Source organism: Canis aureus, chromosome 31 (assembly GCF_053574225.1).
Source record: "Canis aureus isolate CA01 chromosome 31, VMU_Caureus_v.1.0, whole genome shotgun sequence".
Classification (NCBI taxonomy): Eukaryota; Metazoa; Chordata; class Mammalia; order Carnivora; family Canidae; genus Canis; species Canis aureus.
Genome location: NC_135641.1, coordinates 44300646 through 44372734, shown reverse-complemented (window position 1 = coordinate 44372734; position 72089 = coordinate 44300646). Strand labels below are relative to the sequence as shown.

The 72089-nt window shown below is 39.6% G+C and overlaps 2 long non-coding RNA genes across 2 annotated transcripts; both read right to left on the bottom strand.

Annotated features, from left to right (window-relative positions):
• Positions 1 to 34403: 34403 nt before the first annotated feature.
• Positions 34404 to 36678, bottom strand: LOC144302266 (uncharacterized). Its single transcript, XR_013369104.1, has 3 exons — positions 36568 to 36678; positions 35301 to 35480; positions 34404 to 34619 (listed from the first exon to the last, which is right to left on the bottom strand). It is a non-coding gene; the product is annotated as an uncharacterized LOC144302266 (long non-coding RNA).
• A 13330-nt stretch (positions 36679 to 50008) lies between these two features.
• Positions 50009 to 55974, bottom strand: LOC144302265 (uncharacterized). The gene is made up of 2 exons (XR_013369103.1): positions 55161 to 55974; positions 50009 to 50914 (listed from the first exon to the last, which is right to left on the bottom strand). It is a non-coding gene; the product is annotated as an uncharacterized LOC144302265 (long non-coding RNA).
• Between the last annotated feature and the right edge of the window lie 16115 nt (positions 55975 to 72089).

The following is a 72089-nucleotide window of genomic DNA, read 5'->3' as shown; positions in this document are numbered from 1 at the left end:
ATTGGAAGATGCTAACCTTTGTAGAAATCAATTAATTTTTTAGGCCAAAGTAATTAAATCAAACTTCAAGCAATTAGGTTTTTAAAGAAGGAGAATGGCCTACAAATAAAAATTAGACCCTTGAAACCATTAGTGCTCATTGGAAAGAAGTGGAAAATTGCAGTTCATGTAGTAGAGGCTCAGTCAAACCTGAAGAAGAATCCAAATCAGACCAATAACAGAGACAGCAGATATGTGTGGTCAATAGTTCCTGGTTGAGGCAAAACTGGATGTTGGTATCAGAACCCCAAAAAAAGAGGATCTGTTTTTTATCATAATATCAGCATAATAATGCTGAAGTTAAAGTTTTGTAACATGAATTCAATCATTTTTTAAATATGTGTTTATTTTTTTTAACTTCCCAAGTAAACTTCTTCCAAATGTTCTAGAATCTGGGTAAATCTGAACTGGATAAAGATTAGCTCAGGAATCTGATATTTGTAATACATTCTCTCAATCACTCATCAGCCCCAAATAATAGACCAGCCCTCCCTTATCGATCCACTGAGTAAACACTTATTCAGAACCTTGTAGGTCCAAGAAATCAGCTAATTACTATAATTGCAGGAATATACAAGGCACATGCTTGCCCTCCAGTGACCCCAAATAGTACTTCCTGTCCTGGGTCAGAAACATAAACCCCAAGCTTATGGATGCGCAGAGGAGACCACTTAACTTAAATCAGCATCCTCCTCGAAGTCTTTTTAGGGAAGATGACATTTAAAACGAATATTAAACTATGAGAAGGGGTCACGGGCAGAAAGGAAAGAGCATAATACACAAAGATGTTGAATTAGAGCCTGACACACTTTGGAAGTTATTTTAAAAAGTAACAATTTGGAATGATAAAGAGGCTAATTCCTGGAGGATCTTGAATGGCAGCTAAAGATTCTTTTTGCTGCTCATGGACTGAAGAAAGGCTTCAGTGTGTTCTGGAAGCATTATCTGTTAGCACCTTTTGGAGGAAAGCAGAGCGAGGATCTTCCTGCACTTACCCCAGACAAAGCCCAGACACAACCTAGCAGAGTTTACCAAAGCAGTGTGACAGCTACTCGGTTTCTATCTCCATCAGTGTTATCCCCAGATGTGGATAATGAGCCAGACCTGGCTTCTGGCATCTCCATCCCTGGATCCCCAGAAATCTCCCCATGACCTCTGAAGTCTACGATCTTCACTGTACACGTTTTTTTCTGACCCCAACGGGCTGACGAGAAGGCTGATGCCTCTCAGTGCTCGTGTCTTTGGAGGCGGCCTGCTTTCCACGCCAGATGGCTTAGCGACTTGCTTTCCTTATTTTTCTGAAACTTCAAAAGGACTTTCCTTAGGTCGTGGTCTGTTCCAGGCATAGCTGTCTCCCTCGCTCCAAGAAACGCCAGGCAACTGGAGGGGGGCCCATGCAATCTGAACGCAGGTCCTTCTGCACACAGCTCCAGAGGGTTTCATTCAGGAAATCCTTGATTATAGCTACCTCTAGATTTCTCTGTGGTCTTATCTTGACACTGTTTTAGAAGTTGTTAGACCTTCTGAATTTGCCCTCTGGGCCACTGAATTTTTATTCTTCATAGCTTGAGCTTCTTTCCTTTTTCTTTTATTTCTTTAGGGTAAACTCTACCCCCAATGTGAGGCTCCAGGACAAGAATCACATGCTCTCCTGACTGAGCCAGCCACGTGCCCCATTTTTTTTTTCTTTTCTTTTGAATCTATAATCTGGAGATTGTCTCCATTTTATCTTCCAAGGCCTTATTTTTGACTCTTTAATTCATCAATATTTTAATTCCTAAAAGCATTATCTTGCTGACAACATGAATTTAAATATTTTGTTTTGAATGTCCTTTCATCTAGATCTTCCCTCGTTCTTGTGATTACTCTTTTACAGTCCTTCTCATTTGTTCTGTTTCACATATGAGGTAAATCATATGCTATGTGTCTTTCTCTGATTTATTTCACTTAGCGCCATACACTCTAGCTGCATCCACATCACTGCAAATAGTAAGATTTCATTCTTTTTGATGGCTGAGTAATAACCCATTGCATATTGCGCCCTGATGTTTATAGCAGCATTATCAACAATAGCCAAATTATGGAAAAAGCCCAAGTGTGCATCAACTGACGAATGGATAAAGACAATGTGGACTTTACTTTGAATAAGGGAGCAGGCCAGCTGGCTGGGCCACACTCCCTAAATGCCATGCCCAATACCCATCTCTCCTCAAAAGCTTTTGCTTGAGACTAAATATAGGCTAATGAATAGTCGAAGTGTTCAGGAAGATAGTGGAGAACCTATCAACCTATCACAATTGGGCCTTGAAAGACTAGTTTTATTTTCCCACACTCTTCAATTTTCTGATTATAACATTAGTCTTGAAATCTTAGTTATCTGCTGAAATGTAATGTCCACCTTCTTAAAATTGGGGAGAATGCCTAGTTTACTTTCTCTCTGGCTATCTTTTATAAAGAGTGAAGCAATAGCATGATTTCAATGCTATGAATAGAAATCATTTCTCTTATTTTTCTCAAGGAAAGGAGGAAAATTAGTCTCTCTTTTCTATCTCTGTACACATTTGACATTTGTTTTTATTCATGTTTATGCATGTATTATATATTTTGAATTTGCATGTCCTTTTTTTTTCACTGTGTATGTTCACTTTAAAATATATGCTTAGAATACGGCTTTAGATTTAAGAATTCTCAATTTAGGTAAATTAGACATATATCCAATAAATTTTTCAAAAAGATTAGTAGATGCATTGAAGAATAAAATATTAGCAGCTGGTTCATTTAACAAGCTTTTTTGAGGCTCCCATGATTTATTACTATGGTCCGTATTTGAGATTAGTATGGGAGATTTGAACTAAAACTGTGAAGGAATTCCTCAATCATACCAGTTCTATATCTGATGCCAATAATAACAAAACTTTGTAAAATATCAATCTTTCTCTCAAGACATTGTTATGGGTTCCATTCATTTCTTTTATCCTTAGATTTTTTATTTTTCTCCTTAAGAATTTATGGATTCTTCCTTTCACACGGAAGCTATTTGATGAGCCTATTTTCAACTCTCCTTTTATTTTCTTTCATCAGGAATGGAATCATTATTATTCTCATCACCAAGCTATAGTTCATTATCTGATAAAAACAGATATTCCTCACACTCAATTTTTTGGATATTTGATTTTTCTTATTTATGTTCTCAGCAGGCATATTCTCTTCACTTGTTAGAAATGAAAATTCAGGGGCGCCTGGGTGGCTCAGATGGTTAAGCATCTGCCTTTGGCTCAGGTCATGATCTCTAGGTCCTGGGATCAAGCCTCCTGCTCAGCAGGGAGTCTGCTTCTCTCTCTCCCTCTGCCTGTGCTGTCTCTCTGTCTCTCAAATGAATAAAAAATCTTAAAAAAGAAAGAAATGAAAATTCATTCTGATTATTCATCTCATTAATCTATCTTGATTACCATTTCTCCCCTCATCACTGAAACCTACAATATTTATTTTATATAATATTATGTAATTATATTTACTTAATTACATAATATTAATTTATGTGATATAATATTATTAAAATAGAATTTTTATTATTTTTTAGTTACTATGCATCCTAAGTGTTTCTGGCATTTTCCGATATTTAATATACATGAAGCACAAGAAAATATACTACCAAATGAACTGAGGTATAAATAAACTTCAGCCCTAAGAGCTCCGGAACTTGAAAAAGATTGAGACTTAATTGGATTATCCTCTTCTATTTAAATGAGACCAAAAGCATGCCAAAGACAGAACATTTGCTTAAGCTTTATCCATTCAACACAGTATTATATAACGATTTGTCCAACATGTAAGAGATTTTATGAACAATGAACTTTCTTTAACTGAAAGCAAAATAGCATTTATGATCTAAATGAGAACTGACACGAGGGGAGAGAGGACAGGGGGAAAAACAATCATTTTATGAGGATCTGAAATATCAGCTTTGAAAAAAAGCATTCACCAGGCGAATGGATTCCATCAATGTCTTCTCCTTTAGCATAGACCGATATGCTTGCAACCTGGTTTGTTGCTTGCTGAAACCAACTAAAAGATGCAGTTAACCACCCTAGAAGAAATACTCGATGATGTAATAAAGAATAAGTGAAATTGCTACATTTAACTATAGAACAGTGCTTCCAGTGGGCCTCTGGAAAAAAAGTCAGTCAAGTGTTCTGGACAGGAGAAAGATGGGCATTAAGAAAAAAGTTTTTATAATTCCAAGCGTAAGATTCCAAGAATATGAGTCAATGGGTTGAAAAACTTTAAATATGCAATTTTGACTAGGAAAAGATTGGAGAGCTTTTAAACATACATACTTCAGCCACTGAAGCTGTCTAATAAAGAAAGAATTTTTTAATATACCAGGATCACAAGGTTAACTCCAAGTGCACTTATGAAAATTACAAAGAAAACATACTTCTGCATATTGTCAATCAAAGACAATTCCTTTTACTGAAGAAATTATTTTTACAATAACATAGTTAGGAATATATAAGGCAAAATGTTTGCTGAGAAAAATATGTTTATAAGGCACTATGCAGCAAGTAGAAACACTTATTTTACTATACAGATTTTATTGCTTAAATAATAAATACTATCGTCTCTAATAATTACTTGTTACGTTCCTACAAGATGATGTTCTTCACACCATTGTCATTAGTTTATGAAGTTATTTGTTCACAATTTCTCAAAAATTAAATCATATAGCACTCTCCTATTAAGTAACAAGTCTATAAGATTCTTGACTCTGGAATCTAGAAATACAGTCATCAGATTATCTCCTGACATGCTAATGAATAGCATGGGCCAATGTGAATGGAATGAGCATACCATTGAGTACATTTGTAACTGTATGATTCCTGTATTCAAGTAGTGCTAAATAATGGACAGATGGTTAACTGGAAAGTGACTTTTACCACTCACAGTAGAATCTGCCCTCAGTTCTGACCTATTCAACACATATTGTCGATGTGAATAATGACCTTGATAGCAGGTATTTCAAATGTCACAAAGTTGAGAAAGTTAGTCTGTATTTTAGATGACAATACTAGATTCCAAATGAATCAAAACTTATACTATTAAAAATATCAAAAAATTAGCAGAAAATAACATTATCATAAAGCTAATTTTAAGATACATTTAAAGTATCATACTAAAAATAATAATTTACATTTGAAAAAAATACATTAAGATCTAAGGAGAAAAATAGGACCGGAAACTTTATAAGAAGAAAAGGAAGTTATTGATTTTGGTTGATTGCATGTTCAAGGTAGGATACATCATCTCTATACTGTTATATAAATACCTGTAATTTATATTTATATAAATTATATACAGGTATATAAATACCTGTAATTTTTTTAATGATAAATTTTCTTCCTTTAGTGAAGGCACAACAAATCTATCAACCAACCAGTAGGCCTAAACTTGGCATAGTTTAACAACATATAGACTTGTTGAATCACTAAATATTTGTACTACTGTGTTAAATACTAGGAGTCAAAATTCTAAAGGAATATTGATAAATTGAAGAATTACCAGAGAATAGTAAATTTTATTAAGTAATCAGTTTATTCATTCCACAAAATTTTATAAGTGCCCATTATGTACTACATCAATCTGATGATAAGTGAGACAGCTATTGATGGGGACAGGTATTAGGTAATTCTGTAATTAGATTTACTATGAAAGCTGTCAAAAATGATTATAATCCATTGTACTGTATAGAGCAAGCCCTAAATCAGTTGAATCTAGGAGATCATCTGGCCTTCCCTGCAACGCGCTAAAGGGTTCATGTGGGAAAACACGCTGTCCTACTAAGTCTATCTTCATAAGGTGTAAACCCTTCACCTCCCCAGCTGTGCGGTTTTTTAGTGGTAAGTGATGTTGTTGGTTCAAACTATGGCAGTGTCTACACGGACAGAAGCCAGTGTTTTCACATTACGCATAACAAAGTACATCATCCGAGGTGGAACCTCCCTTCACAAAAAAATGAGAGGATATAAAAGGAAATGTGGAATGGTGAGTGAGATGGAATCTAGAAGTGGTACCATGAAAACATCTAAAGCCTGCTCTGCAAGAATCCAAGGTATCTGTAGAATGAATCACTTTGGGTAAGAAGTTAATGAGCAAAATGCTCATTGGTACCTTATAACAATCTTCCAAGAAGCTGGCACAGGCTTCACTCATTGTTTGATCAATAATAAGTACATAGTTTATGATATCAGGGGCTACTAAACACGTGATCAGTATATTTACTTTTTTACTATTCTCCTAAGCTTATTAAGCTACCATGGTGTGTACTATGTCATATTTTCCCCAAATGTTTAGGATGGGCGCAGTCTGAAACTGCAGTGAGATATAGTTAACTGGTTTTAGTAAAAGTGATGTAATGTAATCTATGGATCTATGTGTGCAGGTATCAGCCATGTAAAGATGTGCCATTTCAGTACTTGCTGAATGAGATCATGGGGTGAGTGTACTAACTCTCAGCTCTGTTTATGCAAAGCACCCTGCACTCTTCCCTCAGAATATCTTCACATGTCACCATATTAACATGAGAGTTAACATGAGAGTGTAGCTGATAATCCTATCATAAATATTAGGAAGCTTAAACCTTTATATAAATCTAGATTTTAAAAACATCTATGTAAATAATATTTTCCTCCTGAACTTTATCACGCGTGACACTGTATGGAGCGGTGCCCCACAGGACACCCGGCAGAAGCATACAGCCACAGGCTTTCTGGGATTGCTCTGTTAGGAATATCCATGATTCTGTAAGAGCCATTCTTACATGCTATCCTCTCCAGTAAACCACACACACACACACACACACACACACACACACACACACGAGTTGATTAGTTACCCCATTTGACTGAATTGTGAATATAATTTAACGTCCTTTGAGCATATTGCAAGACCATTATTTTTTTTTTTTTTCTATGCTCAAAATCAGGAAAAAGCGCTTCCCCAGAGCAGGTTTGTTTCCATCTTACGAGCACTGGTTGTTTCCCTGTTTGCCTTTGCAACATGTAAGCAAAGGCACAAATCTGTGGTCAAACGCTAGCAAATATGTTAAGCATTATGAAAACATTTCCGCGCATTCGATTTGCTCTTGGTTTACCTATGTTCCATCCCTTACTCAGATCCCTTATTTACTTAGCTTATCCTTTAGCACTGCACTTATTTTTATAAGCAATCTTAAATCTTCTGCAGAAGACAGAAGGGTGAAAGAGAGATGATAACCATGATTGTGGCTTATCACTAAAAGCGTAGTTACTACTGTAACAATTGAAGCAAGAAAACAGCTTTTAGGAACAGTGCGCATATTTTATTTAATACCACAGGACAGCTCTTGTTATTAAAATACTACCTGTCTCAAAATTTTCTAGAAAAAAAATTTTCTAGAAAAAAAATGTAATATAGGATATATGATACATATAGGTGATATATAACATGATATATAGTGAACATGTTACATATACACACATACATCGTGCATGTAATATATTATATGCCATATAACTTAAATAATCACATAATATGTGACCAGTAACATATAATCCATTGAGTACAATATATATTAAATACCTTAACAATATTATATGCCCAATACGACATATTTCTCTATTAGAGCGCATTCTGTGCATGGTTTGTGTGTCTGTACTTTTTTTAATGGCTTCCTGAAGTATGTTTAAGACTGTGATAGAGAAACAGAGAGCATGTAGGTATTGGTGGATACCTACATGGAAGGATCGATTATTGTGTAAAATGAAGCTGGGAGAAACAACGGTCGAAGGCATAAATCAGGCACTTTTCAGTGTAACAATTCCTTTATGGCCCATTCCTAAATGTTTTTCTAATCTTAATTACGATTTCTTCTTTGATTCATAAATTATTTAAAGGTATTTTTTCCCCAGAATGAACGCTTCTTTTTTTCCTTTTTTTCCCCTGATATTCACATTTAACCTATTTCACTCTGATCAAAAAATATTTGTACCTACCAAATCTTTTTAAAATTCAATGAAACATTTTATAAACATACTTATATGGTTGTATATACAATACACACAATGCTGTTATATATGATGTGACCATGTATATCACTTATTATATGTGCATTTGTAAATGTATACGTATGATATTTATGTCATTTTACATAGATAATATATTTATATATATTTATATATAGCTCCATTAATCTCCTGACTTGATGGTAGCCATCTCAATTCTTTTCCTCATAAATTTTTAAAATTTTTCATACTCGAGCTATAAAATTTTCATTTAAGCTAAAATGATTATATCTTATAATGATACAGAGTTGCTATCATTATATAATTATATTCTTAATACTTTCTAATGTTTGAGCCATAAATTCTATTTTACCTGATATTAATATGGCTATATCAAGCTTCATTTCATTAGTTTTATCTTGTATAGTTTTTCCATTCATGTTTTTTATACTTTTTTTTGTTCTTATGAGTTAAGTATCATGCTTGTAAATGGTATATAGCAATCTTTTAAATCCTTTCTGGCAATTTTCATTTCTATGGCCAGTTTTAATATCTTTATTGTGATTTCTAGTATATATGAATCTACTCCTACCATCAAATTTTAGGCTGTTTAACTCTGTGTGATTTTTTTTCTACTTGCCTTCTTTTAATGATTGGTTTCATTAAGTGTTATTGACAGAGAATATTTTATTAGTTTCAGGTATACATCATAGTGACTTGATTTTTTTTTTTATACATTACAAAATGATCCCCATGGTAAGTCTAGTTACCATCTGTCTCCATGCAAAGCTATTACAATATCATTGACTATATTCTTTGTGTTGTACATTACACCCCTACAACTTATTTTATAACTGGAATTTTGCAGGTCTCCTTTTTTAAGATTTATATTTATTTTAGAGAGAGAGAAAGAGAGCACAAGTGGGAGGGGCAAAGGCAGAGGAGAGAGAATCACAAGCAGACTCCCCGCTCAGTGTGGGGCTGGGCAAGGGGCTGGATCTCAGGATCTTGAGATCATGACCTGAGCCAAAACCAAGAGTGGGTCACTAACTGACTGCATCATGCAGGCACCCCTTAACCCTTTAATCCTTGCCCAACATTAATTAATCCCAGCCCTCTCCTTAATTCCTGCCCAACCTCCACATCTCCTCCTTCTGGTAATCAACAATTCATTTTCTGTATCTGTGAGTCTGTTTCTGTTTTGTTTTTTATTTCTAGGTTCTACATATAAGAGAAATCATGTGGTGTTTGTCTTTTTTTGTCTGACATTTTACTTAGCATAAACCCCCCTCTAGGTCCATCTCTTTACTTCCTGTTATATTGAGGTTTTATTTGCTCCACCAGTTTGAAAGTTGAATAGTCTGGATCTTATTTCTTTCCACAGTTTTGGTTCTCCTCTTCTTCAGACTGGCTTTCATTCTAGTTTATTCTTTTACTGAAATGATAGCCCTTTTAGGTCCCAATTTTGGAGGGATATCTCCTGTTTGTACTTTATCTTCATATTGGACATAGGATTCGTTTTCTCTTGCTCTCCATGACCGTGCACATCCATCAAGACTGAATGTGAAGGTCACCAACTTTCCTAGGCCTATAGCACTATACAAAGCTATAGAGAGAACAAGCATACTTCCTCTTCATCATACAGCTCCAGAGGATTCATTTCTGATAATGTAGTAAAAATGTTGTTATTTTTTGTAATCCAGGCCTGCTGATGATTTTCAACAGGACAAGGGATATCAAGTTTGCCATACTTCTAGAAAGAAAGTCAGTCAGGGGAATTTAAGAAGATAAACAAATAATTGCCAGGGCAGACTCAAGAGGATAAAGTTACGATGATCTGTAGAAAGTACACATTCCTCCTTACTCCCATTTCTAGAGTTCCAAGAGTGAATACTTTTACTTTGAATTTTTTTAGTACACTTTCTGATGTACACATTCTAATTAATTGTGTTTCAAAATCTTTTCTTTCTTCTTTAAATGAGCCCTCTAAAGCAGTAAGATTTCCATGACTATGTTTCATCCTGAATTCCTTTTCCATTTTAGACACTCCCTGTTTATTTGATATGAAAAATACCTGATCTGAGCCTTGCTAGTGGTCTTTAAAAATTCAATTAGCTTTTTAAATGTATTTCATGCATTTATAGCATCAAAGAGTCACAATATTGCAAATTAATTTTGATGATGGTCTTTACAGCTTTTAGTTCTAGGAAGGTATAAAAAGTCAATTTCAACTCAATATGATTTTTATATCTTTCAGAGAATGTGTAATTCTTAAATTTAAAACAAAAAATAATACAAATCATGTCCACACTTTAAGACAAGCTAGTGTAATGGGTTTAGGACTATTTACAAATGTTTTGCTATGATTTAACAATGTAAACATAGTATTTCCATTCCATTTGGCATTGCACAATGGAGAATGCTATACAATTTATGAGTGACAATGACAATAATGGCATACATTGCCTGTCAATATTTCATAAAAATTTGATTGTAAGCATTTACATTATCGTAGAAAAATCTAAGAAGAAAAGAGACCAAATAACATCTACCACCTCATGGGGTTGCATTCTCCCGTCCTAAATAAAACCGTTTACATTAATTTGTGAATTCCTCAGTGTGAAAGATAAAGTAGAGGAAGTCTTACGTCCAATATTGTTATAAAAGAAAGTCATTTCAAGTCATTTGAAAAATTTATTAGAATGATTGAATATGGACCTAATTATGTTTATAATATGTTTATATATATATATCAGTATATCAGACTACTGTGAAATTACCTGCATTACTTTCTATCTTGCTTAGGGCAAATAATGAAGACTATTACATAATAAACTTTGTATTTGATAGATAATCTCTTTATATTTTAGACCAAAACAATGTGTGACGTCATTACCAACAGCTTATCTGGCTAAATTTGCTCTAATATAATTAAGCAGTATTCTTTTAAATTCTAAATGTGGAATACTCATACCTTTGTATGGCATTCTCTAGGATTTTCATTAAAAATAGCAGGTCTACATTAAAAAAAAAAATACTGAGGAAACTCACGGCCAGCAGTTGAAACAATGAATTAGGTTCGCCACCATGCACATAGCGGTACTGCTACAGCCAGGAACACGCCCACTCTTGGAGAGACTTTCCCAAGTCTTCCCCTGGGCACATGGGCAGCCATTGTTGAAAATAGCATCTCTCATTGGAGAAAGGATGGATATATATATGACATCTGGTTAATTATGAAAAAACTTTTCATCTTCCTTATTTATTCTTAATTAAATGTATACTTTTATACATTCAGTAGAACACCTGGTCAATGTTCTCATCTTTCATGCTTGATGCTGATAACCATGTGTCTGTCTGACGAAACCCAATGGCCTGGAATAGGCCCTGTTCTCCCTGTCTTCTCTCCATTGGCTAAACTCTCCAACAGCTGTCTTTTTACAACACTTGTCTTCAACTCTGTCGTATAAGGTTCTGGTATTTGTTGATGAGTCTTCAAGAGAACTTGCAAGTGAGGAGGAGAGTTGGGAAGTAAATCTCCAAGTGGGCTTCCCATACCAGGTACAACCATACCTAGCTTACTTTGTAGGCATAGAGGCTCCAGACAAAATTTTGTTATGGATTAAAAAAAAAAAAACAACAAAAAAGTCCCACCAAAACTACACAGCTACTAAAAATTAAATAGCTTGAGAAACATTTTAAAATAAATGCATTCAAGATTTCTATTGAAATGTGTTAGGTGGAAAGGAGAGAATATCCTGTGGAATATCACCTACAAACTTCTTAATAGGAGTAATTTGATCACACCTGATCAGGGCCTGATGCAAGTTGTCAATTTTGACATCAGGGAAGGAAAGTTGCAAAGCTTCTGATCATCCCATGTTTAGGAGGGTGGCTTTTGCCTGGGATTCCTAAGAAACCAGGAGGTAAAATAGAAAGAGAAGAGATGTAGAAGAAAGGATAACATCAACGATCTGTCCACATTACACACAAGACCAGGTATAGGAAAGCTGCCAAAGCAAAGTGCCATAAACTAGGTGCACTGATACAACAGAAATTAATTTTCACTTCATTCGGAGCCTGGAAGTCTGAATCAAGGTGTCAGCAAGGCTATGCTCCTCTGATATCTGTAGGGGAAACCTTCCTGACTCTTCCTAGCTCCCGGGGGGTTTGGCCAGCAAGCTCTGGCATTCCTTGGCCTGCAGCTGCGTGACTTCAAGTTCTGCCTTCATCCCCACATGGTGTTCTCCATGTCCGTGTCTCTACACAACCGTCTTCTTGTGAGGACCCCAATCGTATTGAACTGGGAGCACACCCTATGGCTAAATGGTCTTTCACATTCTATGGAATGTGGAAAATTCAGACTTCTTTGGAAACAGGGGAGAGGGAAGGAAATTCAACCTGTAACACCAGGATTTAGCAAACTACCAGCAGGCCAACTACAGTCACAATCTGGATAAATCCCTCTGTATTGTAACACGGTCAACCAACTATGGTATGTCTTGGCTGTGACTACTGTCAAGTCACGACAGTAGAGTGGGATAGTTGTGACACGGAATGTAAGGCTCCTTAAAATCTGAAATATTTCCTATTTAATCCTTTGTGCAAAAAGTTGGCTAGCATCTGCCCTAAAGCCAGCCTTCTCGTTGTTAATCTGTTAATGTCAGCGGAAGAGACAGAGAGAGAGAGTCAGGGAGAGTGAGACACTGTGGCTTGGATTAAAACACAATCGCCACAGTCTTTTGTAGCTCCTTCCACCAAGACCCACGCCTGCAGTCGAGACTGAGCCTGCAACTTATAACTAATAAAATGTGGCAGGCGATGTAGTCTGAGGTGTAAATTCTAGGCCTCGGAAGATTCTCCAGCTTCCTTCTTTGCCCTACTAGGACTCTTCCTTCACCGGCTGGACTAGACTCGCAAGCGACGAAGCCATGTGGAAAGGCAGTGAGGCCAGCCAGTAGTCAGCAGCAAGCCTCCAGACACCGAACAAAGTCGTGTTAGATCCTCCAGTCCTGCCAAGCCCCCAGATGGCTGCAGGTGAAGAGGCACACCAAGAGAGATCATCATGAGAACCACCCAGCTGGGCACCGTTCAACCCACAGGCTTGGGAGAAATAATAAATCACCATTGCTTTAAGACACCCAGTGTCATGTCGGTTTGTTACACAGCAATAGACAACAGAGAAACAGCCAAACTGTATGGATATTTTTTCTTTTTGAAACTTGTCTCAGTGCAAAATACATCTGGCTGCTTTGTGGTTCTGAGAAAGTCAGAAGTCTTCCCAGCTCTCCACTGTTCTGCTATTCCCCAGGGAGATGTGTGTGTTCAATTCCCCTCTCTCCTTAATTTTAAATCTGGCATTTAAATCTTCTTTTGAGGCGGTCACCAAATTCTTTAATACGGTACTGTAGAACCACGATATTCCCAAATTATAGAGTAAAAGTTAGGGTTGTTTATTAAAGTTAATTTATGTGTAGTGTGATCTGTATAAAATAATAATACGATCTCATTTTTTATGCAAAGCGACTTGCGATATAATCTGATAATTAAATTTGTTTTAATATAATCTGAACAAAAACATGCAGTGATCATGGCACTACATGCATTTTCATATACAGAATTTCAAAAATCCATTTACGTCCTCTCATAATAAAGAACAGATGAATTACGTTTTACTCAATGTGGAATGAATCAGCTATGAATTATGTCGCATTTCAAAAAAATATTTCATTAAAAAGAGTTGCAACTCTAATTTTTCAATAGAATGAAGAATGTCACCAACCTACTATCTCCTAAAATACAGATTTGACAATAAATATTTACAGAGATTTCAGCTATTTACTTATTCTTCTTTCTGCCTCCAAGTGAAAGATTTATGTAGAAGAAATGTGTACAAATGAGTGATCTTTTGTCTGTATGTGTTTTCTTTCTTTGCCTTTTCCTTTTTTCTTTTTCTTTTTCTTTTTTAAGTAGATGGTTGCTTGGCTAGTTTTATTGAACATACCATAGGGAACACTAACTACAAAAAAAAAAAAAAAAAACATGTTCTTAAATTAGACATAGAAGATTTTCCCTGCCTTTGTTGGAGCTGCAATATATCATGGCAAAGGCCTTGTTTGAGACAACTAGAAACTTACTGTGACCTAATGAAGACAAAGGATACGGGCGATGTGAAACTTACTAATACAGAAATAAGTCAGTGCTGTCCATAGTAGATGCACCAGAGTATCTTGTTTAAGTATTCACAGAGGGCAAGAGGGGAATGAAGTGAATAATATCTGTTCTATCCCAGTCCTGTTAACACTTAAAGTCCATGCTTGCTAAGAATCACAAATCATGAATGTTAATATGGAGAAGAAGAGGAGAGCTGGAACTTAAAATTACAAGTGCCTATCTCGGTGACAACATTATTTTTTAACCATTTCATGCCTGGCTTTGTGTTTTTCTCATTTTCTGTGTGCATAAGATATTTTCCCACGTGATTATAAACTTTTCTGTTCGATAATAATGAAAAGAAAATGGGCGGGGTGGGGGGGAAGGCCAAGATTTTGTTAGGATAAAACTGTCCAAGTTAATCTCAACCTAAATCTTGGCAACACTCAACTGTAGGAAATTGAAAAGAATATCTCTAATAAAATGCTAATAAATTAGAAAAGAATTAAGAGGGAATAAAGTACTAATAGCAAACTATGGAGCTCCCTTGTGAACATATTCACTCTACTACTCCTCAGTTAGCATAATCTTTTAACCGGTAAGAGGGTAACCACTGCACAATAAATCTTGAGTAAAAGGTCTCATCTTCACCATCGCTTCTTCAGGGAAAATGCATAAATCTATAATCAGTGACTTCTGTAGAAGTTTCATATGCTTTATTTCTACTATTGAAACCCAAAATTTCAGGGGCACCTGGGTGGTTCAGCAGTTGAGCATCTGCCTTTGGCCCAGGTTGTGATCCCGGGGTCCTGGGATCGAGTCCCACATTGGGCTCTCCACAGGGAGCCTGCTTCTCCCTCTGCCTGTGTCTCTGCTTCTCTCTCTGTCTCTCATGAATAAATAAATAAAATCTTAAAAAAAAGCAAAATTTCATCTGTATACACCCGCATATGCTTTGTTTCTTTACATTAATCATGCATGCTACTGAATTTATCCTCTGAATATGAAGATGCATCTCTCATAAGCGCTGTAATTTTTCCTTTAGCTAATGCAGTAGACCCAGTACCACTTCTCCTACACGCTCAGTGATTTGGGGCAGGGCAGCGCTCACACAGGCAGCACAGAGCTGTGTGCACATGAGTAGTGGATGTGCATGTGACGTCTGCGTAGGCCTGACCTCATTGCCAGGGTCACCTTAGGCAATCACATACACCCCAATTGGTTCAGAGGTAGACTTTCACGCCAACCAGAGCCATTAAAATGTAACAACAGTTTTCCTGAGGTTTCATAAGGAGATCAACTCTCTCTTTTCTCATGGAAGAGTAAGATATGAACTTAAAGTTGTCAAAGGTCTCCAGAAAGAGCCAGCAAATGAGAACATTTAGAGGAAATAGAGAAAATACCATAAAAGCATTACCTAGGACTAAATCAAGTGTGGAGGAGTGTGCTGTGTTGACTTCATTAAGCCAGGCACTGCATTTCCCCAAATATTCCTCTTCTGTCGCTCTGTGTTGGGGTTGGGCAGAGAGGAAGTTTCACAACGCTTTGAAGGCAAAGATGCAACAGCAACAATGTTGTCAGAAGGTTTTGAAGGTTCAACCTTCAACGTTTTGAAGGTTGCAGCTGCTGGAAGATACAGCAGCCACAATGCTGTCAGAAAATCTCTGTGATCAGATACGATATTGTGCAGCCTCAGGAATGCCTAGTCAGCCCCAACTTACTCCTCTCCACCCTGTGCCAGTTCACATGGACCACTTCCGTGCTCCCTTCACGGCTCCATTGTGGTTGCTGAACATGCTTAGCTTAACAGTTTTCCCTACAAGTTCTTATTTGTCCATCTATGCCAGTATTTCAGGAGTCCGGTGACTGTGTCTCTGCTCCTTCTAATCCCATTTGAGACTTTCATTTCCCTAGCTCCTCCCCACTTACTTCTATAAGGTTTAATTCTATAATAGATACTTTATTCCTAAAATACTCATAAGTGGCTCTGCTTCTGTGACTGATACAGATCTTTTTTTTTTTGTTTTTTTTGATACAGATCTTAATAACAAAAGTCAACCTGGTTTCTTCAGGAGAGTTTAAAGAAAGAAAATAATAAACTATGAATTTGGAGCTTTATAATTTTTTAAGATTTTATTTATTTATTCATGAGAGATGCAGAGACACAGGCAGAGGGAGAAGCAGGTGCCCTGTGGAGAGGACTCCATCCCAGGACCCCAGGATCACGCCCTGAGCTAAAGGCAGATGCTCAACCCCTGAGCCACCCAGGTGCCCCTGACTGAATTTGGATCTTTGAATGTCCAGGGTCTGTGTAACTAATCAGAAAAGCTTTAAGAATGGCCTAAGCAACATCACACTTAGACCAAGCAACTGGATCCCTTGCCCTGGGCTCTGCATCCCAGGGGGATCCACACACTGGAATGCTTTACTGGAAAATGTCTAGGTTACCCTAACATGGAATTGTCCCAGACAACGGAGGCATGCTTGTCTGGGACGGGCAGAGCTATCTAGGCAAAGCACCCCAGAACATGAACTGGACCTTCATGGGCCTATTTTCTATGGTTCCACCCCCACCCCCTTGGGATAATGGCCAAACCTTTATTTCATGTGTGGGGTCAAACAGATGCCTGTGAGGTCATCCTGGAGCCCTGTATCTGGGCTTCTCTTCCAAAGTTAATCTGAGGTGGGTCATTTTCAGCTCAGAGTCTTCTGTGAAGTTATACCACCAGAACGGTGTCGACACGCTGATTTGGTGTCATACTCGCATTGGACACAGGACAAAATCAGGACTCTGAGTTATCAACATTCCTTTACTGAGCCTTGGGGTGAGCCACACTTCCAGGCTCATGCCTCGATTCTCGCCAGTGTGCATTCTGACCACAGTGCCGCTTCTTATCTATGTCACCTAAGAGTCACAGGGGTAGTAATGGTCCTTAATCTCTGCATTCCCTACACTGGCAGTCAACATTGTCACCCTACCCCTTTCACAGGTTCCACGCTATGTACTAAGCAGTTCCCCAGACATAGTCATGCCTACAATCGCTAATTATCAAGGCCATTTTTTTGGTAACATCCATGAGCCCCTCTGACTGATCCCATCATTGCCTCTCGTTGCTGTGGTCATGTCAGGTTCTCCTAAGTCAGTCTTCAGAATTAAACAGATGAGGGACAGAAATTCTTTGTGTGAATGGAAACTTTCTTCTCAATCCACCTAGAAAGACTGTGCCCATCCTTGCTGATAGCACTTTGAGAGAAGCAAGAAATATATCCTTGAAATACAATGATTGTGGCCCAAAAAGTTCATGAGAAGAGATGGTTGAAAGGTGAGCTGTTCTATGTTCTGACTATAAAGTTCCAAATGGCAAGTTTGATATGGCCAGATAGTAAATTATCAGCCACATTTCCTGCATATTCTGGTCAAGACTTGATATTCGTGGTCTTCCTAAACAAAGCATAGTCATCAGTTTGAGAGAGTCACTGAAAGCCAATACTCATGGGCAATAATAGTAGGAGTCCTACAATATCATCAGGTTAATGTAATGTAACAAGAATTAAATAAATGATATTAAAGAATTGAAGAAGCTATATATCATTTCAATTAAAACAAGATCTTGAAGAGTCATAGCATTGTGAGTCCACTTAGTATTTTTTAATCTATATGATCATAGCTGTAATTTCTAAGACCCTGAATATTTTTTTTTATAACAGCCGCTCTTGTGTTAAGTATATGATATCCTCTCAAACTTCTCTGAGAATGTTAATTATAATCTTTTTATTCATTGGTGTTTGTTTGCCCCATTGAATCTTTCTTCTTGTATGTACTAATTCTATATATTGAGTTTGTTGTCTTCAGGTCTTCTTTTAATGATTTTCATATTCAGAACAAGAGTACAGAAAGAGGTCTTCTATGTCTGACTGGTTGAAATTTTTTTCATCCATTTAACAAACTGTTAAATACATTATATTCCTTACAGCTACCCTACTCCATACGTCTTCACAAAGACAAAATTTATTTTTTTATTTTTATTTTTTACAAAGACAAAATTTAAAACCTTATATAACATTAGGTTTTTTGTATGACTAAAGTTGGTAAAACATCAAAGATTACTGTATATTTATGATTACATGTGTCCACGCCTGGAGAAACAGGTGAAGGGGATTAAGAGTACGCTTATCCTGATGAGCACTGAGTAATATATCGAATGGTTGAATCACTATACTGTACACCTGAAACTAATGTAACTGTATGCTAACCACCCTGGAATTAAAACATAATGAAATACCAATAAAAATTTTAATTAAATGTTAATTATTCTTATAAACATAAAATAATTCATAATTTTGGTTCTTAATGTCTAACAAATTGCCAATATAAAGAATTAGTTTGTATTGAGTCTCCTACATATTCAAGTTAGACCAAGATATAGCCAAATGCGTGAGTAATATGAATTAATATAAAATAATTCTCAGTCACAAATATTGTACTTTCAGAACTACAAATTGAAACATAGAGAAGCCAGAAAAAGACTTTGCAATGCGATTCATTAGGTAAGATTCTATTCTATTCGTGCTATCTGAAAGGAGTGACTTAATCATTGTTTCTTTTCTGTTCCTTATGTGATTCCACAGCTCACGTCCTTGCCACACTTCAAAAAAGAGTCTGGCATTGGCAGGGGCAGCAAACCCCAGCAAATTTCACTGCATCTGGGCATTCAGACATAGTTGCCTTTTGTTCTGAGGGTATGGGGCGAAAGGTTGGGGGACATTTCCTAGTACCTGATAGGTAGTACTCAGCAGCATGGTAGGAACTTTAATGTGTGATATTCTTTAAAGTGGGGGCTGGGTCCTACTCTAAGGGTTGGCTTTCTAAATGGTTTTAGTTCCCTTGACTTATTTGGTGTTCAAGAGTTGTCTGGTCAAGCTTGCAACTGCCACAGTGTAGACTTACCTGTGTTATTATTCAGTGGCACAGACTGACATCCCAGGTACAATATCCTTGTATTTACAGAGAATAGTAAAATTGAAAATGGGGCTGGCTGGTTTTTCTTCTAGGGCTATGGATCCTTATCATTATTGAGTGTTTTACGTTACCAAGGGCAAAGTTGTATATCTCTAATGCCCATGGTCTGAGTGCATCATGAGTTCCTGTTTATCTCATTTGTAGTCCATCTGCCTCTTGGATTTTAGAATTTGATGAGAGAGGAGAGGATCGGCAGGGTAGACCCAATCAGCATCGTTAGTCCCATATTTGTTAGTCCATTACTGATCCTGAACACTGGTCTAGGTCAGGTCCTTGCTTTAGTCTCAGGGGGTAATTTCTCCAGAATTGCTCCAGTAACTCTATTTCCCTGTGTAATTCTTTTTTAGTGATTTCCTCCTGTCTGTGTATCAGTTATTGTTTCACCTTTTCTGTCTATTTTATGAACCATTTATTTGTGTTTGTATCTTCAGGAATTTCTCAAAATGGTACTTTTCTTGTTTTCTTAGGGGTTTTCTTTGGGATATGCATACACACACTACACAAATAGATATAGATAGATGGACCAATAGATGAATGTGTATTTATACATATGTACATGCACACATCTATGCATATAAACTACATGCATACAAGTTTCTGTTATTGTGAGACATTTGGGCTGAAAAGACATTAAATATGATGACTGCAGATTTCAATGTGATGTAATTCCTTTAATCTGCTTAATAATTAGCCTATCACATGCAAAATTTTATTGGAAGTAAGGTTTTTTGTTTTTGTTTTTTGTTTTTTTTTGGAAGTAAGGGTTTTGAAAAATGCTAGGAAAGTGCTAGTTGGGACGCCCAGGTGGCTCAGCAGTTGAGCACCTGCCTTCAGCCCAGGGTGTGATCCTGGAGTTCCAGGGTCAAGTCCCATGTTGGGCTCCCTGCGTGGGGTCTGCTTCTCCCTCTGCCTGTCTCTGCCTCTCTCTCTCTCTCTCTCTCTCTCTCTCTGTCTCTCATGAATAAATAAATAAATACATAAATAATCTTTAAAAAAAGTTCTAGAAAGCAAAATATCTACTTTGTGCTATTTACTCTGCAGGAAAGTTTTGGTTATTTTATGGAGAATCTTCTGCAGCAAAGCCCACACTTTGAAAGTGATACTAGGGTTTCATTATCTACCGGCTTTCCCAGATTTGGGTTAAATTAAGAGGTCTTCCCAGAAAGCTTTATCATAAAAGCTGCCCACAGGAGTATTTTATGACCTCACCGGGTGCAGCAAAGGGACACGCAGTTGCCGTGATGTGGAAACAGAAATGCTTTCACTGGGCCACAGATCCCATAAGGGAACTTCAGGCCTATGAATAAGTTCCCCGATGTTCTAATTTTAGATACTATGGGGTCTGTGAAAGCATTTCGAGCCTTTCATCAGCACTTGAACACAACGTACTCTCTTAAGACCAGACTTCTTTACAACTTCAGGATCGAATGTCATTTTTTCAATAATTGAAGACAGATGATTGACACCAAGCTTTTCCAAATGCCTGGAAGCAGCTGATCCAAGCCAAAGGCTTGCTCACTTTTTAAGACAGATTCTGCATCTCCTTGTTTTGTTCTATTTAACCTACTTCCTACTTCTGTTGTCTTGATGTGTGCTAGTTTCAGTTTCCTAGTCCCTATAATGGGTTTTAAATGACACTCTGGTATTGTCGTAGTGATTGCCACAGTGCATGGAAGCTGACTGATGAGACCAGACGGCCGGAGAGCCGAGGAGCATTCCCTGCTACATGGTCAGTGCTTAACCAAGGTTGGGTTTTAGTTGTTGGCACTGTTTAAAGGTGCCACATGCAAAGCACTGGTTGAGTAGCTGTGCAGAGCACCTGTGCCAGCCAGTATCTCGGGCTCTTAACATCTGTCCTTCTAAGATGAATTTGGTGCATGAAAAAGTGGCACACGGATGGGCAGGAAAACAGGTGCAGCACGCACGATGCTAGAAGTGACCTTCAATTTTCCCTATGACCTCAAAATTCCTTAAAAATTTAATTTGCAATTCAGAATTGTCAATCACTGCATTCGGTTCACCAAAGAAAGAATTTACATCTAAGACAGTGCGGGGTGACTAGTCAACATGGCTATTGACTGTGGCCGGACGCAAGCAGCTTTAGTAGTAAGGATATGACCAAACACAGGTTGTCCCACCTATAAAGCACAGACCAAGTGCCCGTAGAAATATGAAAGGGAGAGATTTTTAAAAGAAAAAAAATTAAAAGAGAGATTTCGTCAATTTTATTATATCATTCAAAATAATATTTTAACTTAAATAAATATTCTCAATGTGGTGTGTATGAGAAAGGGAGGAGGGAGGAAAGAAGAGGTAGAGATGAAAAGAAAAAGCACACGTAGTCACTGTCCTAACTACATTTTTTTTCATTTTTTTTTTTTTTGTCACAAGTAGGTAGCCTCCCTAAGAACTACCTTCTGGCCATAACCCTAAGATCTTAATTGTCTTATTGGTGGAAACCAGGCACCCAAACTCACGTTTTGATGAGTATCAGTCTGCAAAGCCGTAGTAGTCCCCCCTTACCGCAAAGGACGCAAAGGCTCAAGAAGGCAACTATCTAGGTCATACATGAAGCAACCAGGATTCAAACTTAGATCTATTAGATCCCAAATCCATTTACTTTTCCCAGCATTACACTGGCTTCCCTGGGAAGGGAGCCCCCTCTGGGTAAATATCACACCTTAATTTGTGTTCTTCTTCATTTCACTGGCACCTAAGACAATGTTTTCACCAATCACAGGTACTTACTTGGAATTTTGTTGAAAAGGCAAAATGGATGAGACAATGGAGAATTACAGTGGCAAGAAGTTCACAGCCCAAAAGGCATTTAATTTCAGGTCCATGCAGTTCTAAATGTTAACATTTTTCTGTCATTGGATAATGCACTAAAACAAATTTGTATTAGGAAATTTCTCCTCGGCACCATGAGGATGGGAACCATGTCTTATTTTGCTTTGTTTCTACAACTGCAGTGACTGGAATTTCAATGAATGTTTCTTGAGTTGACGAATAGCTTTGTATGTGGGTCAAACGGAGAGCCAGGCATGCATAGCGATATATTTCGCATTCGGGACGTTGTATAAATATTTTTTCCGATGCAAATGTGCAGCATATGCTTTTATTCAAAATGCAGAATGTCTTTAACATAATTGTACATTAACAACCACTAATAAACACCGGCAAAGGTTACGGACTACCTGCTGCCCGTCAGTAAAAATAAAATGCATCACGTCTCTATTTACTTCTGGTCAATGCATCCAATTTATTTAGGTAATAAGATCTTCACCCAAGGTAGCTGCCACATGCAAATAGTGTTTAAATTATTAAACAATCAAACTGAGGAACAATAAGAAATACAGGAAAAATTTATCCCTTTATCAACATCATTGCAATCACTATTTTGATGTGATACGTGATCATAAAAAGACTAGCAGCCAGCAGTTAAATAACAACACATTTAGGCTACAGGTAAAAAACAAGTACAGGGAATACCCATAAAGGTATTTATTGCTGATGACCTCACTTTATTATTTACATTGAATCATGTGAGATTGTGACGCTTGGTCATTTTTTACCTATAAAAACATCAATTTCATAGGGTTGTACAGAAGAACAAAAGGCATTTTGTTGTTGTTGTGTTGCTGGTGTTGTTTAATCTCTTGGGTTCAGAGCTGTAAAACCAGGATCTCAGTTTTCTTTGGGGATTAAAGGATGGTTGGAACATGGTGAAAATTCAATATACGGTAGCTATTATTTTTATTAATAATAAATTAGACCTTTAATTATCATATTGTCAGAAGAATACTTTTATTATGTGAAGGAACTAGCCTCCTACCATTGATCTTTTTCCAAAATATACATTATACCCGTATTGTTCTTCAGATGTTCTGAATATGAACTAATCCAGATAAAGAAAACTGTGGGTCTTACCAAAGGTTTCATGTTTGACTTTCATTTCTAAATGTCACGTACACACACACACACACACACACAGATTTCCTTCAGGAAAATTCCTGAGAAGAAGCCCAAGAGGCTTCTTGCTCAATTCTTTGCCAAACAAAACCTCCAGACCTTTCAAAATTCGTTTCAGATGTACTCCCAAGGAGCACAATTGTCTGATGTGCACCTTGAATGGGTTATAAGCCACGCTGACCTATATTGTGTATGCGGAGTGTGGATCTGAGGCCGTGTCGACAGCAGTTTTGTACATAACACCGACTCAGAGTGCACAAAGGAAATCTGCATAGGAGAGGAGCAAAATGCATTTTTGATTTAAAATGATGCCGGAGCCTCTAATTTTTCAAGTGTCAAGAAAATAAAATAATGAAGGCGGCGTGAAGTACAGTTTTGCAAATGCATTAAACTGCAAATCAGTTATGAAGTCTAATCATATAAGAAAAATTGTCAGGTCAGAAATAAGCAAAAATGGCCTTGACCTAATTAAACCATCATCGGTATAATAATTTAGAGTTAGTTTGCTACTTGTCCCTCTGTTTTTCTCTCTCTGTTTACCGCAAGTGTCACTCAGCAGCAGATTCTGGGTTTGTTTCTCAAGCACTGATTTACACATACCATGTTTTATACATTTTGTTTCCCCTTTTCTGATAAGACATCTAGTTTTTCCTCAAAACGGGGTCCTAGGAGGCACACGTGGAGGATAGTGAACCCAAACTCCTCTCTTGGCATCTGGCTCTACTCTGCCAAAGAAAGTTGTGCTGGAATTCTTTTTAAGTTCTTTCTTATATGACTCTTCAATCGGTTATTTCTAAAATGTCACCCTCTCGCTCCAAACCATGTCCTTAATAGCTGGCAGCCTCCGTAAAGAACGTGGGAAGGGGCATCTGGTACCTGCAGGATCTCAAAGCCGGACAGAATCAGGCTTCAATGACTCAAACTTTCCGTGTGGATTGGCAGCTTTGTCGCCGGGGTCACTTGCTAAGGACAGAAAAGCATATAGTACTTGAGTAGTTTCACGGCCCAACAAAACCACAAAACCAAGCTGGGAGGTCCAAACAGAAGTGAAGACCGGATTTTGCTGAACCAGAAACCATAGCCTGGAATCTAGATGCACGGCTGCAGGTGGGTGACACAGGTCACTGGTGAGCTGTCTTCACCCAACCCTGGAAGGGCTGGCACATGCCACAGGCGGGGACATGCCACACTTAGTGGCGGGGCCGGTGGCGAGGGCAGACTGAGAAGAAACACACGTGAAATTGTGGAAGAGTCAAGGCTCATAAAATACCCTAATTATGGAAGCAGAGTGAGGTTTCCCAAAACAGATCCCTACATTTGAACCACGTTAATATGCATTACGTGAACCTTAATCGAAAGAACCTTATCGGGTTAATTCATTATCATGCTTTTTCTCTACAGTGGGGACTGTTAAATTAACCTAAAACCAGATTGTCAGTTCTGTGAGGTACAAGCTTCATTTATTTGATCCATGAGATGATTAAATGTTAGAACAGATGGGGGCCTGAGGGACTCTGGACTCTAGTCCTATCACTTTCTTTCCTTTCCTTTCTTGTCTTTTTCTTTCTTTCTTTCTTTCTTTCTTTCTTTCTTTCTTTCTTTCTTTCTTTCTTTCTATTTTTTTATGAAGAAATTGAGAATGAGACTTGAAGTGACAGGGCAGGGAGCAAATCGACCCTCGGATGGTGTCCACTGCCACTTCCATGCCTGTAGTCAAACTGTCAGCTTCAGTCTTCCAAAACAGTCTATTTACTCTTCTTTTTGCTATTTTAAGAATCATGTGTAGGGAGAAATGTTGCCTATATTTAATATGACATTGCTGTACCAATGTATTTTGTTTATTTTATAAGTGTGTTGATATATTTTATGATTAAAGATCATTACTATATTAATATAATATGCTCGGGGTTCTAACAATCCACTTATCTATATGCACATAGGTGTATATTCACACATGTATACCCAAAACGTGTATATAGGCTCCAGGGGTCCCAAAAACACTTTCAGGGCTCCATGAGGTCTTTCCATTTCTAACTTCACACCTGTGTGGGGCTAAATGGTCTTCATGAAACAACCTATGCAACAGATTGAAGTCACTGACTTCAGACCTGCTTGGAACTAGCTTCTTGCGGTAGGACGCTGTTGTCTTTCTCCCTTTACCCACCCACCACTGCTCCTCCTTGCCTGGCTCATAAATACGTCTTCCTGACCTTGTCATTGTTATAGCAGGGATCCCACCGTCAAGGGGTTTTATTTATTCTGACCCTGGGCAAATATTTATTTATTTTTTTATTTTATTTTATTTTTTTTCTGGGCAAATATTTAAAGCTGATTCTCACATGGGGATACTTTTATGGATTTGCTGGCAATTTCCTGGCTGGCTTTTTCTTCATGTAGACAGGACATCTTCAATTGGCTACTACCATTACTTTCCCTACCTCTGCTCTCCGGGATTTACCCCATATCTTGCCAGGGTCCTCTCGGGATTTAAAAAAAAATTACTCAAGACTGAAATTTCTACCACGGGTTCCATGTTTATTCTCCTGGATCATTTACTTTTGACCAGCCATCAATACCCAGTTATCCCCCGTCCATCACTCGGGGCTTCAGATGGGTCAATGTGAGCGTGCACTAAGTGGGGAGGTTGAAATTGCAATGACTCCTTCCAAAGAGATCCTTTCTACTCGTTTTACCTTTATGCACAGCTGCTAGTGGTAACAGGTTTCAAAGTCATAGAACTAGTTTCTGGTTCTCTGATTCAAAACTTTGCTTTTGATGAGCACCTCCTTTGGAATGAAGCATCTATTAGAGATTGATGTCTTAGTCGAAGCCTTCCAATTTAAAGCCCTGTTGCACATCCTGATAATGAGCTTCCTCTAATTGAAGAAATCTGCTTTCCCTTGCAACATGAAAGAGTCTTTTACCATTAAATGTCTTATGGCATTAAATGTAAAAATATACTTAACATTATGACCCAGTACACACAGAGCATAAATATGCAGGGATTTATACACACTGACATGCCAAAACTTTCTCAAAATCTTCGATTTGTTCAAACTTTATTTTTACCACACCTTTTCTTAATCCTCATTGTGATTATTTATTTCTAAACTCTTTTTTGTTTTTTCTCTCTCTCTCTTTCTCAATATCCATCTTCTCCCTTTAGGTCCTTCTCTACTGAGCCATTGTTCTGGCTTCAAGCCACAAGGAAAAAAAAATAAATCAGGAAAAATTTTCCCACCTTGGACCAAATCCTAGTTACCAATATAATAGTGGATATATTTTGGGGGAGAATCAATCTTTCCTTTTAGAGTTATGAGAGACCTTGTAGCTTAGGAGGCAGCCTGAAACAGCACTGAAAAGAGTGGATTCAAGGAGGCACCATTTTGAAGCTTGTAAAAAAACTTGATCATCTGTCCATGTATTTTTCAGAGCACAGAATGGAATTTAAATCATCAAATTTTCTCAGCTAGCCTAAAACAATCACTGTGATATATTATAAACATCTAACTTTGGAAAAATTATTCTATCTTTCACATCCAACCACCTAAATTCTGCTTGAGGATATTGATAATGTGTGATAACGTGCTCTCTGGGGAGCAGGACAAAGTCTTCTAGGCCCAGTGATGAACCAAAATAAGCGACCCAGGAAGGTTCATATAAAGATGAAGCTCACCTGCAACAGACAAACAATTCAGAAAGGAGGAAATGGGACCCATTGAAGTCACTATTCTTCCTTCATAATTGTCTCTATAACTGATTCTACTTATACGCAAGTGTGGGCAACAGGAACTGATGCATTTACCTAGGGCCTAGTTGGACTCAAAAGCTGTATAACATTTTGGCTCATCAACAGGTACCTCCTAATGTTCTATCACCTTCCCAAGGCTGCCGTTAGTAACACAACTTGGTGGCTGAAACCACAGAAGTATTTTCGGCTGAAACCACAGAAGTATTTTCTCAAATTCTGGAGACCAGAAGTTCCAGGCTGGGGTGGCGGCAGGTTGGTTTCTCCTGAGGTCTTTCCCTTTGGCTTGTAGATCGTTGTGTGTCTTCTCCTTTTATCTTCGCATGGTCTTCATTATGTGTCTATCTGTGTCCTAGTCTCTCCAAGAATAGCAGTCATATTGCATTAGGCTCTACCCTAAAGGCCTTGTTTTAATTAATTACCTCTTTAAAGAACTCATCACTAAATAGAATCACATTCACAGGTCCTGGGGTTAGGACCCCAACATATGAATATTAGGGAGACACAGTTCAGTCCATAACCCTCCCCTTCAGTTACAGACCTCTACTAACCTTTGTTCATACCTCCTACTTATCAATGATGCTGGCACATGGATCATAATCTTTATTTCTCCCTCATTCCCACCATCACCACGAATGACGTGAAGTTCATGTGGATGATGGCTCCATTGAAGGGATCATAACTTGCACTTCACTGTAGCAGTTCCCTCCTACTGCTCTCCCCAGTGGTAGCATTTGCATCTATTTCATCACTGAATTCATGCATTCTAGAGCCTACTGCCCAATCAAAGCTTCCCACTTTTCTAATTCCCTTAAGTTTTTATTTATTACATTTATTACACCTTTTCTTCACCTTCATTATGATTATTTCCTTCTTAACTTCTTTTTGTCCTTTCACTATAAATCCCCTTCTTTAATTTTCTTCTCCACTGGGCTATTATTTTATCTTCAAGCCACAGAAAAGAACATATCAGACAAAAATTTCCTGTAATCTCTCCCACAGATGGGGTGTTGAATATGTGTATTTTTCTTTCTATTGCTGTATAACAAATCACCACAAACTTGGTGCTTAAAAAAATCCACAAATTACAAGCTCACAGCTTTCATGGGTCAGGAGTTCAGAGGAGCGTTAGCTGGATCCACTGCTCAGGAGCTCACTGGACTGAAATGAACAGGTTGGCCAGGATTCCAATCTTATCTGAGGCTCAGGGTGTTTTTCCAACCTCACTAGTTGGCAGGATTCATTTCCTCATTGTTTGCTGATGGAAGTCCCCGTTTTCTTATTAGATATTAGCCAGGGACTCAGCTCCTGGAGGCATCCCTCGGGTCCATGCCCTGTGGCCGCCTCCTCTCCAATCTTGGCAGTTTACCCTAACTTTGATGCCAGCAGCAGAATGTATCTCTGCCATTTATCTTCTTTTAAAGGCCTGGCCTGACTAGGAAATATCCTTTCATTTAAATCCAAGTCAACTGATTAGTAACCTAATTATGGGAATGATATCTTACCATAGTCACTCTTCTGCTCACACTGCAGGGATATCATAGGGCATGTACATCAGAGGGTAAGACTCCTAGGACCTGTCTTAGAATTCTGCTTACCCTGAGATGCTGGGAGGACACCACACAACTATGTGACCAGAAGCACTGCAAAAGCGTGATATTCAGAAATTTATTATATCCTACCTTATTCAAAATAAGCTCAGTGTGGCTAGAGACCAAATTAATATTTGTTCAAAGTATTAATGAGGGATGAGTATTATATTGTGATTCAAAAAAAAAAAAAAACACAGATTCCATCCAAAATCTAGGCCTTGGTTTTCCTTGAAATCCTCTCTAATTTTAATATTAAATGATGATGTTATTGTACATCTTTAATAAAAAGAAAGGTTGTGGGCAGCCCTGGTGGCTCAGCGGTTTAGCGCTGCATTCAGCCCAGGGTGTGTGTGATCCTGGGGTCCCTGGATCAAGTCCCATATCGGCTCCCTGCATGGAGCCTGCTTCTCCCTCTGCCTGTGTCTCTGCCTCTCTCTCTGTGTGTGTCTCTCATGAATAAATAAATAAAATATTAAAAAAAAAAGAAAAAAGAAAGGTTGTGTCTCTTGAAAAAATAATAAAGTATAAATCATGCCCTTTAAGATTAGTTTATGTAATTCATATAAGTTAGTTTGTATTTATAGTAAAAAAAAATAAACATGAAAAACCTACATCTCGTAAAATAATCATTGGAGAACAGGAGTTAGTATTTATAAATTATTTATGAACTTGTTATGTTTCAGTGGGAGAGAAGTAGTATAGAGGCATTAACCAATCTATAAGAATACATTAACCCCTTCACACTGTTTTGTAACATATATTTCATTCTTAGATTATATTATTACTGGTGGCAAGATCTATGTTACAAAAATTACTCATTGTTTATTAAATCTAAAAAATGGATTAACTAATGAGTGAGTAATTTGATGTTTAAAACACTAAAAAAAGCTTTTGAAAGTAAGATATTTTCTTATGTCATGATTTTAAATGACTTTTGGAAATGTGGAAAGAATTCCAGAGAGGTTAGTGGTAAAGATACAAATTTGAGATACAACCACAAAGAGAGCTTTTGTCTTATTTTTATAAGTTAATAGTAATATCATGATTAATTTTGACCCTTTTTAACCCAAGTCCTCTGCAGAGAATACAAAGCACCTTATATGTTTCTGTCTGGTAGTTTCTGTATTAATTTAGTTCCCTGTCTCCATTCTCTTACTCTTCTAATGTAGAATACATGCTCATTTAGATAAAACATCATAAATCATCAGGATATTGCCCTACTTTAAAAGTCATAAAATAATTCTCTTAGCTAGCAATTAAGGAGTAAAATAATGTGATCCCAATTTGCTGTTATACAGCAGCATAGATTGTGTTTTAATCAAGTCAATGCATCTCTTGTTCATTGAACATATTCTAAAAATATTTGTACATATAACCTTCCATCCTGTTTTCCTAAATAGAAATGGATTCCGTCATCGCCGTATTTTGCAATTTTAACCTAAGACCTAGCTCATGTATCACCTCTTTCCTGAAGTGTCCTGAAACTTAATAACAAGTAGTGTATTTTTCTTCTCTTATCTTTTAAACCATATTGTTTTCAGGTTTCTTATACTACTTGTTATTTGTTATCATGTACCATAGTTCTTTACACATTTATAACTTTCCTATTGAATAGAAAGCTGTTTTTAAGATAACAGATTCTGTCTTTCAGGACCCAAATTTCCATGAGGTAGCACAAACTAGATCCAGGAAATTATTTCTTCAGTGCCAGCATATAATAATCATTGATTGATTCTTATTATACGCCTGATAATTTCCATCTCTACCCAGGCAATGACACAGATATTATTATCCTTTATTTTATAGATAAGGCAAAAAGTCACATATTAGTAAAAGGAGAGGGATTTGTATATTGATCTGTCAAATTTCAAAGCCCATGCACTACTTTCTAACTCAATTTCCACTCTAAAGAGTGAAGAAACAACTTAATAAAATTTAAATGAGTATTGAATTTTACTTCCTGAAAATGATCTTTTTGGTTTAGACAGACTTAAGCCTCTTTTTAAACAGACACTGCCATCATTTAACAATAATGTTTTTTAATACAACACTCAATGATGATTCATCGGTAGGTTCAATTTTTCTATTTTTTTTAAAATATTTTACTTATTTATTCATGAGAGACACAGAGAGAGAGGCAGAGACACAGGCAGAGGAAGAAGCAGGCTCCTTGTGGGAAATCTGATGCAGGACTCGATCCCAGGACTCCAGGATCACGCCCTGAGCCAAAGGCAGACACTCAACCACAGAGCCACTCAGATGTCCTAGATTCAATTTTTCTTCAGACATTTTATAAATTCCATAAGTTCAGATTATAAACCATTATGTTAATACTAATAAGTGATTAGGTGATTGTCCACTGAAAATATTAACATAGAGTAATTTCTAGGGATAGTAAATTTGGAATAGTTAGAGAAAATATCACCTGTAGTCAATTTACATTACTGAAGACTGGACTTCTACCTCCAATTTTCGATTTTATACCATTGTTAATGTTGGCATTTGGAGTAATAGTTTGGGAGTGGTTTGATCTGTTTTAGCATCTTACAAAGCTGTTATTTTAAATATTTCTAGGAAAAAAGCCTTCAATAGGCTCATGACATCTAATGAGTTTGTATCTTCTTTTAAAAAAAATGAAACTAAAGATCTGTTTCAAATGAAATGTTATGGGCATATGCATTTTCAGTAATACTGTTAAATATAGATTTTTCTTCTTAGTGTTGCCAGAAACATAGAAAGGGACAAAGTGAGATTTATAAGGCATCTTGACATTATAACTCTCTGGTTAAGGAAAAGAGTTAGTGAATATTTAATATTTATGGAAAATACATATTTAGAGCACAATAAGAATTTACTTTTAAAAAATGCCAAACTTTTACTTCTGGTATAATGGAAATTATCCCTCTCCCTCCTGCTCTGCCCTACTCCCTGCTTCTCAGGCTCTCACTCGCTCACTCACTCTCTAAAATAAATAAATAAAATCTTAAAAAAAAAAAAAAAAAGAAAACTTATACCAAGACAGTCCATATCCTGGGTCATAAAACAAAACTCAACAGACTTAAAGGAAGTGAAATTGTGTAGACTGTGTCTCCTTCCTCCCTGTAATCAAACCAAAAATCAGCAAGAGGAGGATAACAGGAATATTTCTAAGCACTTTGAAACTAGATGGATGAAGTAAACTTCATTTGAATGAAAGTTAAAGAGAACATATAACTATTTGTGGAATTCAGTTAAAACAGTGTTAGAGGGAAATTCATAGCACAACATGTATACATACATTAGACAAAAAAACAAACAAACAACAAACACAGTCTGAAATCAATGATAAAAGAATCCACTTCAAAAACCTAGAAAAAGACAAAATAAACCCAAGCAGGGATACAGAGAAAGTAGATTTTTTATACCTTTCTGGTAGGTACATAAAATGTTACTGCCACTTTGGAAAACAATTTGACAATTCCTTTTTTTTTTTTTTAAGGACTTTATTTATTTATTCATGAGAGGCAGAGAGAGAGAGAGAGAGGCAGAGACACAGGCAGAGGGAGAAGCAGGCTCCATGCAGGGAGCTCGATGTGGGACTCGATCCCAGGTCCCCAGGACAACACCCTGGGCCGAAGGCAGGTGCCAAACCACTGAACCACCCAGGGATCCCCCCCCAATTTGACAATTTCTTAATGAATTAAACATTCAACGACCATCCTACCCAGCAATTTCACTTCTGTGCATTTACTCCAGAGCTGAAAACTCACGTTCACATGGAAATCTTTATATGAATATTTATAGAAGCTCTATTTATCAGCCCAAAATTAGGAAAACAAAGCTGTGCTTCAACTGTTGAAGGGTTAAGCAGATGGTAGTGCATTCATACCAGGGGATACTGCTCAGGATTGAAAGGCAATACGCTATTTGTGTACATAACAACTTAGACGAATCCCCACCTAAATATACTAAGTTAAAAAAAAATTGATCCCTGTAGATTAAACACCATCTGATTCAATTTATATAAAGACTTGAAATGGGAAAATTGTAGAAATGAAAAACAAGGTTCTGGTTGACAGAGTTCAAGACTGAGAGAGAAGCTATAAACCGCAACATGAGACATCCTTGAGGTGATGGCAAATTCTTCATCTTGACATTTCAATGTCAACATATTGGTTATGATATTGATCTAGAGTTTTAAGATGTTACCATTGGGGGAAACTGAGTTTTAAACTCTGTTTTATGGCTTACAACTCTATGTGAGTCTATAATTACCTCAAATATCTCAAAATATCATTTTGTTTTTTTTTAAAACATACTAAGGGAGTTATTTCAGGCGGTAAAGGACTGCAAAGGAATCAAAAGAGTAACTCATCATAATCTGAGGCTCTCTGCATTATGCCAAAAATTCGAGATGAAAGTCATCTACTAACTTAGTAAGGACGTTTTTCAGTAGTGTGTGGGACATTTTGATCATATTTATTTTGTCAGAGGGAATATACAGATTCTTCTTGGATAATCATTCTCAACCCCAGAGAGTTCCTCCAAAACACAGGAAAAAAAAAAAAAAAGGCAAAGTTACCACTTTACTCAGAAGCAAAGTTTTTGATACTTCCCAACAGGATATAGGATTAGTAGGAGGTCCAAGTGAGACCTCTCTCCTAACCCTTAAATCAGATTTTGAGGTCATATCACATCAGGTAATCCTTGAAGTATTGATGAGCGCACCCAAAGAACTGTGGACCCCTGAAAAGATGAGACAGGGAGGAGAATGTACCTTTATGACTTTAACTGAACAGTGATCCTGCTTGTAGGACTCAGGACTGATATCTGCTTCTATTATCTAAATGGATCCTTCTCCATGGAGAAGAAGCTAGAAAGTTGGTAGAGTGAGAGTTTCCTACACAGTTGTCTGATTCATGACAGTCACAGTTGGTCTCGTTTGACTGGAATTTTCTCTTATAATCATAGCATTTTTCATTGGTTAAAAAAATTATTTAAAAAAGTATTAAAACATCTAGAACACAACTAGTCTTCCGTTACCTGGTTACTGCAGTGGATACTTGTATTTTGGGCTCCTCCTCACGGAAATGCCATATCTAGAAGTAGTACCGCCTGCAAGGAGAATCTGATTACTTAAAGTGTCTACCTTGGAAGGCGGAGAACAGTGGTATCGCTCTTGAACTGGCTGCAACAGGGCAGCTCAGGAGCCCAGGGTCTGTCCAGTGTACAGCTGCCAGAGGCAGACGGTGCCCTCAAGAAACATGCCTAAGAAATAGTCTCAGCTGTGCTTGTTTCTTTTGTCTCCACCTGTTCCGAAAACCAATTTTCCAGGCCTCCCATTGATATTTTTACCATTACACAGTCGCCACATGGATTTACTCTTAACCAGAGATGCTATGACAGGTACTATTAAGTGTAGGGCAGGCAATGGATGCTCAAAGAATCTGGGATTGGTGATCTTGCTGATCTGGTCCTGAAGTTAAACCAAATCATGTTGGTTTCTTACAGACCGTGACTTTCAAGGATGGGATTCTGCAGACTATGACTTTAAGGGCAAATTTTCTAATTCCTGTGATCTTCAGGCATAGTGTCCATAGAGTTTATAAAACTGAGTCCTCTCTGCCTTAGAACGGTTAAGAAAAAAAGGAGGACTTCCAGAATAATGAAGTCAGTTGGCAATTTTTTTTTAGGACAACAGACAGATTAAAAAAAAAAAGTGAGCTCAAAACTCTAAATTCTCAAGGCATATTCTGAAATTCCAAATTTTCCTATGATACTACAACTATAGCTGTAGGCCTGCAGAAGCCAAAAACCAAATGCAAAATTTGAATCTATCATCTGCCAAATTATGACACCATTTGAATTTAGTTAATCTCCAGATCTCTTCTGGGGAAGTTAAAGCTTTGATTAGAACAAACATGAGTCCAAGAACTGGTGTTGGGCCTCTATGCAAAGAATCAGAGGACATTGTATATGCCGAGCTCCAAATCCCCCAGAGCTTCACTTGCTGGTTGAAGCAGTCTTTCTTCCCTCCTTCGTAACTATTTCTCTTTGCTTGTAAATGCTGCAACTTCCTAATTTGAAAAAAATTATTAAAAAAAAATAAGAATAGAGGTCAATTGTGCTCATTCCCTACCTCTTACATTTCATTCTCTCCATATTTTTTTATCCACTTAATTTATAGATATGATGTGACATACAATATTCTAGAATAATTATGCTGGTTCTAACAGCGGGAAATATTTTAATTTACAATTTGCTGACCAAAACCTGAACTCAATGATAATGCACACTAAATGAAGCTGAAGTAGGATTTTCTTTTAAATGATGGAATTCAAAGATTTAGCAGTTAGAAATGCTAAAGAACATCTATGAACCGTTACCTACTTTTTTACTATGTGCCCCAAGATGGCCCAGAAAAGACAATGAGACAAATGCCAAAATCTTTGAAAGGTGCTTTCATAGCTGTTTTTTGTTTTGTTTTATCAGCACTATCTAGTAGTAAGAGAAGATACAGCCAAAATGAGGTTCCAGATAGAGACAAGAGGCAAAGTGGTTATGATTACCATGAGATGAAGAAAGTACTTGTGATAATACGCACGGTCTAAGGTCTTTGGTGGCAGCTAATGGGGCATGGGTTTTCACAGGTTCACAAGACACGGACAGTCCACTCGAGCCTGGATTACTTGGAGTAGATCAGACTGTGAAAATATATACAAAATACACGCACAGACCTACACACACCGGACACATACCCGAATATGGAGCGGCTCATCTCCCTCAAAATTTATTTCTTGCCCAAATAACAATACAAGGTGGTTCCAGACTGGAGGTTGAAGGAAAAGGATGTGGTGTCACAAAGCCATACTGTGGCCCAGCTGAGGATGCATCTGGCAACTTCCAACATGCACTTTCATGGGGGATCTTGGGCTGCTCTGAAAGGAAAAGAATGTGAGGGAGTCCATGCGAGAAGTCCTTATGGGGCCAGGCTTAGAAGTGGCAAACGTCACTGAAGATAATATTGAGTTGGCTAAAATTCAGTCATGTGGCCACGTGTAGTCGCAGGGGAAGCTTGGACTGAAAGCCTGCTTTGGGAAAAGAGGAAGTCTGTTTTGGTGAACAGCTAGAAGATGATAATAATAATAATAATAATAATAATAATAATAATAAGAGGAGCCTGACTGAATCACAATGTTAGACCATTTGTAGCCACTCGTCCCATACCTGGAGGAGAGTTCTCAAACCCAAAGTCTCTTCCACTATGAGGAAGCAAGATCCTTGGGGAAACAATTCAAAATCGTATCAAATATACGCCTGGCGATCATTCCTCCTACCCTTCCTTAGAGATCGGTAATGCTTCACAAGGGGAGCTCTGTACTCAGAAATAGGAAATACCCAAGCCTTTTGAAAAATATTGATCATGAGCCATGAACTAACAGAGTTTTCCTCGGGATATAGAATTCTACTGTGATCTCACAGCAGGGTATGGATGCATAAAGGTTAAGCAATTATTGGAATTTTGGCTCAGTAGAACTGTGAACACTTCTTTAATATTCCTCCAGAGTAGATAGGCAAAATAAACATCTTTAGGGGATGCCTTCAGAGAATTTACGAGACCCTCACGTTGGCTCCTTGAGCGGTACGGTAATAAAAAGGTTTATTTTGGTAGAAAAGATGAAGTGGGAGTATTTGGTGGAAAATGTCAAGTAGAGTCCCCTTTTCCACAAAAAAGAAAAAGAAAAAAAGGCATGTCACAAGCAGTTTTTAACATTATCATTAGTGACTTGAAGATGCAAAACAGTGATTCCTATCTCAGTTCCTCTTTACTCAGACTTTGGCCTGAGTACAAAATGTAAGTGTGTCACGGAAAAACAACACTAGATATTAGTTGCTTTATCAGAAATTAATCTGATTATAGCTGCTATTTAAGAATTTGTTTCCTAAGGAATACACCTCTGGAAACATGGTACACAGCTTTTGATTTGAAACTCGCTTTTCCCTCTTCCTTTAAATAAAAAATACCAGAAGTGTTGCACTTTTGCCTGGAAAGACCTTTGCTGTATCTTCACCATCTTGCCTCAGTGTCTTTCGCATCCTCAGCTCTGGAGAAAAATGTAATCGTCTAAGAATTTCACAATAGAAATGGTTCTTAGAATTAATGCCAACATTCTGATAGGAATAATAAAACAGATCATGGAAATATCCTGAATGACCGAGTATGACCTGACATATGGTAGAAGTTAATTTTTTTTTTTCAGAGTAACATGCTTTTATTTTATCATGATGCGTGTAAGGAAAGACAAATACACCAATGGTACATTTCCAGTTTGACAGAGAAATCTCACAAGTAGTTATGATATTTGGGAAAAGAGACACATCAATTACTAAGCACTGGAAGTCAAATTTTAAGAAAACGTAAGGATCTGCCAAAATAGGGAAGTGATAGAAGGAATGCAGAGACAACCAGGCTACCCTCTCAAAATGGAATGTACATTCTGCATCCTTTCATTATTCATTTATTTTTTTTACTTTATTAAAAAAAAGCAATGTATTTATTTAATATATTCATTACAAGGACTCAACCACAGACTTAATTTTTAAAAAATAAATAAACAAAGCAAAGATGACAGCCCAGCTTAAGATACAGAGCCTTGCACAGAAAGGAAGGAAAGCACAGACCATCTATGGAAAAAATAAGCACAGTCCAAAGAGAGAGGCTGGACAGTCAGGGTTCTCCGCTGGAAACCCGCTTTGAGTAGGTTTCTTGCAGCTACTTCAGATCTGCGGGGCTTCCTCAGAGCTGGGCAGCCTGTGTGTTCAAAGGGCGATCAATGTTGGGTTCTCCTAGCAGGCTCCGGAGGGACAGCAGGATGGCCCTGACATCCTACCCGGCAGGCACTTGGCCTGTAGGATTTCTGGGCAGATGTTCCCCTGGGTGTCCACCTTGGGGTGGTAGCAGGTGCCAGGAGCTTTGTTTGGGGTGCATGGTTAAGGGTGGGCATTGGAGGGGCACCTGAGTGGCTCAAGGGGTCAAGGGGTTGCCTTCGGCTCAGGTCATGACCTTGGGGTCCTGGGACTGAGGCCCAGGGAGGGTTTCTGCTTCTCCCTCTGCCCCTCTCCCTGCTCATGCTTTGGGCTCTCTCTCTCTCTCTCTGAAATAAATAAACAAAATCTTAAAAAAAAAAAAAAAAAAACGTAACCAGCAGAGAGCTCCAGGGAGAGCTTACATTTCGGGTCTTCATACACTGTGCCATCTGCCCCAGGGATGGGCCCTACCCATTTAAAAAGTTTGATTCGGGGAAGACAGAAATGCCTGTGTCACCAGACAGCGTGAAGGCCATCAGCTCCCGCTGTAGCCCCTGGCCCATGGTGTCCCGGGCGGGGGGACCCCGCTGGGCTGAGCTCCCCTGGCTGCGGCTGGGTCTGGGGGGCCGTCTGGCAGTGCCAGCCCGGGGAAGGGAACCCAAAGACCAGGACTGCAGCTGCCTACCTCTTTGCACTTTAGAGGCAGCATGTGACGGGACTGCAATATTATCACTTCGAGGTTCCAGCTTTGAACGTGTGGCGATCTACATCTGACCGTGTTGACCTACCCGGCAGGGCCAGCTCTGAATTATGCTCAATTTGTTGTTGTTGTTGGTGGTGGTGGTGGTGGTGGTTGCTTTCTTCCTTAATTACATGAGTATAGACCTTCCCGGGGCAGTGCCACCACACTTCGGTGTGATTCTGAGAGGGGTCAAGGATCCTGGCAGTGAGGTTTCTTTAAAAGGCGAACACACATTTTACCCACTTTTCCTGGAAGGAGGAAAAGCGGCCTCTGTTAAAGATCCTTGACAACGTGTAAGTAATTGGCTAATGGTTTATCCAAAGTCAAGGGCCCTTCGAGTGATTTCGATGGATTGTTCACAGACCAGTTTGCAGACAGGTTTGCGGGTTTAACTTCGGGAACAGGCCCAGCATAGGTGGCATCGTCACTACCGACAGCGACTGCTCAGTTTGGCAGCAGCAGGAAACAAGTCTGACGCTCTAGGGCGCTGCCACTCCCATGGAGACCAGCCCGGTGCTGTGGATGTGATCATTTAAATCTACTAGAGTCTTGGGGCAGTAAAACATTTTTTCTTTACTAAAATAGACCCTAGATTTAGATTTACTTTCCCTGCCCTTCAGGCCTGTGCCAGCCCCACAGCACGCGGACTGATTGAATGTCTTGATACATCATCCAGCTTATCACAAAATATTCCTCCTAAGGAATTAATTTTAACCGTGAAATAAATAAGGTACTGTTTTGAGCTCATGGAAGTCATGGTCTTCTCCTACATCACGTTTCCCGGAAACAACTGGACTCACAGGATGATAGAACTGCTTGTTGCCGTTCTGTTGCCAGCTTTGAGACACGCGTTTGAATTGCCGTCGTGATGAGTAAAGCGCGCACTCTAACCAAGAAATAATACTCGTTGTGTCTCCAAAGTCAAAGAACTGTGTCTAGGAGCCAGAAGATGGAAATGGGAGTGTTGTCTGTCACGATTGTAACTAACGGCTTCCCCACTTGAGGAAACTTTGCTTTTTGTACCCAAGGCTGGGTTCTGCTGATTACAGGTCTAAGTACTGCCAGAAGTCAGCTGTGGAGATGGTTCCCAGTGGTCCCTACTCTTGGCATCCAACGTCCTCGTGTGATCTCCCCCCTTGAGCGTGTGCTAGATAATGCCTCGCTGGTGATGAATAGAAGACAGCAAAAGTGGTGGGATGTCATTTTCTTGCTTAAATTTAAAAAGATTCGATCCTGGCTTCAGTTTTGCTCACCTCTCTTGCTCCCCCCCTTGCTTCTGATGGAAGGTGGATGCCATGTTGTAAGGTGCTCTATAGAGAGCATCGCATGCTAAGGAATTGGGGTCTTCGCCAGCCGCCCATGAAGAGCTGGATTCTCCCAATTACCACATGAATCAGCCTAAAAGTGGATCTTCCTTCACTAGAGACGTCAGATAAGACTCCAATCCAGCCAATACCTTGCTTGCAGCCTGATGAGACACCCTAAGTCGGAGGATCCAGCTAAGCTGTATGTGAATCCTGTAAGATATGAGATAATGAGTATCATTGTTTTAAGTCACTAAATTCAACAGTAATTTTTTTTTTAAGTAGCAATAATAGATCACATACAAAGCACCCAAAAGAGAAATGTTTTCACAGGTATATACCGTTAGTTGTTGAATACGATTTTGAGTTTCACATGCTTTTGGGCAAAATGACAAAAAAGTTTAGGTTTTGGCTGGACGGATGTGAATATGAAATTAGTAATGTGGAAAGAAAATCATAAATACTAATGATTTATAATCAGTTCTGTAAAATGAAACTATAGCATCGAACCATATGTTCTTTCTTACTAAAAATGCATATTTACATATTTTATGTAGATAATTTTACTTTTTTTTTGTCTTTACCAGTATAAGAGGTTACTGTTGATAAATTTTATAGATTCCCTCCCCTACTCCAACACACACACACACACACACACACACACACACACTCAGGTTTCAGAACATTAAAGTGAGAATCACAATAGATGCAGGGAAGAAACGCCTATTAGTCAGCGGCGAACTACTGAGTGTCTCTCTTTGGGGCCAACGTAAGTATATAGAAGATTTCAGAGTTGCTTTATGCTAGAGAATAGAATTATTTTTTGAAATATACTTTGAGAAGAAGGATATTATAGATATTGAGGAACTAACAGAGTAGATTGAATGGGCATTTCTTTTTTCTTTTTTAAGTATTTTATTTGTAAGTAATCTCTACACCCCATGTGAGACTTGAACCCACAACCCTGAGATCAAGAGCTGCATGCTTTACCGAGTCAGGCAGTTACCTCCATGAGCATGTATCTTAACCTGCCCAGCATCCAAGCATCCTTTTATTTGATTGGGACACCAAGGAAAGTTAATGGCAAGGATATGCTTTCTACAATGAAAAACAGGCAAATGATCTCACTTTTATTTTGCTGGTAGCTGTGATGAGGCTGGGTGGCCAGCTCCTACCGTTACGTTTAGATGTTCCAGGGTATGATTTTGAATCTTGGGGGTTTGACATGAAGCTCAGAGAAGACTTCAGAGTTGTGTAGTCAAGAAGCTTGGGAGTTTGGCTGGAATTATTAGTTTTTCTGAGATAATGTTCCTGGGCATTTCTGTCCTCATTTTCTGACTTTGGTTCTCTATAACTTTTGCTAATTCTGTATTTCACTATTTCTTGAAAACATTTTTTTCAACCTAAATTGACTATAGAAATCTTCCGTTTCTTACAAACTTTGATAAAAACAATAGCAACAACAAAAACAACAAACAATACCAACAAAGATACCCATTAGGACAAAAGGATCAATTGGAAAACATGTTTCAAAAAGACGAGCATTGCTAAAGGTTACCGAATAATTTTAACACCATAAAAAACTAGTATAGTGATGATACATGGAGGAAACCAAAGAAAAAATTGGGGACTCTAGTTAACAAATATTACAAAGAAAGCAAATAGAAGGCAGCCCGGTGGCTCAGCGGTTTAGCACCGTCTTCAGCCCAGGGCGTGATCCTGGAGACCCGGGATTGAGTCCCACGTCAGGCTCCCTGCATGGAGCCTGCTTCTCCCCCTGCCTGTGTCTCTGCCTCTCTCTCTCTCTGCGTCTCTCATGGATAAATAAATAAATAAATAAATAAATAAATAAATAAAATCTTAAAAAAAAAAAAAAGAAAGCAAATAGAAACAACAATTCATTATTTTTACTTAGCTCAAAATATGTATATATCTCCTTTTTGCCAGACACATTGCTGGGTGCTTATTGATGTGATATCTTATATAATAGTCTGAACAACCATATGAGGTAATGCTAGCATTATTTTAAAACTAACAAATGAGGGTGCCTGGGTGGCTCAGTCCGTGGAACGTGCAACTCTTGATCTCAGGGCTGTGTGTTTGAGCCCCATGTTGGATTACTTAAAAACAAGATCTTAGAAAATAAATAAATAAAATGAATAAATGATTATCTGACAGATATTGTGGCTTTATTACAACCAGTTAGATGATAATTGAGTGGAAAGCATGATTTTGATGATATCTCTGAATCTAACTTCTTTTTTTTTTTTATTTCAGAAAACTATGAAAATGAGATATTTTGCCATGGTGACTAATGTGGAAAACTGGCTTCATTGGTTATTCCAAATAATAGTCTCCCTGGGACCCTTTGAAAAATACTTTTCAGCAACTTCCATCAAAAGATGAAGCTTATTTCTTACTCCTTAGATCTAGGCTGAACTTATCATTTGTTTTGATGCATAAAATATGGCAAAAATGGCATTGTATTAACATTTTGGTCAAGTCATTAGTCATTTTGATCATTAGTCTTGACCAAACCTAGGTCAAGAGACACTGCATGCATTTTCCCCCCCTTATACCCCCAAGACCACTGTTTGAACACACTTGGAATGGTTTCCTTGTCCCGGGGACAAGCCATCTAGCTGAGGTGACCCTAGAACACCGAGGCTACTCCCCCAGCAACCCTCAAGCTCACAGCTAGTATACAAGTGAGCCCAGCCTAGATCAGCCAAGTTCAGGTCTGAACCAGACTCTACAGTCAACTCACAGCTTCATGAGAGACAATAAATGGTAATTGTTTCAAGCCACTAAGCTTTGGAGTGATTTGTTACAGAGTCATAGTTAACTAATTCAAGCATTAATATTTAGTATTTATAAATGTTTTAAAACACTATTATGCCTATTGCATCATCAAAACAAGTATATGGCCTCTGCAATCTGAATGTTATGAATTAATTCTTTGAGTTTTGGCATTCCGTGGAAAATATCTATACTCTCATAATTTTATGATTAATCAAAACTAATTTAATTAACCAAACCCATTTAGAGAATTAGGATATTTTTATATTTCAAAGAATTACATTAAAAATCTATATAATATAGGTTTCCTTGAGTTGAGATCAAAGGAAGAAGAATACATTCAGTCTCTCCAACAACAGAAATATTAGTAATTGGTAATATTTATTAAATACTTACTCTGGAGCAGAGTCTATGATAAGTACTTACTCTTCATTCTCATTTTTAACCCTGAGTAACACCCAATCTGTATTTTCTACAGGGAATCCATACATCCTCAGGGTCTAGTCTGATTAAAGATAAACCCACAGAGCATGAACTGTCACACCTCATCAGAGTCAGTTTGCAGACTGCCAATACCCAGAGCTGTGCTGGGATTTGACAGCAGCGGCTGCAGCACCTCAGAGAGCATCTAAAAGTAGGGGCAGTGGGAGAAAGTTTCTACACTGAACTGTGCATGGGAGAAGTAGTATGGAGATGTCTGGAGTCCATTGGAGGGATTTCCAACGGTCCTACCAGTCTTAAGAACCGGCTATGGGAAGACATTCAAGTGAGGTTTCTTTTTTCTAGGTCTCAGGAAGCTGAACTATTGCTTAATGAAGTCCCAAGCTGGGAAGACGTTGTCCCAAAACAGAAGGAACAGCCCTTTAGACCCTCTGTTTATGTATTCATACTTACCTTCATCAGAATGATCTGGGAAACAGGCTTACAAATGCAGATTACTGAGCTCATTTCCTGCAACTTCATACGTAGTAGATCTGAGGCTGGGCTCAAATTTTTGTATTTTTAATAAGGAGCTTCAGTTAGTTTTATAGATAAGCAAGTTTGGAAAACACTAGTTAGGTGATGTAGGAGTTAGAACATCTGGATGCCTGGCAGCAGGCAGCAAGAGAGGATGAAAGTAAGGAGCAGGCTTGCAAGGTTGAAGTATGACATCCACAGGCAAAACTAGAGGCTAGGAAGTGGAGATTGTGTGCAACAGGGACAAGTGTTTATAGAACAAGAAGAACTGAGAAGCAACTGGTCTCTGCCTTCTCTGTGTGGCCTGTGTTAACAGTTCATTCACTCATTCATTCTTCATATAGTGCGTGTTACTGTGAGTCAGGCACAGTTTGGGTTTCGCCGAATTAAAAGGTTTTGTTAAATGACCCTTGTCCTCAAGGATGTCACAGTTTAATAGAAGAAATAGACACATAACCAAATAATTGAGTAACTCATGGCTTTGATGTTGTGATAGATGTATAAAAAAATGAGATGGAAGTAAAGAAGGAACTTAACTCTACTGGGGGAAAGGAAGGGTCAGGAAAGACTATGGTGGGATTTGGTGGTCTTGAAAAACAGGTAAGAGTTTGTCGTAATGCATGGAGGATAAAGAACGTTTCAGGCAAAGGAAATAGTATGTGCAAAAAAAAAAAAAAAAAAAAGGAAATAGTATGTGCAAAAGCAGTTGAAAGAATCAGATATCTTCAGTGAAGCGTGTAGAATCACCCTGCAGCTAGAAGACAGACTGCCAGAGGGGAGGGGGATATAGAAAGCAAGTAAATTATGGTCAAGTAGTAAAAGCATATTGTAATTTCATGCTAAGAAATTCGAAAATTACCCAGGACCCCATGGAAAATCTGTTAAGCCATCTAGACTTTTTTTTTAACAGAATGTAATTATCAAATTTATTTTCTACATTTAAAACAACACATATACCCTATGACCTTGAATTGTGTCCCAAAATTCATATGTTGAAGCTTTAGTCCCCAATTGATGGTATTTGGAAGTGAGGCCTTCGGGAGGTGATTAGGCTTAGATGGGGGTGTGCGCCTCCTGCTAGACCAGTTCCCTTACAGGAAGAGAAAGACCAGAGCAGCCTCTGCCATTGAGGACTCAGCAAGCAGGCAATGACCCATAAGCCAGGAAGAGAGCTCTCACCGGGAGCCAGATCTGCTGGGATTTGGATCTTGGACAATCCTCGCCTTGGACGATGAGGATTAAATATTTATTGCTTAAAATACCTAGTCTATGTTTGTTTGTTTTTGTGTTTTTTTTTATGTTTTGTTATGTTTTTATGTTTGTTTTTAGCCTGAGCTAAGAGTATGTACAAATTTGTTGTTTATATTTCTGTGTTTGAAATATGTGCAGAAGATGGGTGGGGAATCCAAGGAAAAATTAAGAAAGTCAAAAAGAGTTCCCTGACTCTGGAGATCAGGATTAGAAGCCTGTTATCTTGCAGCCTCCCTGACTATAGGTTGTTGTGGCATCATATGGGGAGATTTATTTATTTTTTTAAAAGATTTTATTTATTTATCCAGACAGAGAGAGGGAGAAACATAGGCAGAGGGAGAAGCAGGCTCCCTGCAGGGAGCCCGATGTGGGACTCGATCCCAGGACCCCAGGATCACACCCTGAGCTGAAGCCGGTGCTAAACCTCTGAGCCACCCGGGCTGCTCTCATATGGGGAAATTTAAAAGATGCTATTATCCTCCTACACCTCGTCTTGCCAAATCCATGGCTAAACACCACTACACAAATAAGATGAAGGTGTATGTGAAAAATTTGAATGCCACATGGTAGGAAATTAGGGAGAAGTAAAACAAAACAACAACAAAAAAACCATGAATTAAAGTAGAAAAATGATTGAAAATAAATAGTGATAAAATAGGTAATGCATATTAGCTGATTCAGATTGTCCGGCGGTGATAACCAGGATGGCTGTGACACACCCCATGGCATGTTCATTGTTAATCTTTCTACTATTTTCTTACTTAGTCCGACATTTCCATTTGAGGGACCATCTATAAGGGCTATTTCTATTTTTACAGTATTCCCAGTGTCAAGATTCATGAGGTCAGATGTGAAGATGAATTTGTTGGTTAAGCTGTTCTCTCTTAAGGGCAAGAAGCTTAATCATTTTTTTTTGTACTGACCTTGTCTTGTCTGGAGATGAATCAATGAATCAAGTTAGGAATGGTAAATCATGAATAAGTGATTTATACTTGTCTTGATCAAATATGATAGATTGCTTGGGTTCCTGACTATTACTATATATAAAGATTTATATAATATACAAGGGACTGTGGATTGGAGAAAGAAACTGAAAGTTTTTTCCAAGGATATGGTCCTATGTAACACGGTAAATGTTATTCCTAGTGAGCTAATTCTTGAGAGAATGATAACTGGAGAGGATTAATTCGATATGTTTTTTTTCCAAGTAATTAAAATGTCCGTTGTTTGCTCATTTCTTTCTTTTCCTTTTCCATCCATTGTTTTCTTATTTGTTTTCTTTTTAAGCAATTACACCCAAGCCCTATAGGTAACCAATAATTAAAAATCCACTCAGTAATGGGTCTTTCTTTTTTCCTTTTTTTTCCAAAGATTTATTTATTTATTTATTATTTATTTATTTACTTATTTATTTAATTATTTGAGAGGGAGAGAGAGCATGAATGGGTGGAGGGGCAAAGGAAGACAAAGAGAGAGAATCTCTAGCTAAGCACAGAGCCCAACACAGGGGTTGATCTTACAACCTTGAGATCATGACCTGAGCTGAAAATTAACAGGTCTTTCTTACCATCTACCCACTCAAATTTCTGGAAAGATCTTTCTAGTCTTTTACCAGCAATGAATGAGGAGGAAATTCACAGTGATCAGAGATAAACTAACTGCTAAATGAGTGAATTTCACGTGGATAAGCTGCCATATTCTGCATTTTTCTCTGGTAGAGGAGAAAGGATGGAGACAAGAGGGCAGACCACGAAAGTGAAGTTGATTCAGGCTAATACTTCCTAGAGAAGATCCAACTGATTTGCCAGCCTGTTTTGTGTAGTTTTCCATATGAGACTTTTAAAAAAAGAAATCAAGAGATGATTAGCAAATGATTATTCTACTCAAATTGAGAATGTATGTCACACACAATGTGCTGGAAGCAGACATTTAGGATAGAAAATATTTTGCTTTTCCTGGAAATTGAAAAAACTATAGTTCTTTGTAAACATCGTTACATAATGAAGAGCACTGCATGCCATGAAGGTTACTGCCATCATCAAAATAGAAATCATGGTGATGGTTTGAATTATGTCCTTGGCAATCTGAGAACCCTATAAAATCATTTTTCTTGGTTTTAACAAAAATATTCAGTATGAAATAGAAATCCATCTTCTATGTAATTTTTTTCACCCAATATTAAAAGGAATAAAAGAATAAATGTGTTTTTAATGTCTTAACTACACCTTTATGTTTTAAAGAGGGATGAATTAATTGAACAGGATATACTAAATGTATTTAACCTCACTTTATGTCAATCATAGAAACACCCTTTGCTCTAATGAATAGTGAGAAATAAAGTTGTCATTGTCATTGCTGTTTTTTCAGTCTTTCCTGGGGCTTTATTATTTTTTTTTTCTCCTGATATTTCAAGTTCTGTTCTGGATACTTTGGATCTTTAAGTTGGAGAACCATGTCATTTTTGAAGTTCTCAGGCTCTCTAATATTTTATAACAGCAAATCTTCAGACACTAAAGGCCAGGGAGATTCTAGGAAAATTTTAGAGACCATCTAAAACAATTAAGTGGGTTAGGTAAGCAAAATTCTAAGATGTAGGAAAAGTGAATAGATTTTGCAGATATAATTCAGGTTCCTGATTGGCTTTACTTTGACTTATTCAAAGGCAGTTATCCAGTGGGTGTTCCCAAATCAAATGAACCCTTTAAAAGAAAGATTAGTCTTTCTTTGACTTCGGAGACATTTTCCTGCCAGTCTGGAAAAACAAGCCACTGGGAATTAGAGCTGCAAGAAAGTGAATACTGCCAACAACCAGGTGTGCTTGGAAGAGGATCCCAAGCCTCAAGTAAGATTGCAAACACAGCTCACATCTAATTGCAGCAGAGTGAGTCCAGCTACGTTGCCCCTGGATGATTGAACTACAGAAACTATGAGATAACAAATGATTATTAAGTTGCAAAATTCATGGTGATTTGCTTATACTAATAAAAAAAAAACTCACACAGGAATATCAGGGGTGTATTAGTCTCCATTCTCCACAAAGATAGAACTAATAGGATACATATAGAGAAAAAGAGAATGAAGAAGACAGAGCCAGAGAGCAAGTAGGTATGGAATCCGAGAAGTCCCACAGGTCAGCAGCTGAAGAGTCAAGAGGGCCAATGTTATGGGTTGCCCACATTCTTAACATTCATGATCAAAAAAGAAGACTGTGATCTTTCTTTGAGAGTAAATTTTTTAAAAAGAAAAGAAAGAAAAAGAAAAAGATGACAACTCTAATGAGCTCATTAGGGTCATACGTTCTTCCGTATGTAAGTCACAGTGCCCAGTTTAGACCCAAGCCTGAGTCTGAGCAGGAGAAGACTGATATCCCAGCGCAATAATAGTCAATCCAAGAAGCAAATACTCATGTAGGTTTTGTTACTGTTGTTCTACTCAGGTTTCTGATGGGTTGGATGAATCTACTAGCACGGAGGGGATTCTCTGTTCTCTTCGACTTGACTGATTCTAAAGTTGATTTCAACCAGAAACACCTTCACAGACACATTCAGCCTAAGATTTAACCAAAGGTGGGGGCACCCAGTGTCCCAGTCAAATTGACATATAAATTAACCATGATGAGAGATGACAAACAGATGGCTTTATGCAAACCCTAGCCATTTCCCGTGGATCTGTATTAAGAGCATGTCCAACCTATGGCAGAGAATGAATGAACTGTTCCAAGGTTTGTCTACATGTCTGATAGTTCATTCCATTATTTTTTATATTAATATTTATATTAAATTTCTCTATCTTCAATTTTCCTTACCACTTAATCCCCATTCATCCTTTTAAATAAATAAATTGCTGAACAGCTGATACTATGTGTAAAAGTCTGCAAATCAAACCAGGATTAGACACTCTCAGGAGCCTTATTCTTCAAGACACTTAAAGTACTGTATTATATATAATTTATTATATATAATAATATTATATAACTTATACAAACCCAGATACTTACTAGGTACGACATAAGGTACTAATGACAATATAAAGATGTGTTAGGCTGAGCCTTAACTACTATGAAACTCATTATCTGGTGGGACCGGAGCAGACAGACAGACACTAGCACAAGCAGACTAGAGCAGAAGTGTTCACGTTCCGTTAGATTGTAGGAGAAGAGATCACTTCTGTGTGGGAAGATGAATTACAACTAGGGAATTGCAGGCTTTGGGGAAAAGTTAGTACTTGAAACCAACACTAAAAATACAGATAGTACTTTGAAGCGTGGGGATATAGTGAAATTTATTATATTAATAAAGGACATAAATGGCCTATGTTGGTTGTACGCTTTTAAAGATAACAGGACAGTAAAGTAGCATGACATTTGAGCTTGGAGGGTTTCAGTTTGTCTATCAGCTAGTTCACTTAGGATCTAGCTTCACTTTTCTGAGCCCAAGATTTCTTGACGGTAAAACGCGGATAATAGTAAAAACTGCGCTCATGCTGTGAAATCAAATGAGACCATGTGATTGGTTTGATGAAGGTAAAATTTTTATTTTCCCAATTACTGCTTCCTACCATGCTCTGTCAAATTCCCATCAACAGTCAAAAAGGACATCTCTGTGTGATTCCATATCTTTTCTTTATTAAAAAAAAAAAAAAACACCTCATTACAGCAGAGACTTTGTTTCAAAGTTTGAAAAATTATAATCTTCTATTTGGCACAAAGCTTTACTTCTCTAGGCAGTACAAAGACTTTCAACTCCAATATCGTGGAGATGAAGGGCAAGGGAGGAGAAAGTTGAGTGGTATCTCCCAGTCCGTCCTCCATCTTCCTTTCTTCTTCCTCTCATGGTGTTCTTTGTGAGACAAGGCAGATGGAATGATAAATCGATCAATCCATAGCTAGAGAATAAGGATTATTTTCTACAGAATTTTTTATAATCTGTAGAAAACAACTCTTTTATTCACTTTTTTATACTGCCTTTGTATGCATATTATTTTTGGTTCTCAGAAATAGAGGAGTTGGGTTTTCTTGAACTCTTAGCACATGACCTCTGCGGAGATGCAGGGAGGGGCCAGAGTGGTCCTTCAGCCTGTAGGCTCAAGGGTCCCCACTCCCTTCTACATCAGTAGATTGTTTCCTTCCTATAATATGGCATCACTGAATATCCCCTCCCTGATTCTCAGAACCCATCTTGGTTCAGAGATTATCCATCCCGCGCTGGTTTTTCATGATTTTCTCACAGGCTACCATCCACAAGTGACCCAGGTCTTGACACATTTTTCTGGCGTTTCCTGAGCTCTATCTCCTCTGAGTCCCCTGAACAATTTTCAAGTCTATTCCTTCCTCCTCCAGTGCTTTGACTCTTCACCTCAGTAGAACTCACAACAATTGCTTCTCAAGATACTTTTCTACTCTTTTTGGGTGTGAAAAATTTCTAGAGACTTCTGAGATCATCCATTGATTAGTAATCTTTTCAGAACCCTTTTCCCTCATAGCATCATTTCAACTTCCTGTACGGGCCTCCTGACAGCCTCTGATTTTGTTCCCTTATGTGTAATTTGAAGTTTCTAAGTTTTATTTGGGTTTAAATAAACACCTAATTTGTCTATACATTTTATCTTTCTTTTTTTTTTTTCAGAAGAATAGGAGAATACTCAAATCTAAGCTGTCATCATATTCCTACTGGAAGTACATTGCGTTAATTGAATTTTTGACTACGATATCCTCATATATCTTTCATAACTTTAAATATTTAATATAACACTCCAGTCTGCTTACTTTTGGTCGTTGAAATTCTCTTTTAGACTCTTGCCACTAATTTGTACAGACTGGGCAGTGGGGGCGGGCGGGAGGGGAGTCTGTGGGAACGGCAAAATATGTTGGTGTGGAGGCATAGACCACCTTGTTCTTCTGAGCATGTGTTCCAGGTATGGACAACCCTCAGGAGGACTCTTCTGTCTTTCTGACTCAGGTTCCTCCGCTCACGGCTTAAACACAGAGGCAGGTGCTCAGCTGGGGCTGTGTGGAGCAAATGGTGGCAGTGTTTGCAGAGGCTGACCCACCTGGAAGCTCATGCTCTTGGTCCCCAATTGTCTCCCTCTCAGTTGCTTCTGATTCTCCTCCATCTCGGATTCTCCTCATTGAGGCTATAATGCCCACCTTCCAATTATTGTTCTCTGTGTGCTGTTGGATTTCTGGAATTGTTCATGGTTTGTGATCCACTCAGGGAAACTGTAGTGTTTAGATTATTATTTTTTTTCTTTTCCTTGATTTGTTATTCATTTCTTGTTTTCCTTTCATATTTTGGGGATTCACAATTGATCAAAAAGGCTATAATGTATCACTAGATCTCCATATTTTAGCTGGAAAGCAACACGTTTCCTTTACTTTTTCAACATTCTGGTCATGTTCCTCTGTATGAAGTATGGCTTATCAGTGTTCTTCCTTTAAATTGGAGCATGGTACTGAATAAAATGTTCTCCTTGCCCTGTCATGAAAAATAGGTGGGCCATCACCTCCTTCGCCCTGTGAATACAGTATAAGATTAAATTAACACATTTTGACAGTTACATCACATTTGCTTCTATGGAAATTAAATCAACTAACTGGTGTTAGGCTTTTTTATTTCTAATATTTTTTTGTAGATATATTGATGCCAAGTATCTTATATCATGTATTTTCACAGTTATATTTTAGACCTATTTCATCCTTTTAGTACTGTATTTGGGATTTGGTTGGTTATATAGTCTTTTATCTATCACTTCCTGTTTTCATATAAATTATGGTCAATAAGACCAAAGCTAAAAATAATGTTTTCCAAGGACCACTAAATTTTATTGTTGAATACACAACTCACATATTACAACAACAAAGTAATTATATTTTTGCTATTTTCAGTACTTTTCTAGAGAAACTATTTATTCATTCAATAAATATTTATTGAGCACCAAGTCAACATCTAGATTCTGGTGATAGAACAAGTCAAACAAAAACAAAAGCACCAAATCTCTCACATGCTCATGGAGTTTATTGGTAAAAGGGGTGACACTGTCCACACAGACATTTCAAAAAAAAAAAAAACAATATCAATGAAATTTAATTGTTTTGCAGAGAATTAAATAAGATGATCTGATTGTCAATGCTTAAGCGACTGTATTTGCTATTTCTGGTAAATAATTGTCTTCTTGTGTTAAGGCAGTGGTGGTATTATGTTCTCATAAAAAAGATTTCAGGTACAAGTTAACTTGAGAAAATCCCAGAACGATTTCTAGTTACAACCTTTCCCATACCAGTGTACCCTAAAAAGACTAAGGATTCAAAATACAATTTCATCAAAGATCCCTAGCCAGGGAGCCCCTAGGTAACCCAAGGAAATAAGAATTATACTTCTAATTAAGCTGATGGTGTTATGTGCATCATAAATTTAGTTGCATCCATTAAGCAAATAGAGCCAATGTGTTTTATACTTACTTTGATTATGATTGAAATACCTCCTGACCGTTTTATCTTAGGTGATCTAAATAATTTCCTGTTAGAGAAATTGGGGCAATAGTATATCTATTGATGTAGGTGTCTTTTGCAAATAATTACTTTGCCTTAGTAAAAATTGGAAGAGATTATAGCTTCAAGTCTATTTATTTCTTACTTGCCTCGAGTTCTAATGTTATTTCAGATTATGTTACCACAACTGCTCACAGGTGGTCTTAGCTCTACTTAAAGTATTAATTTTTAACCTTATAATATTTTTTGTGCTTTAGTATCCCCATAACATCTCTTCCCTTCCATAATTCCCAGTCATTGTCAGATATAAAGAAAATATGCATTTTTTACTCACTCTCAATTGCATTAAAATTTTGTTTGTTTGTTTGTTTGTTTTTGTAAAGCAACTTTGAAAATACTGTTAAGGAGCACCTGAATGGCTAAGATGGTTAAGTGTCTGCCTTTGGCTCAGGTCAGGATTTCTGGGTCCTGGGATCAAGGGCCACCTCAGGCTCCCTGCTCGTGGAAAGAGTCTGCTTCTCCCTCTTCCTCTACCTCTCCCCTCACTCATTCTCTCTCTCTCTCTCTCTCTCTCAAAAGAATATAAGAGATATTTTTTTATAATACTGTTGGAATGTAGACTCATGGAGACCTTCCATTTCAAGACGGTGGATAAAATATTTTTCCCCTTACCATTTTAACACTCCATTAAAATGATAAATGCTGTTAGAAGTAGATGAAAATTTTCGCAACAAATAAGATAGAAACAATGCATTCCTGAACAAGAGTTTTCCACAAATTTCTTAAAGTAGAAAAAAGAGTGATTTCCAAGGAAAAAGTGCATAAACATCTAACTCTAAACATGGAGGTGACATTGGAGATGACTTAAAAGAAGTAGACACTGATCTCTTACTCTTACTCTCTCCCACGAAGGGGAGCTCTAGCACAGTGCTCAGCTAAATGGACATTAAGCGGTCAGGGGGGATAGATCGTTCCCTCGGCTTCTTAACATGTTCAGTTGCAAAGAGATGTGTTACTGTCTTTTCCTTCCTCCAGACAGGGGGAGGAAGACCACGTAGACTGTTTCAAGCAGATTTTTTTAATTTATATTTTCTTTTAATCTTTTACTGGGCAAATATATGTTGGATGAACACCTGGTGCCACATATATGAGGCATTTGGGCTAAAAGAGTGAGAAAAAGACTGGTGTTCCCCAAACCTACATTCTAGTGGGGCGCTGGATCACCCACTCACACAAATGTAAAATTACAGCTGTAACAATTTCTATGAAAGACAAGTACATGTCACTATGGGAAAAAAAAAAAACAATAGGATATTTGTGATGTTTTGGCACAATTTCATGAAAAGGTGAAACTCTAACTGCAATCTGAATGATGAGCAGAGGGAGCTGACTAGCAAACAGAGAAGGTAAGAGCAGCCCCAGCGGTGGAAGCGGTACGGGTAAAGCATTTTGCCAGGGAGGTGCTGGGAAAGTTTAAAATTATAACACTTTTGTTATAGGAGACTAGAGAACGGAAAACTAGAAATGCGGGTACGGCCAAAATACGTATGGCAGCATAAGACAGGTGTGCTGGTTGATTTTAGGTGTCGCCTTGACAGAACCACGGATGCCACAGCTGATACTTAGACATTATTTCTGTGTGTGTCCATGAGGGTATTTCTGGAAGAGGCTAGCATTTGAATTGGTAGACTGAGGAAAGCAGGTGGCTGTCCCCAGTGTGAGTGGCATCAGCTAATTCCTGAAGGACCTGCATTGAGCAAAGACGCAGGGAAAACTTAAATTCATTCTGACTGTGGAGCTGGGATGTCAGTCTTCTGCTCTGGATGCTCAAGCTGGCATCTGTCTCCTCACCTCCCAGCCCTCGGCCTTCTAAGAAAATCACGGGCCCACTGACTGGGCTCCACGTGGCAGATCACGGGACTTCTCAGTCTCCATAGTTATACGAGCCAATTCCAATAAACCGCTTTCTGGATACACATACACACGTGCCTCCTACTGTTCCTGTTTCTCTAGGAATCCTGACTCATACATCGTTATAAGAGTTAATTGCTGGGGCAGCCAAGGCTCAGCTGGTGAAGTGTCTGACTCTTGATTTTGGCTCAGGTTATGATCTCCGGGTGGTGACATCCAGCAGGATCCAAGCTGGGTGTGGGTCCTGCTTAAGAGTCTCTCTGCCCCTCCCCCGTGTGCATGCCTGCAAGCATGCACTCCGTCTGTCTCTCAAAAACAAACAAAAACTTTAAGGAATCAGTTAATTGCTCATAGAATTATAGGATAAAATTTTTAAGGCATCGCTGATGATGCTACCTTTGTCCTCACTAGTACTCATTCCTTTCTAGAAGACTGGTTATAATTTGGCTTTTGAAAAATATAGCTTTGCTGTTTCTTTCTTTTTTTTTTTTTTTTTTTTTACTTCCCAGAACTTTTAGATTGTCTAAATTTAGTGCTTCAAAATTTTACGATATCCCTATGGTAACAGACTGTTGGTTATTTTGCTGGAAATTCAGTAGGAGCTGACAGTGACCGTGTTTTCACTTCATCAAAATATCTTCCATTATTTTGGGTTAGTTTCCTCCCTTCAACTGCTTTTAAGATATTTTATCATTAGTTTCACCAGTTTGATTATCATGTAACTTTGTGTGCTTTTCTATATGTTTATCCCATTTGTGGGTCCCTTAAGCTTTCTGTAATTATGGGTTTATAGTTTTCATCAAATATGACAAAATTTTGGTGGTCATTTTATTAATTCCGTAAACATCTTCATCTGCTCCCCAACTTCTCCTTCTGGACCATCAGCTCCTATTCTATTATGTTAGATAACCTGACACTGACCCACAGGTCACTACTGCTCTGCTTATTCATCTGTTTCAGTCTTTGTCGTCTCTATTTGAGTAGGTTGTCTTGCAAGATTTTAATTTCATTGATTTTTTTTTCTTCAGCAGTGTATGATTTACTGTTAATCATTTGGGTATATGTATTTTTATTTCCCCACATTTTTAGAAGTTTTATTTAAATTTTTTTAATTTAAATTCAGTTGGGCAACTGTAGTACATAGTTTCCGATGTAGTGTTCAAAACTTTGTCGGTTGTGGATAACACCCAGTTCTCATCACATCACATGCCCTCCTTAATGCCTATCACCAAATTACCCCATGTCCCCCACCCCCACTAGCTACCCTCCAGTAACCCTCAGTTTGTTTCCTAGAATTAAGAGTCTCTCATGGTTTTCCTCCCTCTCTGGTCAACTTCCCATTCAGTTTTCCCTCCCTTACCTGATCCTCTATACTGTCTCTTATATTCCACATAGAAGTAAAACCACACCAATGTCTGTCTCTCATTGACTCATTTCACTCAGCATAACACCCTCCAGTTCCATCCACGTTGATGTAAATGGTATTTGTCCTTTCTGATGACTGAGCAATAGTCTTTATCCATTCATCTGTCCATGGACATCTCAGCTCTTTCCACAGTTTGGCTACTGGGGGGCATTGCTGCTGTGAACACCGGGGGTGCGGGGGCCCCTTCAGATCACTACATTTGTATCTTTGGGGTAAATACCCAGTAGTGCACTTGCTGGGTCATAGGGTAGCTTTGTTTTTAACTTCTTGAAGAACCTCCACAGTCTTCCGGAGTGGCTGCACCAGTTTGCAGCACCCGCAGTGTAAGAGGGCTCCCCTTTCTCCACATCCTCACCAACATTTATTGTTTCCTGTCTTGTTGATTTTAGCCATTCTCACTGGTGTCAGAATTGCAGTTTTGATTTGTTATTTCCCCAGTGCCGAGGGGCGTTGAGCATTATTTCATGTGTCTGTTGGCCATGTGTATATCTTTTTTGGAGAAATGTCTGTTCATGTCTTCTACCCATTTCCTGACTGAATTATTTGTTTTTTGGGTGTTGAGTTTGATAAGTTCTTTATGGATTTTAGATACTAGCCCTTTAATCTGATCACTCATTTGCAAATATCTTCTCTCATCCTGTAGGCTGCCTTATAGTTTTGTTGGCTTCCTTTGCTGTGCAGAAGCTTTTTATCTTCATGAAGTCCCAAAAGTTCATTTTTGCTTTTGTTTCCCTTGCCTTTGGAGACGTGTCTAGCAAGAAGTTGCTGTGGCCGAGGTCACAGAGGTTGCTGCCTCTGTTCTCTTCTAGAATTTTGAGGGATTCCTGTCTCACAGGTCTTTCACCCATTTTAAGCTTATTTTTGTGTCTGGTGTAAGAGAATGGTCCCATTTTATTCTTCTACGTGTGACTTTCCAATTTTCCCAACACCATTTATTGGAAAGACTTTTTTTTTTCCATTGGGCATTCTTTCCTGCTTTCTGGAATATTAGTTGACCATAAAGTTGAGGGTCCATTTCTAGGTTCTCTATTCTGTTCCATTGATCTATGTGTCTGTTTTTGTGGCAGGACCACATTGTCTTGACGGTCACAGCTTTGTAATAGAACTTGAAGTTTAGCGTTGTGATGCCATCAGTTTTGGTTTCCTGTTTCAACATTCCTCTGGCTATTTGGGGTCTTTTCTGGTTCCATACAAATTTTAGGATTATTTGTTCCAGCTCTGTGAAAAAAAAAAATAATAATAATGATATTTTGATGGGGGTTGCATTGAATGTACAGATTGCTCAGGGAGCATAGACATTTTAACAATATTTATTCTTCTAATTCATGAGCATGGAATGTTTTCTCATCTCTTTGTGTCTTCAACAATTTCTTCCATAAGCATTCTGTAGTTTTTAGAGTATAGATTATTTATCTCTTTGGTTAAGTTTATTCCTAGGTATCTTATGGTTTTTGGTGTAATTGTAAATGAGATTGGTTTCTTAAGTTCTCTTTCTCCAGTCTCATTGTTTGTGTAGAGAAGGACAACTGATTTCTGGACACTGATTTTATATCCAGGGACACTGATTTTATATCCTGCCATTAGGCTGAATATAAAATCAGTGTCCAGAAATCAGTTGTCCTTCTAGCCATGTTGAGGTGGAGTCTTTTTGGTTTTCCACATACTGTCTCATGTCATTCGGGAAGAGTAACAGTTTGACTTCTTTACCAATTTGAATGCTCTTTCTTTCTTTCTTTCTTTCTTTCTTTCTTTCTTTCTTTCTTCTTTCTTTCTTTCTTTTCTTTCTTTCTTTCTTTCTTTCTTTCTTTCTTTCTTTCTTTCTTCTTTCTTTTTTCTTTCTTTTCTTTTCTTTTTTTCTTTTCTTTTCTCTTCTCTTCTTTCTCTTCTCTTCTCTTCTCTTCTCTTCTCTTCTCTTCTCTTCTCTTCTCTTTTCTTTTCTTCTTTTTTTCTTTTCTTTTTTTTTTTTTTTGCCTGATTGCTGAGGCCAGGACTTCTAGTACTATGTTGAATAGCAGTGACGAGAGTGGACATCCCTGTTGTGTTCCTGATCTTAGGGGAAAGGCTCTCAGTTTCTCCCCATTGAGAATGATATTTACTGTGGGCTTTTTGTAAATGGCTTTTATCATATTGATATCAAAAAAGGATGCTGTATTTTATCAAATACTTTATCTGCATTAATTGAGAGGATCATATGGTTCTTGACCTCTTTCTGATTAATGTGATGTATCACACTGATTGATTTGCAGGTGTTAAACCACCCTGCAGCCCAGGAGTAAATCCCACTTGGTCATGGTGAATAATCCTTGTAAGGTACTATCCAGTCCTTTTGGCTACTATCTTGGTGAGAATTTTTGCAACCGTGTTCATCAGGGATATTGGTCTGTAATTCTCCTTTTTGGTGGGGTCTTTGTCTGGTTTGGGGATTGATGTAATGCTTGACTCATATAATGAGTTTGGGAATTTTCCTTCCATTTCTGTTTTTTTGAAATAGCTTCAGAAGAGCAGAGCAGGTATTAGTTCTTCTTTAAATGTTTGCTAGAGTTTCCCTGGGAAGCCATCTGACTCTGGACTCTTATTTGGGGGGAGCTTTTACATTATGGCTTCAATTTCCTTGCTGATTATGGGTCTGTTCAGATTTTCTATTTCTTTCTGTCTCAGTTTTAGTAGTTTATAAGTTTCCAGGAATGCATCCATTTCTTCCAGATTGCCTAATTTGTTGGCATATAGTTGCTCATAATATGTTCTTAAAATTGTTTCTATTTCCTTGGTGTTTGTTGTGATCTTTCCTCTTTCATTCATGACTTTATTAATTTGGATCCTTTCTCTTTTTTTAAAGATTTTATTTATTTATTCATGAGAGACATAGAGTGAGAGGCAGAGACACAGGCAGAGGGAGAAGCAGGCTCCCTGTCAAAGGCAGATGGTCAACCACTGAGCCACCTGGGTGACTCAAGGGTCCTGTCTCTTTTTTCTTTGATAGGTCTGGCTAGGGATTTATCAATCTTATTAATTCTTTCAGAGAGCCAGCTTTTGGTTTCATTGATCTGTTCTGTTGTTCTTCTGGTTTCTATTTCATTGAGCTCTGCTCTAATTTTTATTATTTCTATTCTCCTTCTTGGCTTAGGCTTTATTTGCTGTTCTTTTTCCAGCTCCTTTAGGTATAAGGTTAGCTTGTGTATTTGAGATTTTTCTAATTTTTTTTAGAGAGGCTTATATTGAATGTACATCCTTCCCAGGACTGCTTTTGCTGTATCCCAAAGGTTTTGAACAGTTGTGGTTTTATTTTCATTTGTTTCCATGAATTTTTTAAATTCTTTAATTTCCTGGTTGACCCATTCATTGTTTAGTAGGGTGCTCTTTAACTCCCATGTGTTTGCATTCCTTTTAATTTTCCTCTTGTGATTGAGTTCAGGTTTCAAAGAATTTTGGTCTGAATATATGCTGGGAATAAACCATCTTTTGGTCCTGGTTGAGACTTGGTTTATGACCCAGTATATGATCTATTCTGGAGAAGGTTCCATGTGCACTCGGAAAGAATGTGTATTCTGCTGCATTAGAGTGGAATGCTCTATATATGTCTGTGAAGCCCAAGTGTCATTCAAAGTCCCATGTTTCCTTGTTGATTTTCTGCTTAGAGGAACCATCCATTGCTGTAAATGGGGTGTTTAAGTCCTCTACTATTATTGCATTATTATCATTGTGTTTCTTTAATTTGATTATTCACTGGTTTATATAATTGGCTGCTGCCAAGTTAGGGGCATACATATTTGTAAATGTTGGATCATCTTGTTGGATACACCCTTTAATTATGATATAGTGTCTCTCTTCATCCCTTACTACAATCTTTGGTTTAAAATCTAATTTGTCTGATATGAGGATTACGACCCCAGATTTCTTTTGAGGCCCAATTAGCATGATAAAGAGTTCTCCACCTCCTCCCTTTCAATCTGGAGGTGCCTTTAGATCTAAAATGAGTCTCTTGCACACAGCATATGGATGGGTCCTGCTTTTTTGTTCAATCTGATGCTCTATGTCTTTTGATTGGAGCATTTAGCCCATGTACATTCAAAGTAAACTATAAAAAGTTGGGTTTAGAACCATCTTATTACCTATAAAGTCCCTGTTTCTGTAGATTGTCTCTGTTTCTTTCTGGTGTATGTTACCTTTTGGGTGCTCTCTTTGCTTACAAGATCCCCCTTAATATATCTGGCAGGGCCGGTTTAGTGATCACATATTATTTTAGTTTCTTTCTCTCCTGGAAGCTCTTTATCCCTCCTTCCATTCTGAGTGATAGCCTTGCTGGATGAAGTCTTTTTGGCTGCATATTTTTTCTCATTTAGCACCCTGAATATACCATGCCAGCCCTTGCTGGCCTGCGAGGTCTCTGTGGAGAGGTCTAATGCCAGGCTAATGTTCTTACCCCAGTAGGTTAAGAACCTCTTGTCTCCAGCTGCTCTCAGGATTTTCTCTTTATCTCTGAGATGTGCAAGCTTCACTATTACATATCAGAGTCTTGATCTATTTTTATGGATCTTGGGAGGGTCCTCTCTATCTCTTGGATTTGAATGCCTATTTCTTTCCCCAGATTAGGGAAGTCCTCAGCTACGATTTGCTCAAATATATCTTCTGGGCTCTCTTTCTCTCTCTCTGTCTCTTCTCCCTAAGGGACCTCAATATTCCTAATATTGTTTTATTTTATGTCATTACTGATTTCCCAAAGGCTCTCCTCATGGTCCGTTAGTTGTTTTTGTCTTTTCCTCAGCTTCCTTCCTTCCATTAGCTTGTTTTCTAAGTCACTGACTCTGTATTCTGCATCAGTCACCCTAGCTGTTGGAGCATCCAATTTAGACTGCATCTCAGAGCATTTTTAATTTTAGCCAGATTAGATTTCATTTCTGCACTAAGAGATTCTCTCGTATCTTTTATGCTTTTTTCAAGTCCAGCTAGTAACTTTATAATTGCTATCCTGAATTCCAGCTCTGACATCTTACTTATATCCATATTGATTAGATTTGTGGCAGAGAGTATTACCCCTGGTTCTTTTTTGTTGTTGTTGTTGTGAATTCCTCCTTCTAGTCATTTTGCTGGGAAAGAATAGATGGGGAGAAGAGAGAATATAATCTCACAAAGTGGACAAAACAGGGTGATCTACTTGGTCCCAACTATCTTTTGGTCTGTGTGTTAGAAGACACTAAACCTTAAATTGTGAAGAAAACAAAACATATGTATATATATATATATATATATATATATATATATATATGTATGTGTGTGTGTATATATATATACAAAAAAAATTGAATACAGGGAAATGAAGACAAAAATGAAGAATATATCTATAAAATGTAAAAAAAAAAAGAAAGTTAAAAACAGACTTAAAAACAAAGAGTTGATAAAATAAGAAACTAGTTGAAAAGGGGGAAAAAAAAGAAATGGAAAATTTTAAACTGAAAGATAAGCAAATCATGAGAAAGAACCCCGTCAAGTTCTCTATACAGCTTTCCCCTAGCGCTGGAGTTTTGCAGTCCTGTTTGGTGAGAACTTGCTGTTCACCGTTCTTCCAGCTGGTCTTCTGAGGGCAGGGCCTACCTTGTTGATTCTCAGGTGTCTTTGCTGGACGGGGCTGCAGCGACCCTCGCCAGGAGCAGGCCTCACTGTGAGCCGGTTGTTCTGTGCTCTCTGAAGGCTTTCCTGGCCTCTTTAGAGAATAAAAATAAAAATAACCAGGCCCAGATCTGCAGCCCCGGGGCTGAAAGATCACAGTGTGTGACAACTGCAGACTCCCGTGGCCTGCGCCCACCCCATCCTCCTGGGGGAAGGCAGAGGGTTGCTGGATCCCCTCTTCTGCAGGCCTCCACACAGACAGTAGTCCCCCAGTGGGGCTGTGGTTTGCAGGTTAGGCCAGTTGAGCCAAGGGCCCCCTCCTGGCCTTGCTGACCAAAACCAGTCTCCCCTCTCCAATGCTTGGGAACTTTGGTGGCCCAGGCACCCCTGATCTTTCCATGACTCCGGGGGTCTTGATACTTCGCTGTCCCACCCAGGGTTTCCCCCGCTTCACTGTCCCTGAAGTTCAGGCAGGGACATCTCTCACTGGAGCAGACTTCCTGAAAGTTCTGATTCTGTGCTCCAGGGCCTATGTCATTTTGTGGTGGTCTGCTGATGCAGGCTCCCTCCACCCGTGTCTCCTCGCCAGTGATCTTCCAATATATCCCCTCAGTTTTGCTTCCCTGTACTCCTACCTTGCAAAAAGTGCTTGCTTTTCTCTTTGTAGAACTCCAGGTCTTCTCTTCTTACATCTCAGGTTGAATTCATAAGTATTCAGCATGATTTGGTAGTCACCTGGTAGTCAGTTCAGGGGACAAGATGAAACCAGGTCCCCTAGTCTTCCGCCATTTTGCCTCCCTCCAATGTTTATTTAGATTTTTTAAATAACTTCCATTTCTTTCCTCATTATTTTTACATTTTCTCTTATAGTTCTGAGCATATGGAGAATATTATGATGGCTATTTCCATATATTTATCTACTAATTCCATAACGTCTGCTTTTTCTAATTTCTTTCTGCAGACTGGTTTTATTCTAATTAGGTGTCATATTTTCCTGCTCCTATGCATGCAGACAATTTTTTACTGGATGCTTCACGTTGTAGTTTTTACATCGTTAGGTATTAGATTTTCATGTATTCCTATATAAAGTAGACTTTGTTCAGGCATGCAGTTAAATTGCTTAGGATCAGTTTAACCCTTTTAAGTCTTGCCTTTCCTTTGGTTTGGAAGTGCCCAGAACAGTCTTTGGCCTAGGATTCATTTTGCTCATTATTCTTGATGACTCTGGAAGATTCCACCCAAGTCCCTGAGCATCACAGCTTCTTCCCACTATTCCCATCCCAGAACTTGTTCAGCCTCCTGTTTTCTGGTGGTTCTCTTAGTAGCTACCCAGAATCCTACCCAATATATAAAATGTCAGTATTTAGACAAAGATTCATGTGTCAGATATAGAAAGCTGCTTTGTCCAATATTCTCTTTTCTATTACCATTCTCCTCTCCTGGAAATTGCCTTTCAGCAATAAGCTGGAGCACTTAGAGGGCTTCTAAGATTTGTTTCACTTCCCTCAGATATCTCATTTCGAGGTTGCTTATAGGATCTAATGTCTCAAAACAATTGTTTTATATGGTGTGTCCTGTTTCCTAATTGTTTATGGTGGGAAAATAAATTCAAAAATAGTTAATTATTTTTTTAAGATTTATTTATTTATTTGAGAGAGAGAGACAGGGATAGTGAGAGAGAGAGAGCAGAAGCAGGGAGGAGAGAGAGAAGCAGGCTGCCCACTGCAATCATGACCTGAGCCAAAGGCAGGTGCTTAACTGGCTGAGCCACCCAGGTGCCCCTAAAACAGTTAATTCTTTATGAATGCAAGCACTGGTTGATATTTTTTATTATTATTGTTGGATTTCATGGATTGATATCATCTTTTCTTTTTTAAAGAAAATATATTTATTTCTCTACTATGTTTTTGGTTTTATTTCCTAAGAAAATGGCCTGTCATTTATTTTTTGACTTATTTTATTTTTACAATCTTATTTTCATTTTCAAGAACTTTTCTTGCTTTCTGTTTATCTCACTTATATATTTATGAAAATAACATCTTCTCAAGTATATCATAGTATATTGATAAAAAATTGAGGAGATCTTCTTTTTCTTTAGGCATTTGCTGGTTTTTCTTTGGCTGTTTTAGTCCTCTTTTATCAGTTTGGTGATTCTTTGTTTTCTCTTCATGTCTAACGATGCATAAAGCTTGTATTGTGAGGCCTTTTCATCTTGGGTACAGTGTGCAGTGGCTTATTTTGCTTAAAGTATGCACATAAAAAAATCAGTCATTGTTTTATGGGACCATTAAATGCCAGAATGCAGAGATCTTTTCATTAGGGTACAAATATATACATTAGCTGTCCCAAGTCTCAATTCCTCAAGAGAAGAATCATTTTGGTGGGACAAGGAAGGATGTTGAAACGTTTTTTTCTGATTCTACTTTATCTATAAATGGTTATTATTGTGGAAATAATTTTGAAACTATTGTTTTAAAGTAATGGTTAAGGAAAGAAACAACTGTAGTGAATCCATGGCCTTCAACAAAACTCTTCTGTGGTCTTATTTCCTCAATGGGTCAACGTTAGGTCTTGCAAGAACTTGTCTTTGAAACTGTTCAAAGACTGGGTAATAAAAATGACTTAGCTTGTTTTGCAAAACAAATACAGGATAGATAGATGAATGATAGATAGATAGTTTATGGATTCAATGAGAAGGATGGATTTGAATGGGGTAAGAATCTGTGCCAGGTGGCGGAGTGATCTCTTCTCTCTCTCTCCTCTCCTCTCCTCTCCTCTCCTCTCCTCTCCTCTCCTCTCCTCTCCTCTCCTCTCCTCTCCTCTCCTCTTCTTTCTCTTCTCTTCTCTCTTTCTCTTCTCTCTTCTTCTTTCTTTCTTTCTTTCTTTCTTTCTTTCTTTCTTTCTCTTTCTTTCTTCTTTCTTTCTTTCTTTCTTTCTTTCTTTCTTTCTTTCTTTTCTTTTTCTTCTTTCTTTCTTTCTTTCTTCTTTCTTCTTTCTTTCTTTCTTTCTTCTTTCTTCTTTCTCTTTCTTTTTTTTTTTTTTAGAAAGAGTGAGAAAACATGTGCTCGTGCATGGAAGTAGGTGAGGAAGGAGCAAAGGGGGGGGGGAGAGAGAATTTTAGGCTGGTAGTGGGGGGGGTGCTCAATCTCACAACCCTGAGATCATGATCTGAGCCAAAATCAGGAGTCAGTCCCTTAACCAACAGCCACCCAAGTGTCCTAGTTGAATGACTTCTGTCCTGATCCAAATGAAAGAGTAAGTGGTTTGAAAAGATTGGAAAGTGGTATGAAAAGCTTAAAAAACAAAAATAAGTGGATTCTTAAAACATTTAAGATATGGGGATGCCTGGGTGGCTCAGTGGTTGAGTCTCTGCCTTTGGCTCAGGGTGTGATCCTGGAGTCCTGGGATCAAGTCCTGCATTGGGCTCCCTGCAGGGAGCCTGCTTCTCCCTCTGCTTGTGTCTCTGCCTCTCTGTGTCTCTCATGAATAAATAAGTAAAATCTTAAAAAAAAAAAAAAAGACATTTAAGATATGAAACAACCAGTACTTGATACTGGGCTAGATGGTAGGTGAGGGAAAAGGTGGTGTCACTGGTGATTTCTATGCTTCTAAGGTATAAATTGAATGGATAATGGAGCCAGTCACTTAGACAAACTAGAAATCATAAAAGAAGTATTCTTGAGGTGAATTCAACTGCTTTTGAGGCCAACTAAGAATGTGAGGAAGGTATTTATGGTCAGAGAGAGCAGAAAACATGCAGATTGGGGATAGAAACTTATTAGTTACTTACACAGAGCTTTCCTAAAAGATATGGGCTTAGTGACACTTGCCAGGTGTTTAACAAAGTATCGTGAGAAGAGAAAGGCATCTGGGACTGAACCTTCAGAAATAAATGCAGCACTTAATAGTAAATAAAGGAGGGCGGCCCAGAGATAAAGAAAACGTATGGTAGAAGGAAGAAAAAGCAAACAAAACAAAGCCCCAGGCTAAGGCATGCTGTCTCGCGGAAGCCAAGGGGAAATATTACTCCAAGGAAGTAGAAATGTCAAAGGACTTGAGCATCACCGAGTCCTAAAAGATGAGAATTGAAGTGTATTCAGTAGACCCCGTCCCTTAGAGATGAAGGGCTGATCCCTCCTGAACCACATAGTCCAGACTCTTGATTTCCCAGCATAATTATTCATCAAGCATCCTCGTACTTTTTAAAAGGAGTCCTGGTTTGTATAACAGATTACCGTTCACTTCACTTGGGGAGGTCGCATCGTGACTGTTCAAAATTCTGTTGGGAGGAGTGAGGGGGACACAAATCAGACGGTCAGGGAATGGGGCATCCTTGGGAGATTAGGGGAAGCGCACAGTGATATTGAGCAACTCTGGGGGAAAAAAACAAAAAAGGTTCCTTATGAGAGGGAGGCAAAGGGTACAGTGCCTGGAGAGAGGCATGATGGGAGAAACACTTCTGGTCTCTCTTGTGATTGTAGGTATTGTCTTTTCTTAAATGAGACTGAATATGCGAGGTTGCCGTAATGCGGGAGGGAAGGAGGCAACTGGGCCTGGAAATACGGCTCTGCTTCCGTGTGGGCAGGAGGAGGTGGGAAGGTCCCTGGAGAGGAGGGAGGGGAGGAGGGAGGGGAGGAGGAGGGAAGGAGGGAGGGGAGGAGGGAGGAAGAGGGGGAGAGAAGGGGGAAGGAGGGAGGGGGAAGGAGGGAGGGGGAAGGAGGGAGGGGGAAGGAGGGGGGAGAGGAGGGGGAAAGAGGGAGGGGAGGGAGGGGAGGAGGGAGGAAGGAGGGAGGAGAGGTGGGGGAAGGAGGGAGGGGAGGAGGGAGGAAGGAGGGAGGAGAGGTGGGAGGAGAAGAGGGGTAAGGAGACAGAAGGGGAGGGGGAGGAGGCGGGTGAGGAGGGGGAGAGGAGGGAGGGGAGGAGGGGGAGAGGAAGGGAGAGGAGGGAGGGTAGGAGGGAAGAGAGGAGGGAGAAGGAGGGAGGGGAGGAGGGAGGGAGGGGAGGAGGGAGGGGGGAGAGGAGGGAGGGGGGAGAGGAGGGAGGAGAAGAGGGGTAAGGAGACAGGAGGGGGGAGGAGGCGGGCGAGGAGGAGGGAGGAGGCAGGAGCTGGTCCTCCTGGGACAGGCAGTCAGGGCACAGAGGGTGGCGGATCCCGCAGAGCAGGTTCTAAGGTGAAATCTGCAGAAGAGAGGGGTGGCCCCGGGTCGCAGCCCCAAACATGGCGAAGGGAGACGCGAAGGAGCTGAAATGCACGCGGCGTCCCGGGCCTCCTCCAGGGCCTCGAACCACCGCCCTCTGCTCTCTGGGCCTGTGTCCATCTTGTCTAGAAATCTGGGGGGATGTGTTTTTGTTGGGTTCTTTTCTTTTTTCTTTTCTTTTCTTTTCTTTTCTTTTCTTTCTTTCTTTTCTTTTCTTCTTTTCTTTTCTCTTTTCTCTTCTTTCTTTTCTTTTCTTTCTTTTTTTCTTTTCTTTCTTTCTTTCTTTCCTCTTTTCTTTTTCTTTTCTTTTCTTTTCTTTTCTTTTCTTTTCTTTCTTTTTTTCTTTTTTTTCTTTTCTTTCTTTTTCTTTTTTAATCTTTCTTCTTTCTCTTTGTTGTTTTGGGGGAGAGGAGGCAGCTGTGAGGGCCCAGTGAGGACAGCCTCGGGGGCAGGCTCCGGGCCGGGGCCGCGAGGAGCCCACGCGCTCGGCTCAGGCAGTTTTGAATGATTTTTCAAAGAAAGTCAAATTGAGAGGAGTCACCAAGAAGATTTATGTCGCAAAAAAAAAAAAGAGAGAGAGAGAGAGAGAGACACGTGCAAGCGTGCGTGGAGGGCGTGGTTGGGTTGGCGGCCGGGGCGGGGGGAGGGGAAGGGAGGTCAGGGGGCTCGACCCCCCCCACCTCCACCCCCACCCCCACCCCCAGCCCCAGCCCGGGCAGCAGCCAGCCTCGCAGGGAGCAGGGGCAGGAGGGAGGCCGTCGGGGCACAGGGGGCGGTCGGGGAGGGGCGCAGGGCCGCGGGGGGCGGAGGGCGCGGGAGGCTCCTGCACGCGGCTCCTGCTCGCGGCTCTGGGGGAACCGGGCGGGCCGTGAGCTCCCGGGGGCGGAGACCCAAGGGGCCCGGGCGGCCGACACACGCCTGCCGGACGCCCCGCCCTGCCCCGGCCGCACGCGCGGGAGCTGCCCCCGAGGGCGCCACGGTGCTCGCGCTCAGGCTCCTCCGTTCCCGGGCCCCGCGGCCGCGACCCCGGGCCTCGCGCCGCTCCCGGGGCTCCGCAGCCCTGGCTCCCGCCCTGCTGGGCCTGGCCTCGTGGCTCGCGGGGCGCACAGGGACGTGACCGCAGAGTCACTGCAAGTGACTGTCCGCTGCGTGGGACAGGGACACCCGGAGGCTCGGGAAGACGAGGCCTCGGGCCCTCCAGCCTGCGGACGGAAGAGGTCATTCACTTCTGCGTTCATGGGGGCCCAGGGCGGGGGGCGCCGTGCACCCCGTGCAACCCCTCCCCGCCACCCCCCACAGTGCTGGGGCCCCCAGTGCACGGTTCGCAGTCTCTGGAGCTGGGGCTGCACTTGCGCTGCGTGTGCCCGGGACAGGCCGTGGCAGGGGGTGCAGCTCTAGAAGGCACAGAGGGGGCAGGGGGTGTGCGGCCTCCTGGATGCCACAGCAACGGGCGGCGGCTCAGGGCCCGTGGCTCCCGGGGCATGGCAGACGCCCCCCTCCTGCTCCTCCAGCCCAGCTGCTGCGGCACCTGCAGCCCTTGGACACCTGAGCTGGGCCGCGGGGGGGGTGGGGGGGGAGGCGTGGGGAGCCCCTAGGGTGTCAGGAGGCCGGCGAGAGGCCTCTTACCTCATTAATACGCTTGGCAGGAGAGAGGGGGACTGAGCTGCTACCACTGTCATTTAGAAGCTGGTTGGCACAGTGGTTAGAAGTGTGGGTTCCAGGGTCAGAGGGGTTTTTTTTTTTTTTTTAATTTTATTTATTTATTCATGAGAATACACAGAGAAGGGAGAGAGAGGGAGGCAGAGACACAGGCAGAGGGAGAGGCAGGCTCCACGCACCGGGAGCCCAACGTGGGATTCGATCCCGGGTCTCCAGGATCAGCCCTGGGCTGAAGGTAGACACTCAACAGCTGAGCCCCCCAGGGGTCCCCAGCATCACACTATCTTATTGGGACTTTACGTTACTTTGAGGATTTTATTTTCAATCTAGGACGCTGGCAGGTGCCCCATAACAAACACGGACATCGGCCACCCAAAGGGACGGGGAGGCTGTAAAGTGCCCACAACGACCTAGGCCTGGCCCCGCTGTTTTGTCACAGAGCTTAGATGGGGGCTTGCGTGAGGCACGAGGCATCTGCAGCACCTGCGCCCACCTACCACCGCGCATTGCAGGACGGAGCGGTGTCTCGGTCTGTAGTTTCCGGCCCTGAGCACACACACGTGCCCGTGACTAACACACAACCCCGTCACCGCAATCTCACCTCCTGGGTACAATAACAGATTCTTCTGCACATTATTTTTTTCTGGGTGTTTGTATCTGTGGTGCGTGGAAGCCCCCGTAGATACCGGCTGTCCTGCAGGGAGGCTTTTGGAGAAAATCTCTTTTCCTGCGTGTTAGCCGTCACAGAGGCGCACTGGGCCGGGTCTGGAGCGTGCACGGAGGCCACCCTGCAGCCAGCTCTGCTGCCTCAGCTTCCCCGCAGTAACCACGCGTGGGAACCTCTGGATCCGTGTGGTTGTCAAGCTGTGGCATTAGAGCCCGGGAAGGTCTCAGAGGGAAACCCACCCTCGGCGCCCAGCTGGGGCTCTAGCACCCGGCCTCTACCAAGCCTCCCCGTTTCCACCAGGCCTCCACCCAAGCTTCCCCCCAGCTTCCACCAGGACTCCACCAGGCCTCTACCCGGGCCTCCACTGGGCCTCCACCCGGCCTCACCCCCGGGCTCCCCTCCCAGGCCCCCCCACCTCCCATCAGTCTCTCCCTTGGACTCCACCTGGCCTCTCCCCTGGGCCTCCACTGGGCCTCCCACCAGCCTCCCCCCAGCCTCCCCTTTACCTTCCCCTGGCCTCCTCTAGGACTCCACCCAGCCTCCCCCCAGCCTCCCCCTGACCTTCCCCTGGCCTCCCCCAGGGCTCCCCCCAGCCTCCCCCCGGCCTCCCCCGTCCTCCCCTTGGCCTCCCCCTGGGACTCCTCCCAGCCTCCCCCCGGCCTCCCTCCTGGGCCTCCCCCCAGCCTTCCCCAGGGCTCCCCCTGGCCTCCCCATGGCCTCGGCCTCCCCCAGCCTCCACCCGGCTCTTCATACACGTTGGACACCTGAGGAGAGAACCTGCATCCCGAGGACCCAGAACACTGTGTCAGAAATAACTGGCGGCCCTTTTGGAGCTCCTTTGAGGAAACCAAAGTCTTGAGCGTGGGAGTTGATGGAACCACTGTGGCTTGATGATTCCCCTGGCACCACCCGCACACCCGCCGGGCCCATGCGAGAACCAGCTGTTTGAGAAAAGGAGGGGCAGCACAGGGAGCCTGGCAAACCCTAGGGGCTGTCGTGGAGCCAGGCTCCTTGCTCTTCGGGTGACACACGCGTCGCCTAGAGGCGTCCGTGGGTAACACGCTGGCACTCAGCTTGCATATTTGAAAGGCTCCATGTCTCGTCGCAACAAAGCACAGGAGAACAATGGTTTTCACCTGTATTTAATATTTTTAAATGGGTGTTTTCAACATTACCGTTTCACGGCACATCCTCGTATTTTTGAACCAGACCGTATTTCTTCAAAGGTGCCTTTATTCCATAGGACTATGTTTTCAATTATGTGCAAATATTTAAGCAACTGCAGTATAAAATATTCACTCATATTCTTAATGGGTATCGTACGCCAACCCATTTTTTGTCCCTCCGGATCACAATGTACTTTCTTAAGTAAGCGGCGTATTGAGTCATGGGACTAATACATTAAAAAGTCGGAACATAAATTGAGATCGTGCAATAGGCTAAGTATAGAGAGCACTGCATTCACGGTGGGCACCTATACATTATAGAAATGAGGTATTCACCCCTACGTAGTAATTAGAAAAAACCCACAGACGTGTGTCTTTAAATCTTTAAATCAATGTCATTAAAAATCTATCGCAGCAAAGACAATGACCATGAAATTTCCCTATGAAGAAAAGATTTCCGAATCACAGAAGGTAATCGGATTATTTTGAACAATATTCAATACTGTACTAGTTTAGTGTAATTTAGTAATTGGGATACCTCCTGAGAGAGACGTTTTTAATCCAAGCAAATTTACTTGGAGAGCTTGTCCTCCAAATTTATCCCAAGTTAACTCATAGATCTTCCCCTGCTCATCACCATTCTTAAAGGCTGTATATATATATATATATATATATATATATATATATATATATATTTTACTGTTATACAATTGAGAAATTTTATTTAGTACAATGTTTTACGATATCAAAATGTTGCCACACTGAAGACATGATTAAAAATGCATGGTATATATTAACATTTTAAACACATATACTGAACTATTATCAAAATGATGTGCTGGTTTTTCCAGACGTCTATAAAACCAAACTAGCCCTTCAAGGTGTCCTACAAATCTTTTTTTTTTTTTTTCTTTTCTGAATACAATCTATTCATATTCTCCAAGTAGCAAGTTAAAATGTGTGGGATCTATTTGCCATTAAACCTTTCTGTGTGAAATGTAAACACTAACTCACCTAATAGAGTCCTAGCTCAGCTTCTAAATGGAATTATTTATAACATCTTTGGAATATAATTACATGAGCTACACTTAACCATCTGGGCATTTTGCTTCCTGCAGACAATGTGCAATGGTCTAGTAAAATAGTTTGTTTGCTTGTTTGTGTGCTTGTTTCTTGTCAGGCGGATAGGATAAAACTGTCTTTGTCATCACACGCTTTTCTGACTTTCAGGGTAAGGGAGTCCATATGCAGCAGCTTGATATAAAGATAAAGAAATGGTAATTATTAATACGAACAAAACAGTGCTGGATCTATAACAAAAGTATGATTCGACAAGGGCTGAGGATTTCTTTTTTTTTTTTTAAATATTTTTTTTTTATTTTTATTTATTTATGATAGTCACACAGAGAGAGAGAGAGGCAGAGACATAGGCAGAGGGAGAAGCAGGCTCCATGCACCGGGAGCCCGACGTGGGATTCGATCCTGGGTCTCCAGGATCACGCCCTGGGCCAAAGGCAGGCGCCAAACCGCTGCGCCACCCAGGGATCCCGGGCTGAGGATTTCAAAAGGCAAAACGCACGCCCGGGGTAGTGTTCATGCGCACAGGAACGTATTGAGTAAAGATTCCTTGGAGGAAGAATGATATACTTACTGAGCAGACCAGATAATTAAATAATTACACATTGTGATTGAAAAATATATGTAGTTCATTAAAACAGGGACTCTGACTCCACTTCTCTAGCTAAGCTTCTATTCAGATGCAAGGTTGGTACTTTAATTAGAACAAAAGACCGACATTAACTTCCATGCAACATAATCATTCATAATAATGATCGTATATTAATCTCTTGAGCTTGCTGGGTACAGCACGTGACATATGGCATAGCACGGGCACCTGTGCGGTTCCCTGGGGACTGAGGTGGTGCGTAGCAATTAGCCCCTGGGAAATAAAGTCTGTTTCCTTCTGGGAAAAGCTACCTCAGTGCTTCCTGGCTTATGACATCAAAAGAAGTCGAGGGAACACTCTTGGGCTCCGTCTATACTCACAAACCCCCTGTCTAGCGGTAGGCACCCAACCGGGCGGTAGGCACCTGTCTAGCGGTAGGCACCCAACCGACGGCTGCTGAGTGAGTTCTTGACAGAACCCAGCTTAAGAAATTAGAGCAGCCACGCCTCCTCTTGGCTTCAGTGGTTGGAGTTGGGCCGAAAACGTGAAAAATCACCATTCTGGTTGCAGAAAATCATCGAAACACAAGATGACCCAACCAGAAGCATAGTAATATTAGAAGAGGTTCCTTTTTCTAGAATGCTGAGTTGCCTCGATGTATTCCTCTGCTTTGTAAATTTAGATACGATCTGAATATGCGATTATAAACGTCTTTAAGAACTATGTCATCTCAAAAAAGAAAGAAAGAAAGAAAGAACTATGTCATCTCCTAATAAGCGGGGTCTGGAGATGCTTGGCGGGCCCGGGGATGCTCAAGGCACTTCAGAGTCTAGCTTCAAAGGATAATGGAAAGGACCTATGGAAATAAAGCTGATTAACAGATAAATATAGATTGAGATGCAA